This window comes from Pseudophryne corroboree, chromosome 7, assembly GCF_028390025.1.
Source record: "Pseudophryne corroboree isolate aPseCor3 chromosome 7, aPseCor3.hap2, whole genome shotgun sequence".
In the NCBI taxonomy this organism is placed as follows: domain Eukaryota; kingdom Metazoa; phylum Chordata; class Amphibia; order Anura; family Myobatrachidae; genus Pseudophryne; species Pseudophryne corroboree.
The window spans coordinates 508,267,600-508,339,688 of record NC_086450.1 but is presented as its reverse complement, the minus strand read 5'-3'; the positions used below and the strand labels follow the sequence as shown (position 1 = coordinate 508,339,688).

The 72,089-nt window shown below is 47.9% G+C and overlaps 1 protein-coding gene across 4 annotated transcripts; it reads left to right on the top strand.

Annotated features, from left to right (window-relative positions):
* The first annotated feature begins 23,094 nt into the window (after positions 1-23,094).
* Positions 23,095-66,220, top strand: SH2B1 (SH2B adaptor protein 1). Of its 4 annotated transcripts, XM_063935412.1 has the most exons (10): positions 23,097-24,452; positions 51,527-52,365; positions 60,034-60,135; positions 60,648-60,739; positions 60,843-60,952; positions 61,150-61,338; positions 61,495-61,706; positions 61,798-61,969; positions 63,939-64,038; positions 64,984-65,092. In XM_063935412.1, exons 2-10 carry the CDS (start codon positions 51,553-51,555, stop codon positions 65,000-65,002), a joined length of 1,809 nt encoding a protein of 602 aa, XP_063791482.1. In that variant the 5' UTR covers positions 23,097-24,452; positions 51,527-51,552; the 3' UTR covers positions 65,003-65,092. The 4 variants fall into 4 exon arrangements, with proteins under 4 accessions (XP_063791480.1, XP_063791481.1, XP_063791479.1 ...); XM_063935410.1 differs by lacking the exon at positions 63,939-64,038 and having other exon boundaries at positions 23,095-24,452; positions 60,846-60,952; positions 64,984-66,220; XM_063935409.1 differs by lacking the exon at positions 63,939-64,038 and having other exon boundaries at positions 23,096-24,452; positions 64,984-66,220.
* The last annotated feature ends 5,869 nt before the right edge of the window (positions 66,221-72,089 follow it).

The following is a 72,089-nucleotide window of genomic DNA, read 5'->3' as shown; positions in this document are numbered from 1 at the left end:
ACAGGAACGCCAATAGTCCTGTAGGCCATGTCACTGGCAAGTCTGACGAGTCCTTTCCTAACTGGGATTCCTCCGATGGATCCTTGAGTCTAACGCCTACTGCTGCTGGCGCTGCTGTTGTTGCTGCTGGGAGTCGATCGTCATCCCAGAGGGGAAGTCGGAAGACCACTTGTACTACTTCCAGTAAGCAATTGACTGTCCAACAGTCCTTTGCGAGGAAGATGAAATATCACAGCAGTCATCCTGTTGCAAAGCGGATAACTCATGCCTTGACAACTATGTTGGTGTTAGACGTGCATCCGGTATCCGCCGTTAGTTCACAGGGACTTAGAGAATTGCTTGAGGTAGTGTGTCCCCAGTATCAAATACCATCTAGGTTCCACTTCTCTAGGCAGGCGATACCGAGAATGTACACAGACGTCAGAAAAAGGGTCATCAGTGTCTTAAAAAATGCAGTTGTACCCAATGTCCACTTAACCACGGACATGTGGACAAGTGGAGCAGAGCAGACTAAGGACTATATGACTGTGACAGCCCACTGGGTAGATGTATTGCCTCCCGCAGCAACAACAGCAGCGGCGGCACCAGTAGCAGCATCTCGCATACGCCAACTCGTTCCTAGGCAGGCTTACAGAAACTGAGGAACATCATCGCAGATTGGCTTACCCCAATTGGACTCTCCTGGGGATTTGTGACATCGGACAACGCCACCAATATTGTGCGTGCATTACATGTGGGCAAATTTCAGCACGTCCCATGTTTTACACATACAATGAATTTGGTGGTGCAGAATTAAAAAAAAAACGACAGGGGCGTGCAAGAGATGCTGTCGGTGGCCCGAAGAATTGCCGGCCCCTTTCGGCATTCAGCCACCGCGTGCCAAAGACTGGAGCACCAGCAAACACTCCTGAACATGCCCTGCCATCAGCTGAAGCAAGAGGTGGTAACAAGGTGGAATTCAACCCTCTATATGCTTCAGAGGATGGAGGAGCAGCAAAAGGCCATTCAAGCCTATACAGCTACCTACGATATAGGCAAAGGAGGGGGAATGCACCTGACTCAAGCGCAGTGGAGAATTATTTCAACGTTGTGCAAGGTTCTGCAACCCTTTGAACTTGCCACACGTGAAGTCAGTTCAGACACTGCCAGCCTGAGTCAGGTCATTCCTCTCATCAGGCTTTTGCAGAAGCAGCTGGAGAGATTGAAGGAGGAGCTAAAACGGAGCGATTCTACTAGGCATGCGGGACTTGTGGATGGAGCCCTTCATTCGCTTAACCAGGATTCACGGTTTGTCAATCTGTTGAAATCAGAGCACTACATTTTGGCCACCCTGCTCGATCCTAGGTTCAAAGCCTACGTTGTATCTGTCTTTCCGGCAGACACAAGTCTGCAGATGTTCAAAGACCTGCTGGTGAGACAATTGTCAAGTCAAGCGGAACGTGACCCGCCAACAGGTCCTCCTTCATTTTCTCCCGCCACTGGAGCTGCCAGGAAAAGGATAAAATTTCCAAAACCACCCACTGGCGGTGATGCAGGGCAGTCAGGAGCGATAGCTGACATCTGGTCCGGACTGAAGGACCTTCCAACGATTACTGACATGTCGTCTACTGTCACTGCGTATGATTCTGTCACCATTGGAAGAATGGCGGAGGATTATATGAGTGACAGCATCCAAGTAGGCATGTCAGACAGTCCGCACGTATACTGGCAGGAAAAAGAGGCAATTTGGAGGCCCTTGCACAAACTTGCTTTATTTTACCTAAGTTGCCTCCCCTCCAGTGTGTACTCCGAAAGAGTGTTTAGTGCAGCCGGTAACCTTGTCAGCGATCGGCGTAGGAGGTTACTTACAGAAAATGTGGAGAAGATGATGTTCATCAAAATGAATTATAATCAATTCCTCCGTGGAGACATTTACCAGCAATTGCCTCCAGAAAGTATACAGGGACCTGTGATGGTGGATTCCAGTGGGGACGAATTAATATTCTGTGAGGAGGGGGATGTACACAGTGAAAGGGGTGAGGAATCGGACGATGAGGAGGAGGTGGACATCTTGCTTCTGTAGAGCCAGTTTGTGCAAGAAGAGATTGATTGCTTCTTTTTTGGTGGGGGCACAAACCAACCAGTCATTTCAGCCACAGTCGTGTGGCAGACCCTGTCACTGAAATGATGGGTTTGTTAAAGTGCTTAACAGTGTCCTGTTTATACAACATAAGGGTGGGGTGTGAGGGCCTAAGGACAGTGGCGTAACTACTGCCCCCGCAGTCCTCGCGGTGGCTTGGGGGCGAGGGGCTGCGGGGGCGCCACTGATTACAGCAGACTGACATGCGGACGAGCGCCCGCATGTCAGTCTGCTTTCTCCTTCCCGCCGCCGCTTGTTGGAGGGAAACGGACGGCACAGCGTGTGCCTCTCCTGTGTCCCTCCTGCTGCATCATCTCCGGCGGCCGCGGGTCTAATAGGGGGAAGTGCCGTCCGTGAGCTCTAATTGGCTCACGGACGGCACTTCCCCCTATTAGACCCGCGGCCGCCGGAGATGATGCAGCAGGAGGGACACAGGAGAGGCGATCTGTGCGCCCTCCGTGTCCCTCCAATAAGCGGCGACGGCGGCACTGGGGGGAATATCTGGCACTGGGGGTGTCTGGCACTGGGGCATATATGGCACTGGGGGGGAGATGTCTGGCACTAGGGGGGATATCTGGCACTGGGGCATATATGGCACTGGGGGGGGGGATGTCTGGCACTGGGGCATATATGGCACTGGGGGGGAGATGTCTGGCACTAGGGGGGATATCTGGCACTGGGGCATATATGGCACTGGGGGGGTGATGTCTGGCACTGGGGCATATATGGCACTGGGGGGGAGATGTCTGGCACTAGGGGGGATATCTGGCACTGGGGCATATATGGCACTGGGGGGGGGGATGTCTGGCACTGGGGGGGATATCTGGCACTGGGGGGGGGATGTCTGGCACTAGGGGGGATATCTGGCACTGGGGCATATATGGCACTGGGGGGGGGATGTCTGGCACTGGGGCATATATGGCACTGGGGGGGGGATGTCTGGCACTGGGGCATATATGGCACTGGGGGGGGATGTCTGGCACTGGGGGGGATATCTGGCACTGGGGGGGGGGATGTCTGGCACTGGGGCATATATGGCACTGGGGGGAGATGTCTGGCACTGGGGGGGATATCTGGCACTGGGGCATATATGGCACTGGGGGGGGGATATCTGGCACTGGGGGGGGATGTCTGGCACTGGGGCATATAATGCACTGGGGGGGGATGTCTGGCACTGGGGCATATAATGCACTGGGGGGAGGATGTCTGGCACTGGGGCATATATGGCACTGGGGGGGGGATGTCTGGCACTGGGGGGGATATCTGGCACTGGGGGGGGATGTCTGGCACTGGGGCATATATGGCACTGGGGGGGAGATGTCTGGCACTGGGGGGGATATCTGGCACTGGGGCATATATGGCACTTGGGGGGGGATATCTGGCACTGGGGGGGGATGTCTGGCACTGGGGCATATATGGCACTGGGGGGGATGTCTGGCACTGGGGCATATAATGCACTGGGGGGAGGATGTCTGGCACTGGGGCATATATGGCACTGGGGGGGATGTCTGGCACTGGGGGGGGATGTCTGGCACTAGGGGGGATATCTGGCACTGGGGGAATATCTGGCACTGGGGGCATATGTGGCACTGGGGGGGAATATATGGCACTGGCGGCATATCTGGCACGGGGGGAATATCTGGCACTGGGGGCATATGTGGCACTGGGGGGGAATATCTGGCACTGGGGGCATATGTGGCACTGGGGGGGGGGTATATGTGTACCTGGCACATGGGGGGGCTATATTTGGCACCGGGGGCATGTGAGTACCTGGCACCGTGGGGGAATATCTGGCACTGGGGTCATATGTGGCACTGGGAGCACAGCCCTAGCAACAAGGACTACCTCCTAGCAACGAGCATGACACCCAGTGCATGAAACACCTGACAACGAGCATGACACCCAGTGCATGAAACACCTGGCAACGAGCATGACACCCAGTGCATGAAACCCCTGACAACGAGAAGGTAATTGAAAAGTAATTAGAAGCCTTACTGTAGGACTTAATGTGTAATGGGCATTACGGTGTGTGGCATAATATATCACGGACATTGCGGTGTGTGTCATAATGTGTCACAGGCATTACGGTGTATGGTATACTATATCGCGGGCATTGTGATATGTGGTATAATGTCTCAGGGTCATTGCAGTGTGTGGCATAATGTATCACGGACATTGCGGTGTGTGTCATAATGTGTCAGGCATTACGGTGTGTGGTATACTATATCACGGGCATTGTGGTATGTGGTATAATGTCTCAGGGTCATTGCAGTGTGGCATAATACATAACGGGCATTGCGGTGTGTGGCATAGGGTATAACGGGCAGGGCATTGCGGTATGTGTCACAGGCATTACGGTGTATGGTATACTATATCACGGGCATTGTGGTATAATGTCTCAAGGTCATTGCGGTGTGTGTCATAATGTGTCACAGGCATTGTATGTGCTATAATGTATCGGGCATTGCAGTGTATAGCATAATGTATAACGGGCATTGCGATTCCTGTCATAATGTGTCGGGGGCATTACGGTGTGTGGCATAATGTGTCACAGGCATTACGGTGTGTGGCATAATGTGTCGGGGGCATTACGGTGTGTGGCATAATGTGTCGGGGGCATTATGGTGTGTGGCATAATGTGTCATGTGCATTATTGTGTGTGGAATAATGTCTAAGGGCCATTGCAGTATGTGGCATAATGTATACTGGGCATTACTATAAGGAGGAAAAATGACAAATAATGTAAGGGGCATGAATCAGGATTATTTTTCTTTCCTGTGGTGGCTAACGTCTGGGCGTGCAGGTTGCAAAACTGGGGTATAAGGTAGTCTTTTCCTGCAATACCACGCCCCTTTATGAGAAACCACGCCCATTCCAACAAAACCACGCCCCTTTTTTTGCAGCGCGCCTTCGGCGCGCGCATATTTATCCCTTTCTTGCTCCCAATTATGCGGCGGGGGGGGGGGGGGGCGCCAAAGAATTTTTTGGCTTGGGGGAGAAAAATTTCTAGTTACGCCACTGCCTAAGGACAATTCCATCTTGCACCTCTTTTTTTTTATTTATTTATCTTTGCATCATGTGATGTTTGGGGCCAATTTTTTTAAGTGCCATCCTGTCTGACACTGCAGTGCCACTCCTAGATGGGCCAGGTGTTTGTGCCGGCCACTTGGGTCATCCAGTGACCTCGGTGCAAATTTTAGGACTAAAAATAATATTGTGAGGTGTGAGGTGTTCAGAATAGACTGGAAATTAGTGGAAATTATGGGGTATTGAGGTTAATAATACTATGGGATCAAAATTACCCCCAAATTCTATGATTTAAGCTGTTTTTGAGGGGTTTTTGAAAAGAAAAAAAACCACCCGAATCCGACAAAAAAATTTAAGGGAGGTTTTGCCAAAATGCGTCAGAATCCAAAACACGGCCGCAGAACAGAATCCAGAACCAAAACACAAAACCTGAAAAATGTCCGGTGCACATCTCTAATTAAAATACATCATAGCATAAGTGCTATGTCTGGCTACTACTCAGTGTTACTGTATCTCAGGTGCTGCTGGATGGACTGAAGACCATACTTGCCTACTTTTGAAAAAGCATTTCAGGGAGATTGTGAATGTAACACCTATCAGCGCGGACGAGCACTGCTATAACTGAGGGGCGTGTCATGAAAATTACTTACATCCAAATGTAAATGAGTCCCAGCGTTTGTAATATCTACTTGTTGAAGAAAAGACACTGATATTTTTCAGGATTTGTTTGTGTATTGTGTTTTAGAAGAGCTTCCATATACTGTAAGTGGCCACGAGAAACCTTATTTAATATGCATGTAGCCATAGGGATCATTGGGGGTCATTCCGAGTTGTTCGCTCGCAAGTGGATTTTAGCAGATTTGCTCATGCTAAGCCGCCGCCTACTGGGAGTGAATCTTAGCATCTTAAAATTGCGAACGATGTATTCGCAATATTGCGATTACACACCTCTTATCAGTTTCTGAGTAGCTCCAGACTTACTCGGCATCTGCGATCATTTCACTGCTTGTCGTTCCTGGTTTGACGTCACAAACACACCCAGCGTTCGCCCAGACACTCCTCCGTTTCTCCAGCCACTCCTGCGTTTTTTCCGGAAACGGTAGCTTTTTTCCCACACGCTCATAAAACGGCCTGTTTCCGCCCAGTAACACCCATTTCCTGTCAATCACATTACGATCGCCAGAATGATGAAAATGCCGTGAGTAAAATTCCTAAGTGCATAGCAAATTTACTTGGTGCAGTCGCAGTGCGGACATTGCGCATGCGCATTAAGCGGAAAATCGCTGCGATGCGAAGATTTTTACCGAGCGAACAACTCGGAATGACCCCCTCTTGTACTTTATAACCAATGCAGGGAAATTTAACTGATGATCCCATTTGAATGTATGTATCTCTGATTTCTTTTTTTACCCCAAGAATGTAACAACTATATAATGGGGATAAGGTGCAATCAGGGAGATTGCTAGTCTATTCAGGGAGTGAGGGAGATTGCGGCTATTTCAGGGAGTGTCCTGCAGAATGAGGGAGGGTAGGTAACTGTGCTGAAGACAAGTTCTGGAACTTGAAGTCAAGTGGATAGCTTTCAGTTTCTTGAACTTTTTCTTCTGGTATCTGGTTCTCCAGTCAGGATCAGTGCCGTCTTTAGGCATTTTAGCGCTGATAATGTCGATATTATCTTAAACCATAAAGCTTATACCTTTAAACACACTTTTACCATGAAGCCGCTACGGCCGCTAAACGTAATATGCGCTCTACGTACCTTTTACGCTATTTGCGTAATGAGTCCCGTACCGTGGCCCTCATTCCGAGTTGTTCGCTCGCAAGGCGATTTTAGCAGAGTTACACACGCTAAGCCTCCGCCTACTGGGAGTGAATCTTAGCTTCTTAAAATTGCGAACGATGTATTCGCAATATTGCGATTACAAACTACTTAGCAGTTTCAGAGTAGCTTCAGACTTACTCGGCATCTGCGATCACTTCAGTGCTTGTCGTTCCTGGTTTGACGTCACAAACACACCCAGCGTTCGCCCAGACACTCCCCCGTTTCTCCAGCCACTCCCGCGTTTTTTCCGGAAACGGTAGCGTTTTTATCCACACGCCCATAAAACGCAGTGTTTCCGCCCAGTAACACCCATTTCCTGTCAATCACATTACGATCGCCGGAGCGAAGAAAAAGCCGTGAGTAAAAAAACTATCTTCATAGCAAAAATACTTGGCGCAGTCGCAGTGCGAACATTGCGCATGCGTACTAAGCAGAAAAACGCTGCGATGCGAAAAAAATTACCGAGCGAACGACTCGGAATGACCCCCCGTGTACGGACTCTGCGTACTAACGCCGCTCTGGGGGTACAAAGTACACGCAGCGCGTACACACTCAATTAATACACTTTAAAACCTTATACAGTTAGGCAATGTAATACACTTTAAACCCTAGCAGGGAAAAGAGGACACAACACCGATTTGTAGTTAATCACTGGGTTCCGACACCACAGAGTAATATTTCTGAAAGGGGGTTTAACAATACAAATTTATGCACTACAATACAACAGAGTAAATGGCTACAGTCAATGTACATACGTGAGAATATTCGCATGCGCCTCCCGGTCCGGTCCTCCGCTATCAGGTAGATAACGTTAAGAGTCTTGTGCCTGGCCGGGCTGCAGCAGGCTTTATTTATACAAGTCTTCCAAAAGCAATACAATGGATACTGTAATCCCTTTGTCCATTGGACACAGGGATGCATCTTTACAGTACAGGAGAGGTCATAGGTTGATTTGAAAAGGTGGGCGATGTCTTTTTCAACTGCTCTTGTGGGTGGTCTCCTCTGGATTCCCGCCGCATGCATAATATACAGTAAATACAGTTTATATCTATATTCTGCTTCTGCACATAACTATCCACAGGAACATGCGATCTTCCGCAAACCAACACCGGAATGTTACCCTTAAAATACCCTACAGCTGGATACCAGACACCACCTTATAACCTTAGTCTGTCCCCTCCTATCATGCAAAGGTGAATCCCTTTGTTCTGGAATCATTTAAACTGTTGATACTTGCTGATGTGGTGCAGGGGGACTATGTGTACAATGTGCACTATTTGGATTAAATATGTAATGTTTTGATAGCCCTCCATGCGTTCACAAACTCCGCCGTAAATACCCATACCACGCGCAGGACCGCGGGAGTGACCATACGCAAATTGCGGATATGTGCACGCACGACGGAACAAGTGCACGCGCAGTGGGCATGTGTGTGCATTTTATACGTGCTGCGTGTTCTGTAATATTTTTCGACTTTGACAGTCCACCCTTTGGCAGTCAACAATAACTGCCACTTATCTAATCACTAAACAGAAAAATATCAATACAATATCTACAAACGATTGGATGGTAGGAGGAGAGTTGTAGGCGGGAAATGTATGACCTATTGGGATAGTAAAAAGCATGTATGTATGAATCCATGTCTGAGGGGCATGTATCATCGTGCCATATATGTTCTAGATAAGCTTCGAGGTATTGCGAAGTACACATTAAATCCTTCTTATCCTGTATTAAGGGCCTGTAAGTGGGCCAACAAACACTACCGAGCTCTTTCCGGCTTCTTGTACCAACAAATGGGGTGCACATTTAGTTGATGATACATGGAGGGGGAACATATGTGAGTGCTAGTATATGTGGATATCACCTATCGACTATGTGTGTCATTAACTGAAGGTTGTAGAGATGAAGATAAGACACATATCTAAAATACATTCACATAACATTTTCGTAATCATTCTTGGGTATAGTCGATGTCTTTTCCGGATCGGTGTATCTGGGCGGAGGGGGAGACAAAGGAAAAACGGGTGAAAGAAACAGGCCATGGAATTCATTTGCAATCATGTCTTATCATAACACTGTCTCTATGGATGGGTCGTAAATTAAATCTGCTGCTGTAACAATGCCCCCGCTCCTTAAACTCATCAATTTTGTGCCGTGCTTGCGCCGCGTTAGAATTCGAACACACCTAAATATCAAGCCAATAATTATGACGACTCCCAGGATACAAAGGAGAAACTTTCCCACACTCATAATAACATTTTGAGCCCACTCTCCTAACCCTGAGAACCAATTTCGTGGGTTCAACCATGAGACCCAGCCGGTCAGTTCATTACCCACAGCGGTCAGGGTAAGGTTGTGTCTCCTCCGGAACTCCCACTTCAACTGCAATATATCATCCATCTTTTGATCGATAATCTCTGTGGGGTCGTCAGTGCTGTTTGTAATATACGTGCAGCACTTCACACCATATTGAGTTGCCAAAGTGACACAGTACCCACCCGTCACGGCTGTGATATAATTGAGGACCATCCTATGCTGGATCAGTTCTGTCTTGTAAGCTTGCAACTCCCTACCCGTATACCTGAAGGTGTCGTCATACATCTCAGTGATATTATCTATCAAGTTCGCTAGCGCATGGATATACCTATAATTTATAATTCCTCTGGCAGTACGGGTGATGTCTAATGTGAGAAGGAATTGAATCCCGGTGGATTCGTGGATCAAATCAGAGGCTACGTGCTCTGTCCTCTCTATGAGGTGTCTCTTGACGATGTGTTCATAGTGAGTATGAGTATAAGGAGCCTGAGCACTGCAGTGAACGTCTTTCATCTTATCATGGGTTATGGTCATGACTTCTGGCAACACTCTTCCAACATAACACAATCACTCTGAGTTTGGGGCAAGCCACTTATACGCCTTCCTCCCACATATGAAATAGGCATCATCGGGGAGAACATAGGGGACAGAATATGACATTACCATATTACAAACTTTCCAAGTGAAAAACCCAATCCCTAGTTCTCCCATCTGCTCAGTACAGGTATCAGGCTGGATGATATGAGCACAGTACCCTGGTGATACTTCTCCAACCCACATGGTCTTGCTTCCTCGAGTATACCTATACCGAAAATACCTTCTACTGTTGGCTATTTGGCGTACAAGTTCAGAGTCTATGGGTATCCTATCAGCTCTGTGCTAAAAGGCTATGGTCTGGTTATTCCATGTCACCTCCCAATTTCCTGGTTTTCGGTAATTCGAGATGTTGAAACACACTAAGGATCTATCTACATGATACTGGTGGAGCTTCAAACTAGGGGGCCTAGAAATATTAGATTTCTTGTCCACCGGTCTCCCACCCCGTAATTCGAGTACCTCATCTATTGCTAAAGGGTACGGTACTAATCCTGACTTGCTCTGACCTTGAGGTACTTGTGAGCACACCCAGCATTCTGTCTGGTTTAAGACCTTACCCACTAGTGAGTGGTAATCACTATGTTGATATTAAGGCTGGACTGACATCTCTGGATGCACCCATCCTCAACTATCTTCTCACAATTCCTACAAATGCAATTTTCCTCAGCCAACAACCCTTCACAGTGCCTCCGAGCTCCCTGACTACCAGATCGTTTTCTGATACTCGCCTTTGCTCGAGTGATGTGTTGCTCTTGGAATTCTACAAATCCATCCTCGCCATCAGAACCCATTCCAGATCCTTTCTCGACCTCTCTGGGACCCTCACAGAAACAGACTGTTCTGGTCAACAACAGGGTTAACAGGAAAACCCGGAACGCAGTCTCTTGGGGTAAGTCCATCTTGTTAAGGGAAGAGAAAGGAAACAAGGAGGGGGAGAAAGGGAAGGAGAGAAGGAGGGTAGTGGGAGATGGAGAAAATAATAAAAAAGAAAAACTGGTGCGACAACCGCCTCTGGTCTTGTTGTTCTCTGCGCTCAGGTGCCGTCTCAACAGTCCTGCCTCTCAACCTTCCCGGAACAAACACTCCAGTGATACGATGTTCTCTAAACTCTGCTCTTTGTCACGGGTTCTCTCTGGGTCAGCGACCTTCTTACAGTGGGACGAGTGAACCCAAGTCTCTCTTTCGGCAACCTTTAATGCTGTCGTGCTGGTTAGTAAGACTTGGTACGGTCCTTCCCACCTGTCAATGAGGCAACCTGAGCGTAGAAAATTTCAAATCATTACATAATCCCCAGGTTCAATGTCATGACAATTACTGTTTGGCAGGTCAGGAATCACCAGCTTTAGGGGGTCATTCCGAGTTGTTCGCTCGCAAGCTGCTTTTAGCAGCTTTGCACACGCTAAGCCGCCGCCTACTGGGAGTGAATCTTAGCTTATCAAAATTGCGAACGAAAGATTAGCAGAATTGCGAATAGACACTTCTTAGCAGTTTCTGAGTAGCTCCAGACTTACTCGGCATCTGCGATCAGTTCAGTCAGTTTCGTTCCTGGTTTGACGTCACAAACACACCCAGCGTTCGCCCAGACACTCCTCCGTTTCTCCAGCCACTCCCGCGTTTTTCCCAGAAACGGTTGCGTTTTTTCACACACTCCCATAAAATGGCCTGTTTCCGCCCAGAAACACCCACTTCCTGTCAATCACATTATGATCACCAGAACGAAGAAAAAACCTCGTAATGCCGTGAGTAAAATACCTAACTGCATAGCAAATTTACTTGGCGCAGTCGCACTGCGGACATTGCGCATGCGCATTAGTGACTAATCGCTCCATTGCGAGAAAAAAATAACGAGCGAACAACTCGGAATGACCCCCTTAGATTTCTGTTTTGATTCCTCAGCTGCTGGCTCATCTTAACCAAATATTTTACAGTCATTTCGTTATTGCATTTCAAATCATCCTGGGGGTCTATCATTACATGGAGTTGTCGGCCAAAAAGAATCTCAAAGGGTGATAGGTTAAGTGGGGACCTGGTAGTGGTTCTGATGCTGTACAACACTAGTGGCAAAGCTTCTGGCCACAGCAATCCAGTTTCAGCCATTAATTTGCTCAGCTTGTTCTTAATAGTGCTATTCACTCTCTCCACCTTTGCACTCGCCTGTGGACGGTACGGAGTATGCAGCTTGCTATTAATTCCCATCAGTTTGCACATAACCTGAAAGACTTCACCTGTAAAATGGGTACCCCTATCGCTTTCAATTATTCTAGGGATACCATATCTACACACAAATTCCTGCACAATTTTCTTTGCAGTGAACGTAGCAGTATTTGTGGCAGCGGGGAACGCTTCTACCCAATTGGAAAATACATCAAAACAAACTAACACATATTTTAAATTCCTACAGGGTAGTAACTGTATGAAATCAATTTGTATTACCTGAAAAGGTCCGTCTGTAGGAGGGATATGGGATGGTTCTGTTGGTATTGACTTTCCAATATTCTTCCTCAAGCAAGTAAGACATGTCATTGCTCTCTTACCCGCATGAGAAGAGAATCCTGGCGCACACCAGTAGGCTCTCACCAGCTTACACATACCCTCTTTACCCAGATGAGTCAGACCGTGTTCCGCCTCAGCTAAGCTTGGAAGATATGCTCTGGGGGCCACTGGCTTACCCTGTCCACCTGTCCAGAGTCCTGAGGCTCCTGGTTATACCCCTTTGACCTCCAGACCACCTTTTCCAGTGGAGAACACAAATTTTGCATTTCAATTAATTGTTGTGTGTTGAATGTCATCAGTGATGTGATATCTGTTTGTTTGTATGGGGGTGCTGGCTGCTGATTTAGCAGCTTCGTCTGCCCGGCTGTTACCAAGTGAGATTGGATCTTGGTTGTAAGTGTGGGCTTTGCACTTGATAACAGCCACTCTGTCTGGTTCTTGTATCGCTGTTAGAAGCCTTTTTATGTGGGATGCATGCGCTACAGGTGTGCCAGCTGCCGTCATAGGGCCCCGAAATCATGCACTACAAAGGCATACCTAGAATCTGTGTATATATTGGCTGACTTACCCTTGGCTAATTCACAAGCTCTGGTTAGGGCGACCAGCTCAGCAACTTGTGCTGAGTGCGGTGGGCCCAGGGGTTCAGCTTCTATGATACCTCTGTCATCTACGACTGCGTATCCAGTACACAAGTCTCCCGAGTCCGTCTGTCTGTGGCAACTACCGTCAGTGTAAAAAGTAAAATCTACGCCTTCCAGTGGGTTGTCACTAATGTCAGGTCTTGCAGTGAAAGTCTGGTTCAGGTATTCCATACAATCATGCGTGTCAGTGTCTGCACTAAATCCTCCTTCACCATCATTCTCATCCTCCACCCTTTGTGCCTGTCCAGGCACACCCGGCAGATAAGTTGCAGGATTTAGTGCGCTGCTTCTCTTTATGGTGATGTTTACAGGGGCCATTAGTGCTAATTCCCACTTTGTAAACCGTGCCAATGAGACATGTCTGGTTTGGGCGGAGTTCAGTAAGGCTGATACTGCATGAGGTGTATGGATGGTCAGGTTGTGTCCTAACACTACATCTTCACTTTTACTCACTAGCAAGGCTATCGCTGCAACACTTCGCAAGCATGTGACCGTGCTACGGTGTCCAACTGTGCACTGTAGTAAGCTACCGGCCTGCTGGCATCACCATGTCTCTGGGTTAGGACACCTGCCGCACACCCAGCACTTTCCGTACCGTACAATTCAAAGGGTTTCCCATAATCTGGCCTACCTAATGCAGGTGCCTGTGATAGGCACTGTTTGAGTCTCTCAAATGCCAGTTCGGACTCATCTGTGTGCGAGATCCGATCTGGTTTCTTTGAAGAGACCATTTCTTGCAAAGGTAAAGCCAGTATGGAGAACCCTGGGATCCAGTTTCGGCAGTACCCACACATTCCAAGAAAAGTGCGGATCTGTTGCTGGGTTTGTGGCAGAGTCATGTCGCGAATCGCCTGTATTCTATCAGTGGTGAGGTGTCTAAGTCCTTGCGTCAAGCAATGTCCCAAATATTTTACCCTGGTCTGGCACAGCTGCAACTTATCCCTTGAAACCTTGTGTCCCGTATTAGAAAGGTGAAACAGAAGCTGTTTTGTGTCTTTCAAGGACGATTCAAGTGAATCAGAACACAGCAGTAAGTCATCTACATACTGTATTAATACTGATACGCTCTCAGGTTGAAAGGATTGTAAACAGTCATGCAAAGCCTGGGAGAAAATACTTGGGCTGTCAATGAAACCTTGGGGTAGTCGAGTCCAGGTGTACTGTACTCCCCTGTATGTAAATGCAAACAGGTATTGGCTGTCAGGGTGCAGAGGGACAGAAAAGAAAGCAGAACAGAGGTCAATGACAGTGAAAAACTTTGCAGTAGGGGGAATTTGCATGAGGATGACAGCTGGATTTGGCACTACAGGGAATTGGCTCTCAACTATCTTGTTTATCCCTCTTAGATCCTGCACTAGCCTGTAACCCCTCCCCCCACTCTTTTTCACAGGGAAGATGGGACTATTGGCAGCGCTGGACGTCCTGACTAGGATGCCCTGTTGTAGCAAGCGCTCTATGACTGGGTACACTCCTAATTCCACCTCTGGCTTCAGAGGATACTGAGGGATTTTTGGAGCTATCCTACCATCTTTTATTTGCACGACTACGGGAGCTACATTCGCCATCAATCCAGTGTCTTGTCCATCTTTGGTCCAGAGGGATCCCGGTATTCGTGAGATCATTTCCTCTACCTTTGATGGACACTTGTCTATAACAGCAGAGTGTGACATTAGCCTTTGTGGGGTGTCTAAAATATCCTGCACTTCCTGAACGTGATTCTCGGGTATATCTAAGAAGACACCCTCAGGAGTACAATATATGACACACCTCATTTTACACAATAAATCTCTCCCAAGTAGATTAATCGGAGCTGATGCAGCTAGAAAAAAGGAATGCTTGGTCTGCAAAGGCCCTATCGTAATCTCCGCAGGTCTACTCAAAGGGTAGTGTAACACTACTCCTGTTACTCCCATTGCCGAAATTGTTTTACCCGTGGTTTTCATACCTACCGTCGAATTTACCACTGACCTGGCCGCCCCTGTATCTACAAGAAAAGGTAATGATCTACCAGCTACATCAACTGTGACCTCTGGTTCACTACCAAGGCTAGCAATCAACTTCACTGGCTGCAGACTACAGGTGTGGCCCAACCCCTATTGTATATTGTGACCCTCCCGCAGCGCACTGGCAGCTACAATATGTGAGGGGGGTAACTGAGAATTTTCGGAGGTCTGCCAGTCCCTCCTAGGTGGGTACCTCCTTGTTTCCCCTGCATGTGGCTCATAACTTCTCCTATGCGATCCCTGATCCCTATTATGTGTATTATAGTGTGGTTCATATCCTGGTCTAGGGGGTCGGTATACTTTATGTGTGTTTGTATACCTACAATTCCGTGCAAAATGTCCTTCCTTCTGACAGTTATAGCATAGTACTACACGTGACTTACCATCAGGGGTCTGGGGTTTTGGCTGATGCAGTTTTGTTGTAAGAGCATTTATACTTACTGGCATCAGCTTATCCCCCTGAGACTCCCTGTGCTTAATGACGTTCCGGTCGTGCTCAATAGCGGACTCTCTTAATGCAGCCACCGAGATACCTCTCCAGTTAGGTAGAGTGGTTTGTACCCTTGTTCTTAATGTCTCTTTTAACCCGTCCATTAATACTGACACAGCTACCTCCCTGTGATGTACATTTTCCTTAATGTCCTCGATCCCAGTGTATCTAGCCATATCCTGCAGTGCTCGGTGGAAATATTCAGATGCCATTTCACCTTCTTTTTGTCTTATGGAAAAGATTTTATTCCATTTGACAACAGTAGGGAAATATACTCCTAATTGCAGATTGATTTGTCGTACATTCTCCTGAGTGTACTCATCAGTGAGAGGTACTTCTGCCTCTAATTTACAATCAGTAATGAATTTCGCGGGGTCAATATTGGAAGGTAAACATACTCGTAGCACTGTTCGCCAATCTTTGTTTGTGGGTTCGGTGTCGTTACCTAACTCTTTAATGAACCTCTGGCATGCAACTAGATCCCTCAATTCTGTCCGGGACCAGGGACAATGCATAGCAATGTTCCTGATGGGAGTGACTCCCTGAGCGTCAGTCTTCCCATTGGGGACTGCGATCACCCTGACAGGATTTAATTCAATTACGTAATTCTGAGTTGACTCCACAATCTGAGGTGCTATTGTCTCTGCATAATGTATGGTACCGTACTTACCTGTGGACACGACCTCACTTATCCCTCCGCTAGGGGGCCTTACTACTGATCTTACTGGTTGGGCCGTGCCCACCTGAGTATTCTGTATGGTGGCTGCTAGAGAGAGTGCCGATATCGTGCTGGGCTCATCTTCTTGCTCGCAGTCCTGAGGAAAGTTTATTATGGGATACAACTTGCAAGGGTTAGCGTTAGTACATTTATCAATTATATTCTTATCGGATACCAATATGCCATTGTCTGTAGCCACTTTCTCCCCTACAATATATGGTGGTGGTGGTGCGGTTGCCATCATTTTCCTGCTAGGTTTGGAACCTGCTGCGTGAGCTAATTCTCTTTGCATATCGCCCTCTTGCTGCCATAAGTTTTAACAGTTTGTGTGTCTGACCCTTTGATCCTTAAACAAGAGAAAAGGGCGGCTGCGCTGAATTTCAGAAATGTATGATATAATCAATAGAGAGAGCCAACGTGTCAAATCTAAAAATGAACAATTTTATTTAAAACACTGTTAATATAATAGAAAACAATAAATGAATATTCCTCAGTTACTTGTCTCAAAGTGTCAACATCATTCAAGAGCTTATATCAATTTGCAGCTGTGATGTATAATGCTGAAGTCCATGTTCCGTGACTGAGAGGAGGTGCTTCTAATGGTGCACAGAAATGAACACAGGGTGCAATTGTGGAGCTCCTATGATATAATAAACGTATGTGGCCAGTGGGTCATTCAGTGATTAGTACCTCTCAATGGGCTGGTCCGTTTACCGGGCATCCCCGTTCTGGTGTCCTGCGTTGCCCACTAGTGCTGTGCAGCGGAGAGGAGACGGAATGCCGTGTGTGGTCAGCTGGCTGATGCGGCATGAATGACAGCGGCTACTAGGAGCAGAGATCAGTCCGGAGCGTTGCCGTCTGGGAGTGCCGAGCTCTGCACCAAATGTCAGACACCTGAGCAAGGTGTGTGGAGAGGCGGGTCCTAACGGTATGTCAACCTGAACCCTGGTTGAACGTCCCTTACTTGAGCAACTGGCCCCCATATTTTTGCAGGTATTGTCCTTTCGGCTAATCCCACAAAAAAAAACAACCCAAAATACTCAATATAAGGCAACGGTGAAAGTTCTCTGAGCGCTCTTCACCCGCTCACCGCCCACGTTGGCCAGTACTACCATACACTGTCGATAGCGAAGGCAATGTACCCAACTTAGGGCCCTATGTAACCTCTATTTACTGGAAGTTTCTGGGAATAACTTACCCTTTCCAGTAAATATCAGTTGTTGGAGATTTCCTGAGAGAGACCAGCGAAAACTCCCTGAACCTTTATTATACACAAATCACGCTTGAGTATGCTATATACAGCGCTAATGATACCGCGATTTTACGCAAAGCTCATAAAAAGGGTATCACGTTGCGCTAAATATTGCACCCACGAATGCGCGGTCCAATCGCACAGCGTATAGGTACTTGTTACTTATCCGCCGTACGACCACTGGAATCGATTTTCAGGCTGCGAAACCTCAGCCGGAGCGTATAAAAAGAAAAAACTAAATGGGTAAACCTTCGCTAACCCCCTGGGCTGCGGTACTCTAAACCTCGCTGAACTCCTGGGCCGCAGTACTCTGCTACCTTGCTCCTTTGTACTTCAATCTATATTAACGTGAGTCAGCTGCCTCACGCCACCAAGTCTCCACTCACTTGATGTACCACTCGACGGGATCCCGAATTCCCTGGGTCCACTAAACCTTTATTACGTTTGCTCACTCACGTTCCTTCACTCAAATACACTTTGGTTTTTCTGTACAGAAAATTATCTTTCATTCAGATAAACAGCTTTAGTACCAGAGGCAATACAGTAAAAAAGGTTTTATTTAAACTAAATCTTGGAAACTGAGCAATTTGTGCTAATGTAGCGTGGCTACTGTCCCGCCCCTAAACTAAACAATGCTATTGTGTAATTTGTACTTAGCGGTTGTACCCTTACGCACGTTGCGTAAACACGCGACCGTGCGTATGTCTTTACGTTGCGTACGCAGTCCCGTACTTTGTCCGAGACACGTGTACACAAAAACCGTATGTCCGCAATAGCACAAATCCCACACTTCTATAAATGTAAGCGATATTACCTATAATCGTTTACTTAACACAACACAGTTTCTTTCTGTATAAACCTGTTTAACTAAGCCAGACTGTATTTGTGTTTTACGTTTACTTCCTTAATATTTATTCTATGTTATTACTAAATAGCAACAAATTTCTCTGCACAGGTCTAAATGAATCTAGTAATCAGTACTTATGGCAACAATGTGAGCAGGTATACAGAGTACAGGTGTACGCTTGTGTTGTGTGCGCATTTGGCGCCAAACAGAAATTCACAGACTTTTTAAATAGCTTTGCGTATTTACTTTACGGGTCCCACCAGCATCCCTACAAACCCTGCAGAGCAGACGCCATCTAATCAGCAATAAAATAGGGTTTCCCAGTGTATCCTGCGGCCAGAAAAAGGTTTACGTAGGTTACCTGTCCGCCCTTTGCTGATAGATAAAGTCTGCTTTAACCTGCTAGGCTGCGGGTATGTGGAAAAACCGGACGATGCCCCCAACTGATAATGTCGATATTATCTTAAACCATAAAGCTATACCTTTAAACACACTTTTACCATGGAGCCATTACGGCCGCTAAACTTAATATGCGCTCTACGTACCTTTTACGCTATTTGCGTAATGAGTCCCGTACCGTGTACGGACTCTGCGTACTAACGCCGCGCTGGGGGTACAAAGTACACGCAGCGCGTACACACTCAATTAATACATTTTAAAACCTTATACAGTTAGGCAATGTAATACACTTTAAACCCTAGCAGGGAAAAGTGGACACAACACCGATTTGTAGTTAATCACTGGGTTCCGACACCACTTCTGAAAGGGGGTTTAAATATACAAAGTATGCACTACAATACAACAGAGTAAATGGCTACAGTTAATGTACATACGTGAGAATATTCGCATGCGCCTCCCGGTCCGGTCCTCCGCTATCAGGTAGATAACGTTAAGAGTCTTGTGCCTGGCCGGGCTGCAGCAGGCTTTATTTATACAAGTCTTCCAAAAGCAATACAATGGATACTGTAATCCCTTTGTCCATTGGACACAGGGATGCATCTTTACAGTACAGGAGAGGTCATAGGTTGATTTGAAAAGGTGGGTGATGTCTTTCTCAACTGCTCTTGTGGGTGGTCTCCCCTGGATTCCCGCCGCATACATAATATACAGTAAATACAGTTTATATCTATATTCTGCTTCTGCACATAACTATCCACAGGAACATGCGATCTTCTGCAAACCAACACCGGAATGTTACCCTTAAAATACCCTACAGCTGGATACCAGACACCACCTTATAACCTTAGTCTGTCCCCTCCTATCATGCAAAGGTGAATCCCTTTGTTCTGGAATCATTTAAACTGCTGTTACTTTCTGATGTGGTGCAGGGGGACTATGTGTACAATGTGCACTATTTGGATTAAATATGTAATGTTTTGATAGCCCTCCATGCATTCACAAACTCCGCCGTAAATACCCATACCACGTGCAGGACCACGGGAGCGACCATACGCAAATTGCGGATATGTGCACGCACGACGGAACAAGTGCACGCGCAGTAGGCATGTGTGTGTATTTTATACGTGCTGCGTGTTCTGTAATATTTTTCGACTTTGACAGCGCTGTGTGCAAGAAACGGCATTGGCGCCCCCCCTTCCCCTTATGTAAAATATGGGCAGTGCGCGCCGCAGACGCACGCAAAAATATAGGGGCGTGGCTTCATAGGGAAGGGGTGTGGCCACAAAATAATACCCATTCATACTACGGTGCACAGTAGTCTCCATTATTCAAATTACGCCGCACAGTAGCACCAGGTAGAGCCCCTTTTACACATTACGGCAGCCAGTCCCCCTTTTTACACATTACGGCAGACAGCATCCCCTTTTTACACATTATGTCAGACAGCGTCCCCTTTTTACACATTACGGCAGACAGCGTCTCCCTTTTTACACATTACGGCAGACAGCGTCCCCCTTTTTACACATTACGGCAGACAGCATCTCCCTTTTTACACATTACGTCAGACAGCATCCCCCTTTTTACACATTACGGCAGACGGCTTCTCCCTTTTTACACATTACGGCAGACAGCGTCCCCTTTTTACATATTACGGCAGACAGTGTCCCCTTTTTACACATTACAGCAGACAGCGTCCCCCTTTTTACACATTACGGCAGACAGCGTCCCCTTTTTACACATTACAGTAGACAGCGTCATCTTTTTACACATTACGGCAGACAGCGTCCTCTTTTTACACATTACGGCAGACAGTGTCCCCTTTTTACACATTACAGCAGACAGCATCCCCCTTTTTACACATTACGGCAGACAGCGTCCCCCTTTTTACACATTACGGCAGACAGCGTCCCCTTTTTACACATTGCGGAAGACAGCGTCCCCCTTTTACACATTACGGCAGACAGCGTCCCCCTTTTTACACAATACGGCAGACAGCGTCCCCTTTTTACACATTGCGGCAGAGTCCCCCTTTTACACATTACGGCAGACAGCGTCCCCTTTTTACACATTACGGCAGACAGCGTCCCCTTTTTACACATTACGGCAGACAGCTTCTCCCTTTTTATGCATTACGACAGACAGCACGCCCTTTTTACACATTACGGCAGACAGCGTCCCCTTTTTACACATTACGGCAGACAGCATCCCCCTTTTTACACATTACGGCAGACAGCGTCCCCTTTTTACACACTACGGCAGACAGAGTCCCCCTTTTACACATTAAGGCAGACAGCGTCCCCCTTTTTACACTTGACGACAGACAGCATGCCCTTTTTACACATTACGGCAGACAGCGTCCCCTTTTTACACATTACGGCAGACAGCGTCCCCCTTTTTACACATTATGGCAGCCAGTCTCCCTTTTTACACATTACGGCAGACAGCGCCCCCCTTTTTACACATCACGGCAGACAGCGTCCCTTTTTTACACATTACGGCAGACAGCGTCCCCCTTTTTACACATTACGACAGACAGCATGCCCTTTTTACATATTATGGCAGACGGCGTCACAGTCAGCAGCACAGGCTCTTCGAGAGGCTCTGGATCTCTTCTCCTTCCTCAACCACACCAGCTCGGCAGCTCCTCGCTGTGCAGCAGTAGGGGCAGGGCAGTATGGGAGAGATATCTGAAGTCATCACGTGACATCTCTCCCGAATTGCAAGGGAGGGGGGCCGAGCCGGCATTCGGGCCAGGGCTGCCGCTGGGCCAATGAGAAGAGCAGCCTGACACACACCTCTGTCGCATCGCTGCCAGAACCTTACAGCAGCAGTGGCGGCTTCAGCAGGACATAGGTGGCCGGGCGGCGGCGGCTTCAGCGGGACATAGGCGGGCTGCGTCGCCTTCAGTGGGACACAGGCGGCGCCGCCTTCAGCAGTGAGTCTGGACCTGGCCGTGCGGGTGTGATGCCCGATGGTGCGCCCTCAGTGCATTTGCGCTGTGGGCAAGACACCATCGTCACACACCTAGTTATGGCTCTGGTCAGGATGATAATGATATCCCGGAGGACAGGATGCTGGCTGTCAATATACCAAGAGCGGAATCCCGGCAGCCAGAATACCGGCAGCGTTGAGAGCACAAAGAGTCCACTTGCGGGCTCGGTGGCTTGCTGCACTCACCACAGGTTTTATACCCACTCTGTGGGTTTTGTGGACACCCACGAGTGGGAAAACACGTGGCGAGTGCTGTCGGCATTCCCGTCTGTCAGGATTTCGATTCAGGATCCTGAACGCCGGGATCCCGACAGCCTGGTTAACTACATCCCCTCCAGTCTGTGGTAGACATTATGGGCCTTTTTCAGACCCTGACACAGACGGGCAAAAATAATCGCAAACAACCGATTTTCAGCCATCTGCGTATGCTATCATGATGCGATCGCATCATAACTGACAGCATACTTGCCTACCTGACCCTCTCCATGAGGGAGAAAATGCTCTGTTCCTGGACTTTCCTGGTAATGTATTATTGCCATCACCTGTGGTGAGCTGGGTAATTGATAAGAAAGGTGTTTCACCACAGGTGATGGCATTCATACATTACCAGGAGAGTCCAGGACTAGAGCATTTTCTCCCTCATGGAGAGGGTCAGGTAGGCAAGTATGACTGACAGGCGACGGGTGTCCAGGGGCAGCGTTACGGCATTGGGGGGGGAGTGTCACGGGAAGTGCAGGCGTGTCATGGCCATTTTCGGGGCCGGCCAATGATGTCGCCTGCCTTTAATGCGAGTGGAAGCATGGCGGTGGTGCCCCTACTTATGCAGTTATCATACCTCCCAACATGACCCTCTCCAGGAGGGACACAATGCTCTGCTTCTGGACTTTTCTCCTAATTTATGATTGCTGGGACCTGTATTGAACAGGTGAATGGATAAGAAATGTGTTTCTGCACAGGTGATGGCAATCAGAAATTAAGAGGGAAGTCCAGGAGCAGAGCATTCTGTCCCTCCTGGAGAGGGTCATGTTGGGAGGTATGAGTTATGCTGCACAGGCAGGGGTCAACCTCTTTTTGAATTGCGATGCTGAGTGGCCTTGCCCTGTGTGATTTTGGTGGTTGCAAATTTTGCTAAAATAGCAAAATCTGCGACCAACTCTGGATAATCGCCTTAGTTTGCAGAAAAGAACTCGCTTACTATCATTTTTTCCATTGTTTTAGAAATATGCAGCAATTTGACACAATTTAAGACCCCTCAAATTAATCTATTCATCCACAGCTTCAGATCTCCATTCCGCCACAGAGGTAAAACCTCTGAGAGACGCTCACCCCGCGCTCAGCTCGCCTCTTTGGTACGCGTGTGCCGCTCTTGCTTTGTTTACATGAACGCTCGCTGGTTCTCGTGGTGACGTCACGCGATTGGCGCAGGCGCAGTAGCAGCGAGGCCGCAGCCCCATGAACGCGTCTAGGACCGAGCCAGTCAACAACAGAAACCGGGGAGCGCAGGAGGGAGGGGCCGCTGGCAGCCGAGAGGTAGCAGCTGTGAGGCCCCGAGTCACCGGGGAGAGGAGACCCAGCATCAGGGGGCTGCAGAGACTGCGGCTGATCTGGGCTTGTGCTGGGTACTGCGCACACTGCCAGCAGTAACAGGAGGCCCACACACAGCACTGACACAGGGAGGGGGGAGCCCACACAGCACTGACACAGGGGCCCTTAATCATAGCCCACTTATCACTGACATAGGGGCCCTTCAGCAGGAGCCCACTTATCCCTGACATAGGGGCCCTTCATCAGGAGCCCACTCATCACTGACATAGGAGGGTCTCTCACAGGGACCCTTTATTAGGAGCCCACCATCACTCACAGGGGCCCTTCATCAGGAACCACCCATCACTCACAGGGGCCCTTCATCAGGAGCCAACCATCACTCACAGGGGCCCTTCATCAGGAGCCCAACCATCACTGTCATAGGGGCCCTTCGGGAGTCCCACCCATCACTGTCACTGAGGCCCTCCACTGAGAGCCCGCCTGTCACTGTCACAGGGGCCCTTCATCAGGTGCCCACCCATCACTGTCACAGGGGCCCTTCATCAGGTGCCCACCCATCACTGTCACAGGGTGCCCTTCATCAGGAGCCCAACCATCACTGTCATAGAGGCCCTTCATCAGGAGGCTACTTAGCACTGTCACAGGGTCCCTTCCTGAAGAGCCCAACCATCACTGTCACTGGGGCTCTTCTACAGAGGCGCACCCATTACTGTCATAGGGTGGACTTACTCAGAAGCTCAGCCATTACTGTCACGGGGGGGTTCACTTGGGAGCTCAGGTATCACTAACATCGAGATCCCACCCATCACTGTCACAGGTGGTTCCTTCTTGGAACCCACCGATTGCAGTGACAGGAGGTCTGTCTCAGTAGCCCACCCAACCATATTTCGGACATTACTTCTCACCAGCTTCCCCCACCAGGAATACAGAGTATACCCTTGGTACTGTGCCTCACTTATCATCTAACCATAAAGTTCATGTTTTAAACTAATTTCTAAATGACCTGAAACCCCAAAAAAGACCTTGGGATTAGCAAAATACTATAGTGCTAAACCTTATTTAGTGAGCAGTCAAGCAGAAAGGCTGGGGCCACAGCCCAGGAGAATCGCACACATCCAGGGGCCACTTCCTGTGGACCCTGTGCAGAGAGGAGCCGGGACAGGATGGGGAGAGGTAAAAGGGACACTGACAGGTAAATACAAGATAACTCCGTATTATCTATTATACGTAGACTATACTTTCTAATAATGGAAACTTTATAATTACACAGTTTAATTTTACGACATAACTAACACTTCTTACAGCTATAATTTTAATGTCATATATATATATATATATATATATATATGTGTGTGTGTGTGTATGTATATATATGTGTATGTATATTTTAAAAGATTCATCCTACACACAGTCCACAGAAAAGTGTAAGTACCATGCATATTGGGGCAGATGTATTAAGCCTGGTGAAGTGATAAAGCAGTGAAAAGTGCAAGGTGATAACGCACCAGCCAATCACCTCCAGTATGTAAATCGTCCGGAGCTGATTGGCTGGTGCGTTATTACCTTCCACTCATCACTGCTTTATCACTTCTCCAGGCGTAATACATCTGCCCCCTTGTAACTAAAGTCTCAGCCTTATTGTGTGTGTTTACATGTGTTATGCCAATGCTCCGCTATGGTCCTGCATCGTATGGCTGTACCCTGTTACTGAATAATCTACATATCTGTGTATGAAACATCAATCCAGGGCCAGATCATTTGATTAATACAACATGACATATGGTCTGACCTTATAATCACAGATATTCCTTTTCGTGGCTCATAAGTCGCTAATGCCTTGTTACACAGGTTTTGTAGTATGTTGTGCTGAAAGTGAAACAGCTGTTTATAGAGCAGCAGCTGTTTATTACTAGTATCGCTGTGCACAGGGATTAACATCAATGAATGTCGGATTAACCAATGACTCACACTTTTGCCTCCATCGGGACTGGGGGATCTGAAAGCCTTAAGTGCTACTGCCAGAAATGTTATATACACACACACGGCCCGGTGTCCTGTATCCAAATGATGACGTTTACCTGGGTTTCATCAGTTACCAGAGTTATAAGACTGTGGCCTAACTGCTACATTTAGTGTGTAATAGTCCTCTAGCTTAGTGAGTAATGTGTGTATATAGTACTGAATTAGCTCCTGGTACCGATACAAATCTTGTAGTTTTGAAAGAATCAATTCCAAAGTATTGTTATTGTTACCCAGTATGCAACGCTGTAAGATCAGCTCATCAGTTAACATTTCTCCTTTATTTCTACATGATGTTAGTGAATTGTAATTGTCTTGTGGCTACCATGGTAACCACAGACACATACCACATGATGTAGTCAGCGGAGAGTCATTGGAACGGCCCTCTGTTCGGTGACTTCCTCACTCTCCCTCTGTACCTTCAGATATCACACTGTGGGTCTGTATCTGTGGGAGACTGGCAGCTACACTTGTTTTCCGTACCAGAGAACTTCCGAAGAGGAAATAGTAATTTTTCTTTAAAATCATTATCGGATGCTTAAAAAGTGCTCAACGTAGTACTTACAGGGAGAAAAAAAAACACCTATTTTTTTAAATATTGCTGCTTGTGGGGTGGTAACATAAATTGAATGATGATAAACATACGCCACTTAAACCGCTTTTACACCAAAAACCCAGGTTCGACCCAGGTTTACGGACGCAAGGGGTAAATGTATTTATGCCGCTATAACCCTTCCTGCTTTGCCTCATTACCGAGACGAAGCAGGAAGGGACATCGACAAGATGTATAAACATCTCGTCTACCAAAGCAGCTGCAGGTGTTGGAACGAAGCAGCTGCAGGTGTTGGAACGAAGCAGCTGCAGGTGTTGGAACGAAGCGGCTGCAGGTGTTGGAACGGTTAACATACATTGCTCCATCATATCAGCCTGCTATCTTTTATATAGCAGCCCCGCTGTCACTGAGCAAGCATCGCTGCTGTCCTATGGGCCCTACACACAGCGTGATCCGCCGCCGAGCTGCCCGACGGCGGATACGGGCAACCTGGCGGCAGGGGGCAGTGACGGGGGGAGTGAAGTTTCCCATAATGGAGCGTAATACATTTACCCCACGGTACCAGGGTCAGACCCTGTTTACACTGCACATTGGACCCGTCCGCACCATTTACATTGAACCCCGGTTTGCCATGCATGTCACTCAAAGACCCTCCCTTAAGGCGGACCTCTGCATTCACAGCCAATCAGCAGTTTTTAAGTTTTTAAGTTTTTAAGGTCGAGCTGTTTACCCTGCACCGTTATCTGGGTCCAACCCTGGTAGCTACCGGGGTGGGATTCCCTGGTCACTGGACCTGGGTTATTCTACCCATCAATAACCCAGGTCAAAAGCTTGGTGTAAAAGGAGTATAACTTTAACTTTGTTGCAGGTAGTGATGCATAAACACAACAAAAAATATACAGAATAGCAAAAAATTAAGTGTTATAAATCCTGACATAAATTTTAATATTTTCTGGAAAAAAAAAAAAAAATCCCAATAGTGTCTATTTGTTAGGGAAAATTCATTTTAGGGAGCCATCATGGAACCTCACTTGTCTGTATTGAAGCGCATTCTCCATTTCGCTGCCCAAGCTTCTAATTTAACTAAGTCGTTCTGAAGCGACTCGGCATCCCCCTCCGCATTTATAACTTTACACAATTTGGTATCATCTGCAAAAATTGACACCATGCTCTCTAGACCTTCTGTTAGGTCGTTAATGAAAATATTGAACAATAGCGGTCCTAATACTGAGCCTTGCGGCACACCACTTAGCACTTCAGTCCAATTTGAAAAAGATCCATTAACCACAACGCGCTGCTCCCTATTATCTAACCAATTTTTGACCCAAGTGCATATTGTGCTTCCTAGCCCTGTTTCTTGTAGCTTGTAGATAAGTCTCATGTGTGGTACAATGTCGAATGCTTTGGCAAAATCTAAAAAGATTACATCCACCTCTTTACCCTGATCTAGGTTTGCGCTTACTGTTTCATAAAAGCCAAGTAAGTTGGTTTAACAGGATCTGTCCTTCATAAACCCATGTTGATTCCTTTTAATGACCTTATTGACTTCAAGGAACTTCTGAATACTATCTCTTAGAATACCTTCCAATACTTTCCCCACTATAGATGTAAGACTAACTGGTCTTTAATTACCTGGTTCAGCTTTACTTCCCTTTTCTCTATCGTCCTAGTGGATGCTGGGGTTCCTGAAAGGACCATGGGGAATAGCGGCTCCGCAGGAGACGGGGCACAAAAGTAAAGCTTTCCGGTCAGGTGGTGTGCACTGGCTCCTCCCCCTATGACCCTCCTCCAAGCCAGTTAGATTTTTGTGCCCGGCCGAGAAGGGTGCAATCTAGGTGGCTCTCCTAAAGAGCTGCTTAGAAAAGTTTAGCTTAGGTTTTTTATTTTACAGTGAGTCCTGCTGGCAACAGGATCACTGCAACGAGGGACTTAGGGGAGAAGAAGTGAACTCACCTGCGTGCAGGATGGATTGGCTTCTTGGCTACTGGACATCAGCTCCAGAGGGACGATCACAGGTACAGCCTGGATGGTCACCGGAGCCTTGCCGCCGGCCCCCTTGCAGATGCTGAAGTAAGAAGAGGTCCAGAATCGGCGGCAGAAGACTCCTCAGTCTTCTAAAGGTAGCGCACAGCACTGCAGCTGTGCGCCATTTTCCTCTCAGCACACTTCACACGGCAGTCACTGAGGGTGCAGGGCGCTGGGAGGGGGGCGCCCTGGGAGGCAAATGAATACCTATTTTGGCTAAAAATACCTCACATATAGCCTCCGGAGGCTATATGGAGATATTTAACCCCTGCCAGAATCTGTTAAGAGCGGGAGACGAGGCCGCCGAAAAAGGGGCGGGGCCTATCTCCTCAGCACACAGCGCCATTTTCCCTCACAGAAAGGCTGGAGGGAAGGCTCCCAGGCTCTCCCCTGCACTGCACTACAGAAACAGGGTTAAAACAGAGAGGGGGGGGCACTAATTGGGCGTTAGAAATATATAAAAAAGATGCTATAAGGGAAAACACTTATATAAGGTTGTCCCTATATAATTATAGCGTTTTTGGTGTGTGCTGGTAAACTCTCCCTCTTTCTCTCCAAAGGGCTAGTGGGTCCTGTCCTCTATCAGAGCATTCCCTGTGTGTGTGCTGTGTGTCGGTACGTGTGTGTCGACATGTATGAGGACGATGTTGGTGAGGAGGCGGAGCAATTGCCTGTAATGGTGATGTCACTCTCTAGGGAGTCGACACCGGAATGGATGGCTTATTTAGGGAATTACGTGATAATGTCAACACGCTGCAAGGTCGGTTGACGACATGAGACGGCCGACAAACAATTAGTACCGGTCCAGACGTCTCAAAAACACCGTCAGGGGTTTTAAAACGCCCGTTTACTTTAGTCGGTCGACACAGACACAGACAGGGACACTGAATCCAGTGTCGACGGTGAATAAACAAACGTATTCCTTATTAGGGCCACACGTTAAAGGCAATGAAGGAGGTGTTACATATTTCTGATACTACAAGTACCACAAAAGAGGGTATTATGTGGGATGTGAAAAAACTACCGTAGTTTTTCCTGAATCAGATAAATTAAATAAAGTGTGTGATGATGCGTGGGTTCCCCCCGATAGAAAATTATGGGCGGTATACCCTTTCCCGCCAGAAGTTAGGGCGCGTTGGGAAACACCCCTTAGGGTGGATAAGGCGCTCACACGCTTATCAAAACAAGTGGCGGTACCGTCTATAGATAGGGCCGTCCTCAAGGACCAGCTGACAGGAGGCTGGAAAATATCATAAAAAGTATATACACACATACTGGTGTTATACTGCGACCAGCGATCGCCTCAGCCTGGATGTGCAGAGCTGGGGTGGCTTGGTCGGATTCCCTGACTAAAAATATTGATACCCTTGACAGGGACAGTATTTTATTGACTATAGAGCATTTAAAGGATGCATTTCTATATATGCGAGATGCACAGAGGGATATTTGCACTCTGGCATCAAGAGTAAATGCGATGTCCATATCTGCCAGAAGATGTTATGGACACGACAGTGGTCAGGTGATGCAGATTCCAAACGGCACAAAGGTGTATTGCCGTATAAAGGAAGAGGAGTTACTTGGGGTCGGTCCATCGGACCTGGTGGCCACGGCAACTGCTGGAAAATCCGCCGTTTTTACCCTAAGTCACATCTCTGCAGAAAAAGACACCGTCTTTTCAACCTCAGTCCTTTCGTCCCTATAAGATCATATCTGCCCAGGGATAGAGGAAAGGGAAGAAGACTGCAGCAGGCAGCCCATTCCCAGGAACAGAAGCGTTCCACCGCTTCTGACAAGTTCTCAGCATGGCGCTGAGACCGTACAGGACCCCTGGATCCTACAAGTAGTATCCCAGGGGTACAGATTGGAATGTCGAGACGTTTCCCCTTCGCAGGCTCCTGAAGTCTGTTTTACCAAGGTCTCCCTCCGACAAGGAGGCAGTATGGGAAAAAATTCACAAGCTGTATTCCCAGCAGGTGATAATTAAATTACCCCTCCTACTACAAGAAAAGGGGTATTATTCCACACTATATTGTGGTACTGAAGCCAGAAGGCTAGGTGAGACTTATTCTAAAAATTTTTTTGAACACTTACAAAGGTTCAAATCAAGATGGAGTCACTCAGAGCAGTGATAACGAACCAGGAAGAAGGGGACTATATAGTGTCCCGGGACATCAGGGATGCTTGCCTCTATGTCCCAAATTTGCCCTTCTCACTAAGGGTACCTCAGGTTCGTGGTGCAGAACTGTCACTATCAGTTTCAGACGCTGCCGTTTGGATTGTCCACGGCACCCCGGGTCTTTACCAAGGTAATGGCCGAAATGATGATTCTTCTTCGAAGAAAAGGCGTCTTAATTATCCCTTACTTGGACGATCTCCTGATAAGGGCATAGTCCAGGGAACAGTTGGAGGTCGGAGTAGCACTATCTCGGATACTGCTACAACAGCACGGGTGGATTCTAAATATTCCAAAATCGCAGCTGATCCCGACGACACGTCTGCTGTGCCTAGGGATGATTCTGGACACAGTCCAGAAAAAGGTGTTTCTCCCGGAAGAGAAAGCCAGGGAGTTATCCGAGCTAGTCAGGAACCTCCTAAAAACAGTGCATCATTGCACAAGGGTCCTGGTAAAAATGGTGGCTTCCTACGAAGCAATTCCATTCGGCAGATTTCACGCAAGAACTTTTCAGTGGGATCTGCTGGACAAATGGTCCGGATCGCATCTTCAGATGCATCAGCGGATAACCCTATATCCAAGGACAAGGGTGTCTCTCCTGTGGTGGTTATAGAGTGCTCATCTTCTAGAGGGCCGCAGATTCGGCATTCAGGATTGGATGCTGGTGACCACGGAGCCCAGCCCGAGAGGCTGGGGAGCAGTCACACAAGGAAAAAATTTCCAGGGAGTGTGATCAAGTCTGGAGACTTTTCTCCACATAAATATACTGGAGCTAAGGGTAAATTTATAATGCTCTAAGCTTAGCAAGACCTCTGCTTCAAGGTCAGCCGGTATTGATCCAGTGGGAAAAACATCATGGCAGTCGCCCACGTAAACAGACAGGGCGACACAAGAAGCAGGAGGGAAATGGCAAAAACTGCAAGGACTTTTCGCTGGGCGGAAAATCATGTGATAGCACTGTCAGCAGTGTTTCATCCCGGGAATGGAAACTGGGAAGCAGACTTCCTCAGCAGGCACGACCTCCACCCGGGAGAGTGGAAACTTCATCGGGAAGTTTTTTCCACATGATTGTAAACCGTTGGGAAATACCAAAGGTGGACATGATGGCGTCCCGTCTGAACAAAAAACGGGACAGGTATTGCGCCAGGTCAAGAGACCCTCAGGCAATAGCTGTGGACGTTCTGGTAACACCGTGGGTGTACCAGTCGGTGTATGTGTTCCCTCCTCTGCTTCTCATACCTAAGGTGCTGAGAATTATAAGACGTAGAGGAGTAAGAACTATACTCATGGCTCCGGATTGGCCAAGAAGGACTTGGTACCCGGAACTTCAAGAGATGCTTACAGAGGTCTTATGGCCTCTGCCGCTAAGAAGGGACTTGCTTCAGCAAGTACCATGTCTGTTCCAAGACTTACCGCAGCTGCGTTTGTCGGCATGGCGGTGGAAAGCCGGATCCTAATGGAAAAAGGCATTCCGGAAGAGGTCATTCCTACCCTGGTCAAAGCCAGAAAGGAGGTGACCGCACAACATTATCACCACATGTGGCGAAAATATGTTGCGTGGTGTGAGGCCAGGAAGGCCCCACAAAGAAATTTCAACTCGGTCGTTTCCTGCATTTCCTGCAAACAGGAGTGTCTATGGGCCTCAAATTGGGGTCCATTAAGGTTCAAATTTCGGCCCTGTCGATTTTCTTCCAGAAAGAATTGGCTTCAGTTCCTGAAGTCCAGAAGTTTGTCAAGGGAGTATTGCATATACAACCCCCTTTTGTGCCTCCAGTGGCACTGTGGGATCTCAACGTCGTTCTGGGATTCCTCAAATCACATTGGTTTAAAACCAGTCAAATCTGTGGATTTGAAGCATCTCACATGAAAAGTGACCATGCTCTTGGCCCTGGCCTGGACCAGGCGAGTGTCAAATTGGTGTTTTTTTCTCAAAAAAGCCCATATCTGTTTGTCCATTCGGACAGGGCAGAGCTGCGGACTCGTCCCCAGTTCTCTCCCTAAGGTGGTGTCAGTGTTTCACCTGAACCAGCTTATTGTGGTGCCTTGCACCTACTAGGGACTTGGAGGACTCCAAGTTGCTAGATGTTGTCAGGACCCTGAAAATATGTTCCAGGACGGCTGGAGTCAGGAAAACTGACTTGCTGTTATCCTGTATGCACCCAACAAACTGGGTGCTCTTGCTTCTAAGCAGACTATTGCTAGTTGGATGTGTAATACAATTCAGCTTGCACATTCTGTGGCAGGCCTGCCACAGCCAAAATATGTAAATGCCCATTCCACAAGGAAGGTGGGCTCATCTTGGGCGGCTGCCCGAGGGGTCTCGGCTTTACAACCTTGCCGAGCAGCTACTTGGTCAGGGGCAAACACGTTTGCTAAATTCTACAAATTTGATACCCTGGCTAAGGAGGACCTGGAGTTCTCTCATTCGGTGCTGCAGAATCATCCGCACTCTCCCGCCCGTTTGGGAGCTTTGGTATAATCCCCATGGTCCTTTCAGGAACCCCAGCATCCACTAGGACGATAGAGAAAATAAGAATTTACTTACCGATAATTCTATTTCTCGGAGTCCGTAGTGGATGCTGGGCGCCCATCCCAAGTGCGGATTATCTGCAATCCTTGTACATAGTTACAAAAATCGGGTTATTATTGTTGTGAGCCATCTTTTCAGAGGCTCCGCTGTTATCATACTGTTAACTGGGTTTAGATCACAAGTTGTACGGTGTGATTGGTGTGGCTGGTATGAGTCTTACCCGGGATTCAAAATTCCTCCCTTATTGTGTACGCTCGTCCGGGCACAGTACCTAACTGGCTTGGAGGAGGGTCATAGGGGGAGGAGCCAGTGCACACCACCTGATCGGAAAGCTTTACTTTTGTGCCCTGTCTCCTGCGGAGCCGCTATTCCCCATGGTCCTTTCAGGAACCCCAGCATCCACTACGGACTCCGAGAAATAGAATTATCGGTAAGTAAATTCTTATTTTTGAATATAGGCACTACTTCCGCTATACGCCAGTCTTTGGGAACCATACCTGATATTACTGAAACCTTAAAGATCAAAAATAGCGGTTTTGCAAGTTCAGAGTGATGCTCCATTAGAACCCTTGGGTGAATACCTATTAATAATAACTTATTGCAGCCAGTGCCCCCTGCCAATCGCCTATTCTTATCCGGTGCCCCCTGTCACTCGCCTGTTTCCATATGTTTCTCTTACGTCCTAGAGCAGGGGTGGCCAACCAGTCAGACACAAAGAGACAAAAAATCGAGTTAGATATGTCAAAGAGCTAACATCAAGCCAAAGATACACGTGCAAAAATGGGTCCTTGTGCCTAATAGACCACGCCCCTGGTATAAAATACGTTTTGTTACTCCAGCCAGCTCTCCCATGTGTCACTACTCCCAGCACCCTCCTGTGTCACTCCAGCCAGCTCCCCCTTGTGTCACTCCAGCCCACCCTCATGTGTCACGACAGCCCCTACAACTCGTGACATTGCAGCAGCCCCTTCTGTGTCCTTTGTTTGCCAGTGGGTGTCTCACCTCTAGTATATGACTCCCTCAATTCTCATTGCTTGTATTGCTGCTGTGTGTCTGACTGGAGTGTAGCAGTTTCCGTATCTATTGTGGTCATGTGATTTTGAGTGTTGGGGAGCCACATTTGAATAAAGAAAGAGCCACATACGGCTCAAGAGCCACTGGTTGGCCACCGCTGTCCCAGAGGATGCTGGGGTCCACATTAGTACCATGGGGTATAGACAGGTCCACTATGAGCCATTGGCACTTTAAGAGTTTGAGAGTGTGTGCTGTGCTGGCGCCTCCCTCTATGCCCCTCCTACCAGACTCGGTTTAGAAAATGTGCCCGGAGGAGCCGGTCACAGCTAGGGGAGCTCCATAGGAGTTCTTTTAGTTTTATTATTTTAAATAGAGTTTAGGGACAGGGAGGCTGCTGGCAACAGCCTCACTGCTTCGTGGGACTAAGGGGGGGAGTAGTGTTCACCCTGCGGGGTCTGAGCCACTATCTCCGCTGACAGGACACTGAGCTTCTGAGGGGATCGAACGTTCCCCGTCACAGGGGACCGCTCACCCCAGCAGCATGCTGCCACCCCCTTACAGAGCCAGAAGATCAGTGGCGAGTTAGTCACTGGCCCCCCTGGCAAGCGGGGAGCCAATGTGAAGATGGCGGCAACACGGTTTGGAGCGCAGTACTATCTGCGCTCCGGGGGTCAGCGGTACATAGTGCGGCGCTGTGAGGGGCGCCCTGAGCCAGCGCGTACACCCTACACTGGTCACCAAGCCTGTCAGGGTCCCAGGATCGCTTCCAGCACTTTTCCTCAGGCCAGTATAGTTTTCAGAACAGCGGGAAGCAGCGCCATGGGAAGGGGGCGGAGCTTCTCAGCGCGGAGCCAGCAGTGTTCAGCGCCATTTTCCTGCCTGCAGATGCGCTGTCAGGGAGAGCTGTCCCTCCAAATCAACTCCAGCTATCTCTTACGGTACCAGGGGGTTGTAGAAGGGGGGTGCTGTATATTTGGGCTGTGCTACCTATTAAGGTGCACAGTCAGCGCTGGTTAGGGGTCTCCCTATCTATTAGCGCTATGTGTGGATTGGCTCCATTCTCTGTGTTTCTCTTGCCATTCTTAGTGGGGGGGGGGACGACGACTCTGTCTGCCCTTCCCTGTGTGTGTGTGGAGTGTCTGTGGTCTCCATTAAGCTACGTCCAGGGACTCTGTGTCATATGCTGCAGAGGATATGTCCTCTCAGGATGATCCCATTCCGTAAGAGAGAGCCTGAGGAAAAGTGCTGGAAGCGATCCTGGGACCCTGACAGGCTTGGTGACCGGTGTAGGCGCTGGCTCAGGGCGCACTATGTACCACTGACCCCCGGAGCGCAGTTAGTACTGCACTCGATACCCTGTTCTGCGTTGGATGCGTGGATTTCCATGGCTACAGCGGGTAAGTCACCTTTTTTTTCCCTCAGCTGCACCTGCTACGAAGAAACCTTTTTCTTCAGCTGCATCACAGTCCTTTCGGGCTGCTAAAACAGGAAAGGCCAAGCCGTCCAACACCTTCTTTAGAGGAGTTCGGCCAAAATCCAAGAAACCTGCTGCTGCGGGTTCCAAGCAACAGAATCCTGTCAGGTACGCCAAAGTCCTCAGCATGAAGGTGGACCGTGCGGACTGGAGGTGGGGGCGAGACTCAGGCATTTTAGTCACGTGTGGGTGTCGTCCGGCCTGGATCCCTAGGTGCAAGGTATTGTGTCCCAGGGGTACAGGCTGGAGTTTCAAGATCTCCCTCCTCACCGATTCTTCAAATCAGGCTTGCCAGCTTTGCTGGCGGACAGGGCTATTCTACAGGAAGCCATCCAGAAGTTGATGGAGTCACAGGTCAGTGTACCAGTTCCACCCTATTTGCAAAACAAAGATGGTTCCGAAACCGGATAGTTCGGTCAGGCCCATTCTGAACTTAAAATAGCTAAACCCCTTTCTGAGCGAGTTCAAGTTCAAAATGGAGTCTCTGAGGGCGGTGATATCAGATCTGGAAGAGAGGGAATTCCTGGTATCCCTGGATATCAAGGATGCGTACCTCCACATTCCGATTTGGCCGCCGCATCAAGCTTTTCTTTGATTCGCACAGTCATTTTCAGTTCCTTCCAAAGGTTTTATCGCCATTTTATATCAACCAACCTATTGTGGTGCCAGTGGCTACTGACTCCTCAATTTCATCAAAGTCCTTGGATGTTGTAAGGGCTCTGAAAATCTATGTGAAAGGACTGCTTGTCACAGAAAATCGGTCTCTCTGTTCGTCCTGTACGATCCCAAGAAAATTGTGTGTCCTGCTTCTAAGCAGACGATATCTCGCTGGATCAGGTTCACTATCCAGCATGCGTATTCTACGGCAGGATTGCCATGTCCTAAGTCTGTTAAGGCCCACTCTACTCGTAAGGTGGGTTCTTCCTGGGCGGCTGCCCGGGGTATCTCGGCTTTACAGCTTTGCCAAGCGGCTACTTGGTCTGGGTCGAATACGTTTGCAAAGGTCTACAAGTTCTATACATTGGCAGCTGAAGAACTAAAGTTTGGTCAGTCAGTTCTGCAGGAGCCTCCGTGCTCTCCCTCCCGTTCTGGGAGCTTTAGTACATTCCCATGGTACTAATGTGGACCTCAGCATAATCTAGGTCGTGAGAGAAAATAGGATTTTAATTGCCTACCGGTAAATCCTTTTCTCGTAGTCCGTAAAGGATGCTGGGCGCCCGCCCAGCGCTTCGTGATCCTGCAGTGGTTACTTAGTTCAGTACTACTTAGTTCCTGATTAATTACTGTTTTGTTACTTGGTAAGTAATCTTGTTCAGCCGTTGCTGATATTTCAAGCTAGTTAGCTTGGTTTGCCTTGTGTGTGTGAGCTGGTGTGAATCTCGCCACTATCTGTGTAAAATCCTTCTCTCGAAGTTGTCCGTCTCCTCGGGCACAGTTTCTAGACTGAGTCTGGTAGGAGGGGCATAGAGGGAGGAGCCAGCCCACACTCTCAAACTCTTAAAGTGGCAATGGCTCCTAGTGGACCCGTCTATACCCCATGGTACTAATGTGGACCCCAGTATCCCCTACAGACTACGAGAAAAGGATTTAACGGTAGGTAATTAAAATCGTATTTCTCTGACGTCCTAGTGGATGCTGGGAACTCCGTAAGGACCATGGGGAATAGCGGCTCCGCAGGAGACTGGGCACAAAAAGTAAAAGCTTTACACTAGCTGGTGTGCACTGGCTCCTCCCCCTATGACCCTCCTCCAAGCCTCAGTTAGATTTTTGTGCCCGAACGAGAAGGGTGCAAGCTAGGTGGCTCTCCTGAGCTGCTTAGAAGTAAAAGTTTAAATAGGTTTTTTATTTTCAGTGAGTCCTGCTGGCAACAGGCTCACTGCATCGTGGGACTAGGGGGAGAAGAAGCGAACTCACCTGACTGCAGAGTGGATTGGGCTTCTTGGCTACTGGACATTAGCTCCAGAGGGACGATCACAGGTTCAGCCTGGATGGGTCCCGGAGCCGCGCCGCCGGCCCCCTTACAGAGCCAGAAGAGCGAAGAGGTCCGGAGAAAGCGGCGGCAGAAGACGTCCTGTCTTCAACAAGGTAGCGCACAGCACTGCAGCTGTGCGCCATTGCTCTCAGCACACTTCACACTCCGGTCACTGAGGGTGCAGGGCGCTGGGGGGGAGCGCCCTGAGACGCAATAAAAACGATATAAAAACCTTATATGGCTAAAAAAAAAAAAAAAATGCATCACATATAGCTCCTGGGCTATATGGATGCATTTATCCCCTGCCAGTTTCCTGAAAAAAGCGGGAGAAAAGGCCGCCGTGAAGGGGGCGGAGCCTTTCTCCTCCGCACACAAGCGCCATTTTCTTTCACAGCTCCGCTGGAAGGACGGCTCCCTGACTCTCCCCTGCAGTCCTGCACTACAGAAACAGGGTAAAACAGAGAGGGGGGCACTATTGGCAGCTAATATATAAATACAGCAGCTATAACAGGGAGTAACACTTATATAAGGTTATCCCTGTATATATATAGCGCTCTGGTGTGTGCTGGCAAACTCTCCCTCTGTCTCCCCAAAGGGCTAGTGGGGTCCTGTCCTCTATCAGAGCATTTCCTGTGTGTGTGCTGGGTGTCGGTACGATTGTGTCGACATGTATGAGGAGGAAAATGATGTGGAAGCAGAGCAATTGCCTGTGTTAGTGATGTCACCCCCTAGGGAGTCGACACCTGACTGGATGGTAGTAATTAAAGAATTACGTGACAATGTCAGCACTTTGCAAAAAACTGTTGACGACATGAGACAGCCGACAAATCAATTAGTGCCTGTTCAGGCGTCTCAGACACCGTCAGGGGCGCTAAAACGCCCGTTACCTCAGATGGTCGACACAGACCCTGACACGGATACTGAATCCAGTGTCGACGGTGACGAGACAAACGTAATGTCCAGTAGGGCCACACGTTACATGATCACGGCAATGAAGGAGGCATTGAACATTACTGACACTACAAGTACCACAAAAAAGGGTATTATGTGGGGTGTGAAAAAACTACCAGTGGTTTTTCCTGAGTCAGATGAATTAAATGAGGTGTGTGATAAAGCGTGGGTTTCCCCCGATAAAAAACTGCTGATTTCTAATAAATTATTGGCACTATACCCTTTCCCGCCAGAGGTTAGGGCACGTTGGGAAACACCCCCTAGGGTAGATAAGGCGCTCACACGCTTATCAAAACAAGTGGCGTTACCGTCTCCTGATACGGCCGCTCTCAAGGAACCAGCTGATAGAAGGCTGGAAAATATCTTAAAAGGTATATACACACATACCGGTGTTATACTGCGACCAGCGATCGCCTCAGCCTGGATGTGCAGCGCTGGAGTGGCTTGGTCGGATTCCCTGACTGAAAATATTGATACCCTGGATAGGGACAGTATATTATTAACTATAGAGCATTTAAAGGATGCATTACTATATATGCGAGATGCACAGAGGGATATTTGCACCCTGGCATCTAGAGTAAGTGCGATGTCCATTTCTGCCAGAAGAACGTTATGGACGCGACAGTGGTCAGGTGATGCGGATTCCAAACGACATATGGAAGTATTGCCGTATAAAGGGGAGGAGTTATTTGGGGTCGGTCTATCGGACCTGGTGGCCACAGCAACGGCTGGAAAATCCACCTTTTTACCCCAGGTCACCTCAGCAGAAAAAGACACCGTCTTTTCAAACCCAGTCCTTTCGTCCCTATAAGGGCAAGAGGGAAAAAGGCCGCTCGTTCCTGCCCCGGGGCAGAGGAAGGGGAAAAAGACTGCACCATGCAGCCTCTTCCCAGGAGCAGAAGCCCTCCCCCGCTTCTGCCAAGTCCTCAGCATGACGCTGGGGCTCTGCAAGCAGACTCGGGCACGGTGGGGGGCCGTCTCAAGAATTTCAGCGCGCAGTGGGCTCACTCGCAAGTGGACCCCTGGATCCTGCAGGTAGTATCACAGGGGTACAAATTGGAATTCGAGACGTCTCCCCCTCGCTGGTTCCTGAAGTCTGCTCTACCAACGTCTCCCTCCGACAGGGAGGCAGTATTGGAAGCTATTCACAAGCTGTATTCCCAGCAGGTGATAATCAAGGTACCCCTCCTACAACAGGGAAAGGGGTATTATTCCACGCTGTTTGTGGTACCGAAGCCGGACGGCTCGGTGAGACCAATTTTAAATCTAAAATCTTTGAACACTTACATAAAAAGGTTCAAATTCAAGATGGAGTCACTCAGAGCAGTGATAGCGAACCTGGAAGAAGGGGACTATATGGTATCTCTAGACATCAAGGATGCTTATCTCCATGTCCCAATCTACCCTTCTCACCAAGGGTACCTCAGGTTTGTGATACAAAACTGTCATTATCAGTTTCAGACGCTGCCGTTTGGATTGTCCACGGCACCACGGGTCTTTACCAAGGTAATGGCCGAAATGATGATTCTTCTTCGAAGAAAAGGCGTATTAATTATCCCTTACTTGGACGATCTCCTGATAAGGGCAAGGTCCAGGGAACAGTTAGAGGTCGGAGTAGCACTATCTCAGGTAGTGCTACGTCAGCACGGGTGGATTCTAAATATCCCAAAATCACAGCTGATTCCAACAACACGTCTACTGTTCCTAGGGATGATTCTGGACACAGTCCAGAAAAAGGTGTTTCTCCCGGAGGAGAAGGCCAGGGAGTTATCCGAGCTAGTCAGGAACCTCCTAAAACCAGGACAAGTGTCAGTGCATCAGTGCACGAGAGTCCTGGGAAAAATGGTGGCTTCTTACGAAGCGATTCCATTCGGAAGATTCCATGCAAGAACTTTTCAGTGGGATCTGCTGGACAAATGGTCCGGATCGCATCTTCAGATGCATCAGCTGATAACCCTATCTCCAAGGACAAGGGTATCTCTCCTGTGGTGGTTACAGAAGGCTCATCTTCTAGAGGGCCGCAGATTCGGCATTCAGGATTGGATGCTGGTAACCACGGATGCCAGCCTGAGAGGCTGGGGAGCAGTCACACAGGGAAGAAATTTCCAGGGCTTGTGGTCAAGCATGGAAACGTCTCTTCACATAAATATCCTAGAGCTAAGGGCCATTTACAATGCCCTAAGTCAAGCAAGGCCTCTGCTTCAGGGTCAACCGGTATTGATCCAGTCGGACAACATCACGGCTGTCGCCCACGTAAACAGACAGGGCGGCACAAGAAGCAGGAGGGCAATGGCAGAAGCTGCAAGGATTCTCCGCTGGGCGGAAAATCATGTGATAGCACTGTCAGCAGTGTTCATTCCGGGAGTGGACAACTGGGAAGCAGACTTCCTCAGCAGACACGACCTCCACCCGGGGGAGTGGGGACTTCATCCAGAAGTCTTCCAAGTGATTGTAAACCGTTGGGAAAAACCAAAGGTGGACATGATGGAGTCCCGTCTCAACAAGAAACTGGACAGATATTGCGCCAGGTCAAGGGACCCTCAGGCAATAGCGGTGGACGCTCTGGTAACTCCGTGGGTGTTCCAGTCGGTATATGTGTTCCCTCCTCTTCCTCTCATACCAAAAGTACTGAGAATCATAAGAAGGAGAGGAGTAAGAACGATACTCGTGGCTCCGGATTGACCAAGAAGAACTTGGTACCCGGAGCTGCAAGAGATGCTCACGGAGGACCCGTGGCCTCTACCTCTAAGGAAGGACCTGCTCCAGCAGGGACCTTGTCTGTTCCAAGACTTACCGCGGCTGCGTTTGACGGCATGGCGGTTGAACGCCGGATCCTGAAGGAAAAAGGCATTCCAGATGAAGTCATCCCTACCCTGATCAAGGCCAGGAAGGATGTAACTGCAAAACATTATCATCGCATTTGGCGAAAATATGTTGCGTGGTGTGAGGCCAAGAAGGCCCCTACGGAGGAATTTCAACTGGGTCGTTTCCTACATTTCCTGCAAGCAGGATTGTCTATGGGCCTAAAATTAGGATCCATTAAGGTTCAAATTTCGGCCCTGTCGATCTTCTTCCAGAAAGAACTGGCTTCAGTGCCTGAAGTTCAGACGTTTGTCAAAGGGGTACTGCATATACAGCCTCCTTTTGTGCCTCCAGTGGCACCTTGGGATCTCAATGTAGTTTTAGGGTTCCTAAAATCACATTGGTTTGAACCACTTGCCACAGTTGATTTGAAATATCTCACATGGAAAGTGGTAATGCTGTTGGCCCTGGCTTCAGCCAGGCGCGTATCAGAATTGGCGGCTTTATCCTATAAAAGCCCTTACCTGATATTTCATTCGGATAGGGCGGAATTGAGGACTCGTCCTCAATTTCTCCCTAAGGTGGTTTCAGTGTTTCACATGAATCAACCTATTGTGGTACCTGTGGCTACTAGGGACTTGGAGGACTCCAAGTTGCTGGACGTAGTCAGGGCCCTGAAAATATATGTTTCCAGGACGGCTGGAGTCAGAAAATCTGACTCGCTGTTTATACTGTATGCACCCAACAAGCTGGGTGCTCCTGCTTCTAAGCAGACGATTGCTCGTTGGATTTGTAGTACAATTCAACTTGCACATTCTGTGGCAGGCCTGCCACAGCCAAAATCTGTAAAAGCCCATTCTACAAGGAAAGTGGGCTCATCTTGGGCGGCTGCCCGAGGGGTCTCGGCTTTACAACTTTGCCGAGCAGCTACTTGGTCAGGGGCAAACACGTTTGCTAAATTCTACAAATTTGATACCCTGGCTGAGGAGGACCTGGAGTTCTCTCATTCGGTGCTGCAGAGTCATCCGCACTCTCCCGGCCGTTTGGGAGCTTTGGTATAATCCCCATGGTCCTTACGGAGTTCCCAGCATCCACTAGGACGTCAGAGAAAATAAGAATTTACTTACCGATAATTCTATTTCTCATAGTCCGTAGTGGATGCTGGGCGCCCATCCCAAGTGCGGATTGTCTGCAATACTTGTATATAGTTATTGTTAAAAACAAATCGGGTTGTTTATTGTTGGAAGCCTTCTTTTCAGAGGCTCCATACGGTTATCATACTGTTAACTGGGTTCAGATCACGAGTTGTACGGTGTGATTGGTGTGGCTGGTATGAGTCTTACCCGGGATTCAAGATCCTTCCTTATTATGTACGCTCGTCCGGGCACAGTATCTTAACTGAGGCTTGGAGGAGGGTCATAGGGGGAGGAGCCAGTGCACACCAGCTAGTCTAAAGCTTTTACTTTTTGTGCCCAGTCTCCTGCGGAGCCGCTATTCCCCATGGTCCTTACGGAGTTCCCAGCATCCACTACGGACTATGAGAAATAGAATTATCGGTAAGTAAATTCTTATTTTTTACACATATGTAAATAAATTTATATTTTTTTTTCTCTTACGTCCTAGGGGATACTGGGAATCCATTTAGTACCATGGGGTATAGACGGGTCCACTAGGAGCCATGGGCACTATAGAAGTTTGATTAGGGGTGTTGGCTCCTCCCTCTATGCCCCTCCTACCAGACTCCATTTAGAAAATGAGCCCGGAACTGAGCCAGAAGAATAAAGAGTGGTGAGTACTAAGCCGGCGTCCCGGTTAGCAGGTCGCCTGCCATTATGGTGGCATGAGGGTACGGAGACGCACTGCTTCTAACCGGGGCGGACTGCGCCTCCCGACTGTTTACAGACGGACGCTTAATAAGTGGACACAGTTTCCAGACTGGCAACAAAGCCATAAAAGGAGTCTGTCTCCATTTTATGCACATAGATACATATAGCCAATATAAAGAAGAGGGGGAAGACCGCACTCCATTGAGTGGATCCAGCAGCTCACAGGCGCCATTTTCCCTCCTGCAGCTGACACAGACGCTGACTGACAGGGACGTGCAGCTCCTCCGGAAAGACTCCAGATTACCTCAGCGGTACCAGGGAGTCATAGCAGGGGGGAGTGATTACTAGTGTACTAAGGGGGTCATTCCGAGTTGATCGCTCGCTGCCGATTTTCGCACAATGCGCACGCACGTCGTACGGGTACAAACAGCATCGTTTGTGCAATGCTTCTAGCGACGAATCCATTCGCACAGCCGATCGCAAGGAGAAGGTGTTTATGGGTGTCAACTGACCGTTTTCTGTGAGTGGTAGGAAAAACTCAGGCGTGGCCAGGCGTTTGCAGGGCGGGTGTCTGACGTCAATTCCGGGACCTTCGTCGCTGCAATCATCGCACAGAATAAGTAACTACTGGGCTGGTCTTGTTTTGCACAAAATGGTTTTTGTACCCACTCGGCTGCACATGTGATCACACACTTGCAAAGCGAAAATAGACTCCCCCGTGGGCGGCGACTATACGTTTCCACGGCTGCTAAAAGTAGCTAGCGAGTGATCAACTCGGAATTAGGGCCTAAATCCCTAATCTAGGTACTTAGTCTGCGACCTGGCTAAGCTTGGCATTAGCGGTAAAGGCGCCGTGTGCTGGTTCCATACTCTCTCTGTGGCTCCCTGGAAGGGCTCTTTGTGGGTAAATTGTGCATTTAACCTTTTCCTGTGTGTGTGCTGTCACTGTCACAGTATGTCAGGCAAAGAGTGTGTTTCATGTAAGGCACAGTGTTCCTTTTCTCCAGGGGGGTCACTACTGTGTACTCAGTGTAGTGCCCCTTCTCATGCTAGTGGGGCAGAACCAGCATGGCTGGATTCCATTAGGAGAATGATTTTCTCCATTTCTACTAAGTTATCTTGAAATGAGAAAGAGACGCAATACTTAAGACAATCTATGACTGAGTTTATGAAAAGAGACTCAGTACTCAAATCAGGGTCTCAGTCCCCTGCCGTTTGTCCGCAAAAACGTACTTTGGCCCATATCCTGCAGTCTGACTCTGATGATGAGGGGTCTGACATGGAGGAGGGGGAGGTGGACTCAGAGTTGGGGGAGGCTACTCTGTCACAGGGAATAGAGGCTCTCATAGAAGCTTTCAGATGGGTTCTGTATATCCCTGATAAGGTGACAGAGGAGAGTGAGTAATCTTATTTTAATATAAAAAAGAAATCCTCAGCCACTTTTCCTGTGTCAAAGAAACTAAATACCCTGTTTGTAGAACCGTGGTTTAATCCTAAAAGGAAATTTCAAATCCCTAAAAGGTTGATATCATCTTTTCCCTTTCCTCCTGAAGATAGAAAAAAATGGGAAAATCCATCGATAGTGGATGCATCGGTCTCCAGGTTCTCACGAAAGATTGTATTGTCCCGGGTGCAGCCTCCCTAAAACACGCGACTTATCGCAAAATTGAGACTATACTCAAATCTTTGTATACAGCTGCAGGGGTGGCCCAGAGACCCACTATAGTATGTGGGTGGATTACGCGAGCCATTGCTAAATGGTCGGGTAACCTATTTGAGGGGTTAGATACCTTGCCTCAAGGGGAGAATATTTTGCTCCTGCAGCATATACAGGGCTCTGTGAACTTTATGGTGGAAGCCATAAAAGAGAGAGGCTTGCTTACTGCATGCACTACAGCTATGGCAGTGTCTGCACGCAGGGGTTTATGGCTACGCCAGTGGACTGCGGATGCGGACTCCAGGAAAGGCTTGGAAGGCCTACCTTTCACAGGCGAGGCCTTATTCGGAGATGAGCTAGACAAATGGATTTCCAAAGCTACTGCGGGTAAGTCCACATACCTACCTTCTGCAGCTCCCCCAGCTAGGAAGGCCTATTCAGGTCCCAATCTACAGTCCTTTTCGGATGGCCAAGTTTAGGGTCAAGGCCAGAGGTTCCTCTGCCGCCGCCAGAGGTGCTAGAGGTAAACCACGGAAGCTAGCTACTGCCGGTTCACAGCAACAGAGTTCAGGCTCTGCTTCCTAAAAAACCTTCCATATGACGGTGGATCGCAATGCCTGGAAGACTGTCAAGTGGGAGCCTGGCTAAGATTCTTCAGTCACATCTGGACAAGATTGTGCCAGGATCCCTGGGTCATAGACCTTATATCCCATGGCTACAGACTGGCGTTCCTGGAGCTCCCACCTCGCAGATTCTTCAAATCAGGCTTACCAGTTTCGCAAGAGGCAAGATTAACCTTACAGGACGCCATTCAAAAACTGTTACAGACCCATGTCATTGTTCCAGTTCCACCTTATCTACAAAACAAGGGTTACTATTCCAGCTCGGTAAGACCAATTCTGAACCTCAAGTCATTGAACCCGATTCTGAACCTCAAGTCATTGAACCCGTACTTGCAAGTGTTCAAATTCAAGATGGAGTCTCAGATTTCCTCAGGTCTTGAGGAGGGGGAATTCCTAGTGTCTCTGGATATCAAGGATGTGTACCTTCATATTCCGATCTGGCCGCCTCATCAGGCTTATCTACGGTTTGCACTGCAGGACTGTCACTACCAGTTCCAGGCCCTGCCATTTGGTCTCTCCATGGCACCGAAGGTGTTCACCAAAGTGATGGCAGAGATTATTTTATTACTCCGCAAACAAGGAATGAACATAATTCCGTGTCTGGACGATCTTCTGATAAAGGCACCATCCAGGGAACTGCTGTTGGAGAACATTGCCCTCTCAACCAGACTTCTTCTGGATCATGGGTGGATTCTGAACCTTCCAAAATCTCACCTAGAACCAACGCAGAGGCTACAGTTCCTGGGAATGATACTGGACACGGAGTCAAAGAAAGTATTCCTTCCCTTGGAAAAGGCGATCGTAATCCAGTCGATGATTCGGGCTGTCTTGAAGCCGACCCAAATCTCAGTGCATCCCTGCTTACGCCTTCTGGGGAAAATGGTGGCTTCTTACGAAGCAATTCAGTTCGGAAGGTTTCATGCGAGGCCCTTCCAGCTTAATCTGTTAGACAAATGGTCCGGATCGCATCTTCACATGCACCAGAGGATTCGTCTGTCCCCAAAAGCCAAGATCTCCCTCCTGTGGTGGCTACAGACTTCTCACCTCATCGAGGGCCGGAGGTTCGGGATTCAGACTTGGATTCTGCTAACCACAGACGCAAGCCTCAGAGGTTGGGGCACAGTCACCCAGGGGGTGCAGTTTCAGGTGGTCAAGTCAGGAAATCATGCTTCCAATAAACATCCTGGAACTCAGGGCTGTCTACAACGTCATTCTGCAGGCATCATCTTTTCTTCAGAATCAGGCCATTTAGGTCCAGTCGGACAATGTGACGGCAGTGACGTACATAAACTGACAGGGCGGAACGAAAAGCAGAGCCGTAATGTCAGAGGTGTCGAGAATTCTACCCCGGGGGCGAAAAAAACAAGCAGTGGCGTTTTCGTGGTCTTCATTTTGGGAGTAGACAACTGGGAAGCAGACTTCCTCAGCAGACACGAACTGCACCCAGAGGAATGGCGCCTTCACCCAGAGGTGTTCCAGTGGTTGACATGTCGGTGGGGATATCCACAAATCGACATGATGGCCTCTCGACTTAACAAGAAGCTCAAGCGGTATTCCAGGTTGGGAGACCAACAAGCAGTGGAGGTAGATGCTCTGACAACTCCTCGGGTCTACCAGCTGGTGTACGTGTTTCCTCCACTTCCTCTGATCCCAAGAATTCTAAAAAGGGAAAAGGTTCAAGCAATCCTCATTGCAGGGCCTGGTATGCGGATCTTCTCGAGATGCTCCTCGAAGATCCATGGCCTCTACCTCTTCGCGAGGATCTTCTGCAACAGGGCCCATTTGTCTATCAAGACTTACCGTGGCTACGTTTAACGGCATGGAAGTTGAACGGCCTATTCTAGCCAGGAGAGGGATTCCTGATAAGGTCATCCCGACTATGATCCAAGCCAGAAAAGGGGGTAACATCTAAACATTACCACCTTATCTGGAGGTAATATGTCTCTTGGTGTGAGAGCAGAAAATATTCTGCGGTGGAATTTCATCTGGAATGTTTCCTGCTTTTTCTGCAGTTGGGTGTGGATGTGGGCCTACGTCTAGGCTCCATAAAAGTCCAGATTTCGGCCAGGTCTATTTTCTTTCAGAAACAATTGGCTTCTCTCCCTGAGATCCAGACGTTCTTAAAAGGTGTTCTGCACATCCAGCCTCCCTTTGTGCCTCCCACGGCACCTTGGGATCTCAACTTGGTGCTGCAGTTCCTCAATCGGACTGGTTTGAACCATTACAGGAGGTGGACGTAAAGTACCTTACGTGGAAGACCGTCACACTGTTGGCATTGGCTTCAGCAAGACGTGTCTGAGTTAGGTGCGTTGTCTTACAAGGGCCCCTACCTGGTTTTCCATGAGGACAGAGCTGAACTCAGGACTCGTCAGCAATTTCTTCCTAAGGTGGTGTCTGCGTTTCACGTTAACCAACCTATTGTGACTCCGGTTGTTACGGATACCTCTGCTACTTCAAAGTCTTTGGCTGTTGTAAGGGCTTTGAAGCTGTATGTAAAGAGAACAGCTCGTCACAGGAAATCAGACTCGCTGTTCGTTCTTTATGATCCCAATAAAATTTGATGTCTTGCTTCAAAGCAGTCAGTTGCACGCTGGATCAGGCTCACTATCCAGCATGCTTGTTCCACTGCAGGCGTGTTGGTTCCAAAATCTGTACAGGCCCACTCTACTAGGTCGTTGGGTTCATCTTGTGCGGCTGCCCGGGGTGTATCTGCTTTACAGCTCTGCCGAGCAGCTACTTGGTCAGGTTCGAACACGTTGGCTAAGTTTTACAAGTTCGATACGTTGTTCGATACTTTGGCCTCCTGAGGACCTTCAGTTTGGTCAATCAGTTCTGCAGGAACTTCAGCACTCTCACACCCGCTTTGGTACTTCCCCATGGTACTAAATGGATTCCCAGTATCCCGTAGGACGGACAAGAGAAAATAGGATTTTAATTACCTACCGTTAAATCCTTTTCTCGTAGTCCGTAGGGGATACTGGGCGCCCGCCCGGTGCTTCGTTCTTCCTGCACTGTTACTTGGTTAAGTAATGTTGTTTGGTTCAGCTTTTGCTGTTCCTGTTTACAAGTTTTGGTTAGCATAGCTTTCCTCTTGTTATGGTTGTGCTGGTTCGAAATCTCACCACTTTCCTTTTCTGTATCCTTCTCTCAAAGTAGGTCCGTCTCCTCGGGCACAGTTTCCTAGACTGAGTCTGGTAGGAGGGGCATAGAGGGAGGAGCCAGCACACACCATCAAACTTCTTCTATAGTGCCCACGGCTCCTATTGTACCCGTCTATACCCCATGGTACTAAATGGATTGCCAGTATCCCCTACGGACTACGAGAAAAGGATTTACCGGTAGGAAATTAAAATCCTATTTATTTTTTCATAGATACTGGCAAGCAAGTGATTGGTTATATATTTTATTAGACCATAAATTATATATATATATATATATATATATATATATATATATATATATATATACAGCTCCCAAAGACGAACGGCACTGGAGTCAAATATTTGCAAAAGAGTTGTATTAAAGTGGCTACAGTTGTTTCTGGGCAACAGCCCCTTCCTCAGGCCAAATACAAATGTACACAAACGAACATGGACAAACTTACCCCTCTAAATACCCTGGAGCGTGTCTGCTACCGTGTCTCCTCCACGCCAGTCCTGCTTCCGGGTTCTGAGCCGCCGCGTCACTTCCGCCTCCTACGTCACCGTTGCCATGACCACCCGGCGGACGCAAGGCAGTCGTTGTCATGACTACCCCGCACACGCCAGTCAGCCCGGCCCGGCCGCTGTAAACGTAAGCTCACAGGCTACTCGCCCCATCACCAGGTGCCGGGTTGACACGTAGTCAGAGTCTGCTCCCTAAACATACAAGTGAAAATAGTTATAGTGCAATTCAAAAACATACAACATACAACATAAAATATACAATATAAAAAGAGAAAGACAACAGTATCAAACCTCACATAGAGCGAAGCAGCATGTGACTACTCTATACAGAAGAAACACCCTATACAGAAGAAACATTGTTTCTAAAAAATCATTGTTCCCGAAAAACAGTACCCCCATAGTAAGCACCACTACTACTAGTAGTGCTGAAGAGAATTTTTGGTTTATAATTTAGTTTTAATTTTAATTTTCTAAATGGCTTAATCCTCAACTGTGAACAACTCCAGGACCAGTTACATATATTCAAAGTGCAGTAACCATTATTAGAATATGGGTGTATCACACCCACAGCTCTAAACGAAAACATTCCAGTTGACCTTTTCATTAAGGCCCCGGGGCCAGAATGTGTCAAGTCTCAAAATCCACCGAGTTTCTTTCTCCAACAAAATTTTAGCCCTGTCTCCACCCCTCAATGTCGGCGGAACATGCTCTATCCCAAAGTATTTTAATGAATTGATAGTGTGATTAGCTAATTGAAAATGTCGGGCTACCGGTTGATCCACCGGTTTGCCCTCCAGAATCAATTTAATAGCGGAACGGTGAGCCGCCATCCTTTCACTAAATTTCCGTGTGGTCTGCCCAATGTAGAACAGGCCACACGGACAGACTATTGCATAGACAACATAGGAAGTGCTGCATGTGATCACCTGTCTGATGGTATATGTCACATTACGGTTCGGGTGTTTGAAATCCTTAAAGGCAATCATATGTCTACACGTAGCGCATTTAGGACAACGGTAACACCCAGGAGGTTTTTTGTGGATGATGACATTATCCAACTCCTTCATCCCTGAGATGTCCGTTTTAACAATAAGGTCACGCAGGTTAGCACCTCTCCTAAAGGCTGTGATGGGTTGCAACCCTCTAAAAGATGTCAAATCTGGATCTGATGCTACAATTGGCCAAAGGGCTTGTGAAGCCCTGCGGACAATAGGGCTGGAGGTAGAAAAATCACACGGCCATGGAAGGATATTTTTACTTTCCCTCCGAGGCGGGTGTAACAGATCACTCCTAGACATTTGCAGTACTCTATTTTTTTGTTTCTGTAATATAGACCAGTCATATCCCCTAACAAGAAATTTATGAATCATATTATCTAACAACCCAGGGACTTTGTCTCGGTCACTCGTGATGCGTGCCACCCGCATCATTTGCGACAGGGGAAGTCCCCTCTTAAGGGGTTCTGGGTGATGACTGGATGCCATTAATAATGTGTTCCGGTCTGTGGGTTTTGAGAAGATTTCCGTGGAAATCACACCATCATGTACCATGATTTTAACATCTAGGAACGTCACTTCCTTCTCATCACACATATAGGTAAATTTGATGGGAGAGGACAAAGCATTGATTTCTGACATCAACTCCACGAAAGCATCCCTGCCTCCGCCCCACAGCAGGAACACATCATCAATGTATCTTGTATACATTAAGATGTTATCAGCCACCCCCCGATCCAGGAAGAACATTCTATGCTCTTCTGAGAACATGAATACATTAGCATACGAGGGTGCGACCGATGATCCCATCGCGCACCCCCGTAGCTGTAGATAGAACTCACTATCAAACAGAAAGTAATTCCTGTACAGAGTGAGCTCTAATAAGGTCAAAAACAACTCATGATTGAATGCAGTCGTAGACAAATGTTTCTCAAGAAAATTCCGCATAGCTCTCATCCCATCCTGGTGGGGGATAGATGTGTAGAGGCTGCAAACGTCAAGACAGCACATTAAGGTGCCTGGGGCCACATTCCGTATTTCTTGCAGTTTTAAAATAAAAGAATTAGTGTCCTTTAGGAAAGTGCTCTGTGCCGGCAATAGTGGCTGGAGGATGGAATCTAGAAGCTGTGACACTGGTTGATATAACGAATCTCTTGCCGAGATTATAGGTCTCCCCGGAGGGCTGACTTGATTTTTATGTAACTTGGGTATCGTATATAGCAATGGGCTTCTAGGGTGGGTAACACATAGAGCCTTGTGCACCTTGCTGGGTAAATATCCATCGTCACGAGCTTTATCCAAAATTGAAAAAAGCTCCTGCTGATATTGAACAACGGGATTACCCTGTAGCTTACAATACACCCCTTCCTCCCCCAGTTGTGACAGAGCTTCTTGACGATAGTACTCAATATCCAAAATGACTATGGCCCCACCCTTATCGGCGGGCCGGATGACTATGTCATTGTAAGATCGCAATTGAATGAGTGCTTCTCTCTCCTCAGCCGATAAATTCCTCTTTATTTTAGCAGGAGCTGCCACATATTTATTAATGGACTCATCCATTAATCTGCCAAACATTTAAAACAAATTTATTTCCCAAACATTTGTTCTTTAGAAATGTTGGACATAGTAAGGGCATAACCATATTATATATAATTTATTCAAGTCCTGTAACGATGTTTATAGGGTTTCACAGCTGCCCCATGCCATAGACGAGCTTTGCCCACTGAATGGGTCACCTTCTAGTCCAGTGTGCCAGGAACAATTTACGGTTTTGCATAAATCCATTATCCTTTATGGTAAGCTCTAGCGAGCAGGGCCATCTACCCTCTGTCACATGTCACATCGTATTGCCTTGTCCTGCTTTTATACCGGATGTTTGTTTTGATGACTTATTGTGTAGACTGTCTGCAAGTGTTGTTTACGAATACACAGGATTGATAATTATCTTTGACTTAAATTTTTTATTTTTTTTGGTTCTATCTAGGAGCTGATCCAGCCGATGCCCCCACGATGAACGGTAGCTTGCCCCTGGAGGGTCACTCCTCCTCTCCTTCACCAAATTGGAAGGAGTTCTGTGAAATTCACGCTCATGCTGCTGCTCTTGACTTCGCCCATCGGTTCCGGGCTTTCCTGACTGAGAATCCGCAGTACGCCACGCCGGGAGCTGAAAGCAGCTTCTCCAGACGGTTTGCGGAGCATTTTGTGGAGCACTTTGAAACTGAAGTGAATAAGACGCAAATTGCCGACGGCCCTTCTCCCACTCGCTGCAGCATTGCTCCGTTCACAGGAGCTCAGACCTCCACCAGGGACCTATCGGAGACCTGCAGCGACTCCTCGCTGGCCTCCCCGGTTGAGACTCAGCCCCGGCAGGACTCCTCTGGGATCACGTCTGGTCTGTCCAGCAGCCAGTCTCATAGCTCCGAGGATGTCTCCACCTCTTCAGCCACAACAAAGCCACGTCTGAAGAAGCGGTTCTCCTTGCGCAACGTGAGCCGCAGCGTGCGTGGGAGCGTCCGGGGGATCCTGCAGTGGAGGAGCTCGGCTGAGTCTCCCACGGAGGAGACGGCGGCCAACAGCAACTGCAATTCCTCAGCCAGCAGGGCCGGAGGAGAAAGATGGACGCACAGGTTTGAGAAGCTGCGGCTAGGCAGGCCGCCTGCTCCCAGGGCTGAGCTGCGCGACGTGAGGCGTGAGGGAGTTCTCAATTACGTTGTGGCTGAGGAGGTCAACAGCAGCAGCCGGGCCCGATGGCAAAAGTGCCGGCTACTCCTGCGCAAGGCTGAGAGTGATCGCTATCTGCTGGAGTTCTACATTCCTCCCAAGGTTCGTTGATCTCTTTCCCTATTGTCCATTTTTGTCTTACTACTTAATGTGTAGCGCTAATTGCCTTCAGTAAACCTTTCCCATGGTTTATTATCGTCTTATGTGAGGAGGGGAACAAAAAACATGGATTGCTAGAAGCACTAAACCTCCGCTAGCTCTGGTTGGTTGGAGTCTAGGACTTCAACGTTTGTGAGATACCAGCTTCATTGGGGCCTGATGAGTGGTTAATTCTCCTGCTAGGAGATGTTTATAATCTAAAGGGCATGTTCTATTAACACTGTTCATTTATCTGCCTATTACTGTAGCCAGATGTGCTCACACATCCATTGGCTGGAACTGCCTTTTGTAGTTGACGCGTGGAAGCCGCCGAGATCTGTTCTGGTGGCTTCTGCTTCAGTTTTGACACCTTGGGGTATATTTTTACAAAGTGGCGGCTTGCTTGACCCCCAAAATTTAGTGCAACCCTACTAATAAGTGCACACAATGGCAGGCTTTTCCCTTAGTATACCAATGCGTCTAGGATTCTGGACCTGTGCGTTTCTTCTCATTGAGAGGGAAATGGAGGCGTTATAGTAAATTGGACAATTAGGGGTCTATTCAATAGATTGCGGATCCTTTCCGACGGAAAGGATCCGACATATCCGTGTTCAGTGATTTTAATGATTTTTTTAAAGTCGGATTGACATTGTCGGAACCGGGGCCAAAACCTGTCGGATTTGGCTGCGGTATCTGACAAAACGCTTGGATCTGTGGCTAATCCGCCGATCCACATGTTTTCCGACAAGTCAGAATTGCCAACTTGTCGGAAAGGATTGAATAGGTCGGAACAGTTTCTTTCCTAAAAAAGTGGTAAACTGCCATCTTTCCGAGAAGACGGCAGTTTCCGACCACAATTGAATACACCCCTTAGTGGCCAATTCAGAAACTTGTTTCAAGGGAAAGGGAAGAATTGGACTTGGTGTAGCGCACTCAAACAAAATATTTATATCTAAAATATAACTTTTATTATTATTTTTATTCAAAAAGCCAAGTACTGTGAAATATTAAAATGTATAACGACAAATGTGAGACAAAGTGCAACATATAATGTTAAAAACCCACACTCTCAAATTCCACTGTGCTGAGCTATTTTTCTTCATACAATACTTCCCCCTATGTTATTAGGAGTGCTGACAGCATAGACTGAGAGCACCAATTAACAGAGATATTAGAAAATTATAAGGAAGTTTTTGGACATCACTGCTAAAGTTTATATAGTGATAGACGGGCTCCCATTTACAGGAAGACTACCATACTTGATATTAGGAATCTGGACATGCAAATTAAGTAGGTGGAAGAATATCCACAAGCACTGACAGCTAAGACTGAGAGCGCAGAATGCAATTTCAAGTAAAGTTGGATTTTCCTTGCAAAACTGGATTATGAACCTCATTTTCTCTATCGTCCTAGTGGATGCTGGGGTTCCTGAAAGGACCATGGGGAATAGCGGCTCCGCAGGAGACAGGGCACAAAAAGTAAAGCTTTAGGATCAGGTGGTGTGCACTGGCTCCTCCCCCTATGACCCTCCTCCAAGCCTCAGTTAGATTTTTGTGCCCGGCCGAGAAGGGTGCAATCTAGGTGGCTCTCCTAAAGAGCTGCTTAGAAAAGTTTAGCTTAGGTTTTTTATTTTACAGTGAGTCCTGCTGGCAACAGGATCACTGCAACGAGGGACTTAGGGGAGAAGAAGTGAACTCACCTGCGTGCAGGATGGATTGGCTTCTTGGCTACTGGACATTAGCTCCAGAGGGACGATCACAGGTACAGCCTGGATGGTCACCGGAGCCTCGCCGCCGGCCCCCTTGCAGATGCTGAAACAAGAAGAGGTCCAGAAGCGGCGGCAGAAGACTCCTCAGTCTTCTTAAGGTAGCGCACAGCACTGCAGCTGTGCGCCATTTTCCTCTCAGCACACTTCACACGGCAGTCACTGAGGGTGCAGGGCGCTGGGAGGGGGGCGCCCTGGGAGGCAAATGAAAACCTTTTTTGGCTAAAAATACCTCACATATAGCCTCCGGGGGCTATATGGAGATATTTAACCCCTGCCAGAATCCATTAAAGAGCGGGAGACGAGCCCGCCGAAAAAGGGGCGGGGCCTATCTCCTCAGCACACAGCGCCATTTTCCCTCACAGAAAGGCTGGAGGGAAGGCTCCCAGGCTCTCCCCTGCACTGCACTACAGAAACAGGGTTAAAACAGAGAGGGGGGGCACTAATTTGGCGTTAGAAATATATAAAAGATGCTATAAGGGAAAACACTTATATAAGGTTGTCCCTATATAATTATAGCGTTTTTGGTGTGTGCTGGCAAACTCTCCCTCTGTCTCTCCAAAGGGCTAGTGGGTCCTGTCCTCTATCAGAGCATTCCCTGTGTGTGTGCTGTGTGTCGGTACGTGTGTGTCGACATGTATGAGGACGATGTTGGTGAGGAGGCGGAGCAATTGCCTGTAATGGTGATGTCACTCTCTAGGGAGTCGACACCGGAATGGATGGCTTATTTAGGGAATTACGTGATAATGTCAACACGCTGCAAGGTCGGTTGACGACATGAGACGGCCGACAAACAATTAGTACCGGTCCAGACGTCTCAGAAACACCGTCAGGGGTTTTAAAACGCCCGTTTACTTTAGTCGGTCGACACAGACACGGACACTGAATCCAGTGTCGACGGTGAATAAACAAACGTATTCCTTATTAGGGCCACACGTTAAGGGCAATGAAGGAGGTGTTACATATTTCTGATACTACAAGTACCACAAAAGAGGGTATTATGTGGGATGTGAAAAAACTACCGTAGTTTTTCCTGAATCAGATAAATTAAATTAAGTGTGTGATGATGCGTGGGTTCCCCCCGATAGAAAATTATGGGCGGTATACCCTTTCCCGCCAGAAGTTAGGGCGCGTTGGGAAACACCCCTTAGGGTGGATAAGGCGCTCACACGCTTATCAAAACAAGTGGCGGTACCGTCTATAGATAGGGCCGTCCTCAAGGAGCCAGCTGACAGGAGGCTGGAAAATATCATAAAAAGTATATACACACATACTGGTGTTATACTGCGACCAGCGATCGCCTCAGCCTGGATGTGCAGAGCTGGGGTGGCTTGGTCGGAGTCCCTGACTAAAAATATTGATACCCTTGACAGGGACAGTATTTTATTGACTATAGAGCATTTAAAGGATGCATTTTCTATATATGCGAGATGCACAGAGGGATATTTGCACTCTGGCATCAAGAGTAAGTGCGATGTCCATATCTGCCAGAAGATGTTTATGGACACGACAGTGGTCAGGTGATGCAGATTCCAAACGGCACAAAGGTGTATTGCCGTATAAAGGAAGAGGAGTTATTTGGGGTCGGTCCATCGGACCTGGTGGCCACGGCAACTGCTGGAAAATCCACCGTTTTTACCCTAAGTCACATCTCTGCAGAAAAAGACACCGTCTTTTCAGCCTCAGTCCTTTCGTCCCTATAAGAGTCATATCTGCCCAGGGATAGAGGAAAGGGAAGAAGACTGCAGCAGGCAGCCCATTCCCAGGAACAGAAGCGTTCCACCGCTTCTGCCAAGCTCTCAGCATGACGCTGGGACCGTACAGGACCCCTGGATCCTACATGTAGTATCCCAGGGGTACAGATTGGAATGTCGAGACGTTTCCCCTTCGCAGGCTCCTGAAGTCTGGTTTACCAAGGTCTCCCTCCGACAAGGAGGCAGTATGGGAAACAATTCACAAGCTGTATTCCCAGCAGGTGATAATCAAATTACCCCTCCTATCAGGGATGCTTACCTCCATGTCCAAAATTTGCCCTTCTCACTAAGGGTACCTCAGGTTCGTGGTACAGAACTGTCACTATCAGTTTCAGACGCTGCCGTTTGGTTTGTCCACGGCACCCCGGGTCTTTACCAAGGTAATGGCCGAAATGATGATTCTTCTTCGAAGAAAAGGCGTCTTAATTATCCCTTACTTGGACGATCTCCTGATAAGGGCAAAGTCCAGGGAACAGTTGGAGGTCGGAGTAGCACTATCTCGGATACTGCTACAACAGCACGGGTGGATTCTAAATATTCCAAAATCGCAGCTGATCCCGACGACAAGTCTGCTGTGCCTAGGGATGATTCTGGACACAGTCCAGAAAAAGGTGTTTCTCCCGGAAGAGAAAGCCAGGGAGTTATCCGAGCTAGTCAGGAACCTCCTAAAATCAGTGCATCATTGCACAAGGGTCCTGGTAAAGATGGTGACTTCCTACGAAGCAATTCCATTCGGCAGATTTCACGCAAGAATTTTTCAGTGGGATCTGCTGGACAAATGGTCCGGATCGCATCTTCAGATGCATCAGCGGATAACCCTATATCCAAGGACAAGGGTGTCTCTCCTGTGGTGGTTACAGAGTGCTCATCTTCTAGAGGGCCGCAGATTCGGCATTCAGGATTGGATGCTGGTGACCACGGAGGCCAGCCCGAGAGGCTGGGGAGCAGTCACACAAGGAAAAAATTTCCAGGGAGTGTGATCAAGTCTGGAGACTTTTCTCCACATAAATATACTGGAGCTAAGGGTAAATTTATAATACTCTAAGCTTAGCAAGACCTCTGCTTCAAGGTCAGCCGGTATTGATCCAGTGGGAAAAACATCACGGCAGTCGCCCACGTAAATAGACAGGGCGGCACAAGAAGCAGGAGGGCAATGGCAAAAACTGCAAGGACTTTTCGCTGGGCGGAAAATCATGTGATAGCACTGTCAGCAGTGTTTCATTCCGGGAATGGAAACTGGGAAGCAGACTTCCTCAGCAGGCACGACCTCCACCCGGCAGAGTGGAAACTTCATCGGAAAGTTTTCCACATGATTGTAAACCGTTGGGAAATACCAAAGGTGGACATGATGGCGTCCCGTCTGAACAAAAAACGGGACAGGTATTGCGCCAGGTTAAGAGACCCTCAGGCAATAGCTGTGGACGTTCTGGTAACACCATGGATGTACCAGTCGGTGTATGTGTTCCATCCTCTGCTTCTCATACCTAAGGTACTGAGAATTATAAGACGTAGAGGAGTAAGAACTATACTCATGGCTCCGGATTGGCCAAGAAGGACTTGGTACCCGGAACTTCAAGAGATGCTCACAGAGGACTTATGGCCTCTGCCGCTAAGAAGGGACTTGTTTCAGCAAGTACCATGTCTGTTCCAAGACTTACCGCAGCTGCGTTTGACGGCATGGCGGTGGAACGCCGGATCCTAAGGGAAAAAGGCATTCCGGAAGAGGTCATTCCTACCCTGGTCAAAGCCAGAAAGGAGGTGACCGCACAACATTATCACCACATGTGGCAAAAATATGTTGCGTGGTGTGAGGCCAGAAAGGCCCCATGAAGAAATTTCAACTCGGTCGATTCCTGCATTTCCTGCAAACAGGAGTGTCTATGGGCCTCAAATTGGGGTCCATTAAGGTTCAAATTTCGGCCCTGTCGATTTTCTTCCAGAAAGAAGTGGCTTCAGTTCCTGAAGTCCAGAAGTTTGTCAAGGGAGTATTGCATATACAACCCCCTTTTGTGCCTCCAGTGGCACTGTGGGATCTCAACGTAGTTCTGGGATTCCTCAAATCACATTGGTTTAAAACCAGTCAAATCTGTGGATTTGAAGCATCTCACATGAAAAGTGACCATGCTCTTGGCCCTGGCCTGGACCAGGCGAGTGTCAAATTGGTGGTTTTTTTCTCAAAAAAGCCCATATCTGGTTGTCCATTTGGACAGGGCAGAGCTGCGGACTCGTCCCCAGTTCTCTCCCTAAGGTGGTGTCAGTGTTTCACCTGAACCAGCTTATTTTGGTGCCTTGCGCCTACTAGGGACTTGGAGGACTCCAGGTTGCTAGATGTTGTCAGGGCCCTGTAAATATAGGTTCCAGGACGGCTGGAGTCAGGAAAACTGACTTGCTGTTATCCTGTATGCACCCAACAAACTGGGTGCTCTTGCTTCTAAGCAGACTATTGCTAGTTGGATGTGTAATACAATTCAGCTTGCACATTCTGTGGCAGGCCTGCCACAGCCAAAATATGTAAATGCCCATTCCACAAGGAAGGTGGGCTTATCTTGGGCGGCTGCCCGAGGGGTCTCGGCTTTACAACTTTGCCGAGCGGCTATTTAGTCAGGGGCAAACACGTTGGTAAAATCCTACAAATTTGATACCCTGGCTAAGGAGGACCTGGAGTTCTCTCATTCGGTGCTGCAGAGTCATCCGCACTCTCCCGCCCGTTTGGGAGCTTTGGTATTATCCCCATGGTCCTTTCAGGAACCCCAGCATCCACTAGGACGATAGAGAAAATAAGAATTTACTTACCGATAATTCTATTTCTCGGAGTCCGTAGTGGATGCTGGGCGCCCATCCCAAGTGCGGATTATCTGCAATACTTGTACATAGTTACAAAAATCGGGTTATTATTGTTGTGAGCCATCTTTTCAGAGGCTCCGCTGTTATCATACTGTTAACTGGGTTCAGATCACAGGTTGTACAGTGTGATTGGTGTGGCTGGTATGAGTCTTACCCGGGATTCAAAATCCTTCCTTATTGTGTACGCTCGTCCGGGCACAGTATCCTAACTGAGGCTTGGAGGAGGGTCATAGGGGGAGGAGCCAGTGCACACCACCTGATCCTAAAGCTTTACTTTTTGTGCCCTGTCTCCTGCGGAGCCGCTATTCCCCATGGTCCTTTCAGGAACCCCAGCATCCACTACGGACTCTGAGAAATAGAATTATCGGTAAGTAAATTCTTATTATTATAGGCTAAATAATTCTTGTCTACAAATCAGTTTAAAGCACTGACTGTAGAAATTGAGAATATCAATTAGCCATCAATACAGCAATACATGTATGGTTCATAAAGATAGAATAAAAGTGCGCTGACAGCTAAGACTGAGAGCGGGGAGCCTTGTCTTTTGGGAACTGGTGTATGAAGGTCCTACTAAAGGATATATTGGAACATACATACAGTTATATATAAGTTATCCTCCAAGAAGGATATACTGAATATACTGGACAATTTAGCAGTATCATTAGAAGTAAATTGGTATCCAGCAGATCAGTCACAGGAAATAATGTAATATTGATGTAAAACTCAGGCAAGTTTTGCACCTAACTAAATATTAGAATTACATTCTGACAGCACCAATTATTTGATACATAAAGGTCATAGAACCTGGAATATATCTAATATATATATATATAAGACATTGCACAGCACAGTGGAATTTGAGAGTGTGGGTTTTTAACATTATATGTTGCACTTTGTCTCACATTTGTCGTTATACATTTTAATATTTCACAGTACTTGTCTTTTTAAATAAAAATAATAATAAAAGTTATATTTTAGATATAAATATTTTGTTTGAGTGCGCTACACCAAGTCCAATTCTTCCCTTTCCCTTGAAACCAGTTTCTTATATTGGCAACAATATAATGTGTGGCATGCACCCCCCTAGCTTGACCAGTTATTAGGCAATATATTGCATAAAGGGGCATTCTATTTTGAAAATATACAAACTTTAATACTAGTGCAGTAGATTTCCCATTCCCTTTTCCCACAACTTGACAATTCAGAAACTTGTACTGACCTTTCTTTCATGTTGTGCAGCTTCTATAACTTAAGGGGTTTTATTTCCAGGCCACCAAGCCACGGGTCAACATCCTTTGTTCGTCTATCGCTGACGTACGGACCACAACCCCCTTGGAGATGCCAGACAAGGAAAACACTTTTGTGTTGAAGGTAAGGATTAATGATACAGGCACAATGCAGCGCGTGGTGAGAGCGAGAACTAAGTTTGAATCCAGGCGTTTACAGACTACTGATTTCCAGGTTTTAGAACGGAGCCCTATCAATATTTAGTAATCCGCGGTCCGCTTCACTTTATCTAGTCCAGGAGATGTTTTCCTACCAGCAACTAACGTGTTTGAGTCATTTCTGATTATATTAATGAATTACCCTAGCTGGCTCCTGAATTATGCACAATGTTCGCCAGCCCTGATCTGGTCACTAGGTCTAGAGAATGAGATGTAAGGCTTGGGTTATTGGTATGTTTGGGAGATCTGGACGGCTCTGGGCGGCTTGTTATTTGTTCCAGCTTGAAATGGAAATAGGTTCTAGGCCAAAACTGGAAGCTGTATCGCGCCGGGACAGCAAATCACAGGCTGTTTTATTTTCCTGGCCCCCCCATCCAGAGATTGTGGAACCTTCTGCCCTCCCCGTGATACTAACAGATCATTTCTCTGTTCCCCCAGACAGAGAATTCCTCAGAATATATCCTGGAATCAGTAGACCCCCTGCAGATGAGGTCATGGCTCTCAGACATACAAGACTGCATGAGGTCCAGGTAAGCCTCACCATTTGTGAAGTCATCTCTCTTCCAGATGACAGCCTGATTGGATTACAGTTTCTCTTCTCTCTTCCGATAGTAACCTGTGCCTTTTCCTCAGCAGGGACAAGGTCGACACCTCAGACCTTCCACACGTTAACCATTCGGAAAGTATGCCCAGCCGGGATCTACCTCTAATACCCACAGAGAGCAGCGAACAGCTCTGCCAAGGTAGGTCTCTCATGCCGCCTGTAGCCTGGGTGGGCTTCTCCTTCTTCATGTTCCCTATGTTCCTTTAGGATAAGTTTTGGGGTAATATGGAGATAGCGCTTCTAAAGGATGGGCGAAGCATGAGAAGGGTGGCATGACCTGTGTTTGAAGTCTGTCACGCATACACCCCATGACCATGTCGTTTTGTGCATGGACAGGAGCCTACGGAGGCCTTTCCGACCGGCCTTCGGCCTCCATCTCGCCCAGTTCCGTTTCCATGACACCCTCACATTTTGACTCTATGGAGCTCCTCCCACCAGAGCTGCCACCAAGAGCCCCCATCGACGAGGTGGAGAGACCCCAGAACTCTATCAGCACCTCCTTCCCTGATACACCTGACACGACAGGTATGATGTTCTAAGCAGAAGGAAAGATCCCGTTGCTAAGCACAAGTTTGTACTACAGAAGGGAATAGAACAGTCGGCCTGTGGGGACCTCTTTTGGGGGGGAAGGGGTTTCCATACTGTCTGCATTTATTACACCGTTTTCCACCCTTTCTCCAGCTTCATTCCTGTTTCAAGGAGAGCCAGATCCTGGAGATGGGGAGCACCCATTGTCCGAATACCAGTGGTTCCACGGCACCCTGTCTCGTCTCAAAGCCGCACAGCTTGTGTTGGCAGGAGGCACCAACAGCCATGGCGTCTTCTTGGTGCGGCAGAGCGAGACCCGGCGAGGAGAGTACGTGCTGACATTTAACTTCCAGGGCAAAGCCAAGGTGAGTCCGGAATCCAGAGCCGCTTCCTTACTGCGTTGTGTGCTGTGAGCTTTCTCCTATGCTCCTTACCTGTGATGCTTCTCCCTTTTAGCACCTCCGTCTGTCCCTGAACGAGGATGGCCAGTGTCGGGTCCAGCACCTCTGGTTCCAGACCATCTTTGACATGCTAGAACACTTCCGAGTACACCCCATCCCTCTAGAGTCTGGGGGCTCAAGCGATGTCACCCTCATCAGCTACGTGGTGTCTTCTCAGAGGTTGCATGGTAAGAACAGGGCTGAAATCGCTTCAGTTTCTCTCCTTATGAATGGAAGGAAGGAAGGACAGCAGGTTGAGCAAAACATAGTGCAGACCTGCCTAGTATACTAAAAGGGTTAAATAGTAATAACATGTACTCCCTAAGAATAGAGCTGCACCTTCATATGACTTTCATTTATTGCCTATTTGTATCTTCCCACAGCTGTTAATAGATATATTTTTATCTTGCCTCTGTGCTTTTTAGCCTTTATTTTATAGCATTTGGAGGATTTACTTATTTTTAATGTCCTGGCGTGACCTGTAACAGCTCTCTGAACACGGTATACAGCTCTGTCTTATCCCAGGGAACCTAAAATACCTGGATGATGTTATAAGTACATGGCTGAAAAGCAGAGGAGGAGAGGAAGCAAAGGGTTGAACTTGGTAAAAGTTGTGGAAAATGAAAGTCATCTGAAGGTGGAAAGTGTTTTTTTTTTTTTTTTGTGTTTGTTTTCTTCACTTGAGTGCACTTGGAGTAACACAAATGCAAGTAAAATAACATGCAACATCCAGTCATGGTCTGGGCCCCTGTGGTGGAGGGAAGCCCTGAAAGGGGGTTACTGGATACGCTGTCTGTTTAACTTCTAATGCGGCATCCTCACTTTCACTGGAGTCAGTGTTCCTATAGTCAGAACATTATTAGGGAGGTGGTCAGTCAGTTGGTGCAATTTGTAGCACCTTGGGACAGTATCCACTCATATGGGGGTTTTATTGGCTACTTACTAAATTGAGGATTTTGTAAAGATTGGTTCCGAGAGATTCCCTGAGTAGCTCACTGACACGTTTCATTGTGGAATAACCCACAACTTCATCAGGTGAACTTCTGGGTTATCTCACAATCAAACACTTCATTGGGACGACCACTGGACAAATCTTTACAACATCCTCTGCTTATTAATAATACAATCTTTATTTCCTCTGGGAATCTTTCAGCTAATTGGCAATCCGAGAGCTCCGTTTTAATACACTCATTGCTCTCCGCCTGAAATAATTGATGTAATAGTTTCTGAGAGTAGTCTTTTATCAATGTATTCAGAAATATCTGATCCACTAGATCTTTACCATAACCTGCCCCTACAGCTACTACACATTGCCTGCCGCAGTTATGTCAAAATAGCTCCTTTTTCTAGCTGGTCCTATATATATATGCCCTTGGTTTAGTCGCTGCGCCCACCTTTAAGGTGCAAATAAAAAAAAGAGGGATCACTGATCACATGTCCCAAAATCTTTTTCTCTAATAGATGAAGCACCGTGGACTCTACACTTTCTCTCTTGAGGTTCTTCATCCATTAGAAAAAGTGCTCCAAGCTGGAGAGGTCTCAACCTCAACTCTCAAGTTTTCCCAGCAGGTCATGTTCTCAGGATTTCTGTCTGTGGAAGCAGATGGGATAATTATATAAAGCATGACGTGTTGGTAGTACCTGAGGACTGGAGTTGAAAACCCCAGGTGTATTGTGACGCACTTAAAACTATATTGCTCTCCTTAAAACATCTAAATGGATTTGTCTAGGTGACTGGCTTTTAAAATAAACACGGCATCAGCCGGACTTTTCTTTTCCCCGATTACTAGATTTGCTGCTGAATCTGTCTCCTCCCCCCTCTTTTGAATTTGGTCATCCCTGGCATTTGAGTGGCTGTAGGAGGCAGATCGAATAATCCAAGTGTTTATATATTACCCTGAAGCAATATATGACTGTAATACAAGTGCATGGTTCGTTCATGTGCTTGACGTTTGCCTGTAGGTTTTGGGTGTCCGGTTTGGTCCTGTTGGGCAGATCTGTGGCCCTTAGTGGCCACTTTTTTAGAGGTTGCGGACAAAACCTACTCGCAGTGGTGGAGACCTCTGTGCTTTTTCCTCCCCCCCCCCCCCCCCCATCCCCCCAACATGCATTACTCCCCATCCTTTTCTCTGATTGGGCCCCGTCTGTTCTTTGCAGGCCGAGACAGGGCTGACAGTAGAACGACCGTGTGTGAGGTTCCCCACCGCATCCCTGAGTCACCATCAAATCCCATCTCCATTGGAACGAATGACTGTATGTAAGTGCTGACTACAACCATCCATGCCCCCATATGTTCCCTTTACCATGATCCCTCCCGCTGGGAATTTCTTCCCAGAAAGGTGTTACACCCGCGTTTATGGGTGGGGGGGAATCTTATGCATATTGTACCAGCGATAGTCTGCCAGACTGACACCAGGATACCAGCCGTCTGTACAGAGCATTGCTTCTCAGGAGATACCAAGGTGGCGTTATAACTGAATAATACATGCATAATAATATGATGCAGTTTGCTTCCTCGTCCACATTGTACAGAGTTTAGTCGTATGTAAGGGCCCATGTGAATCACCACACAGCTACATTGTCTCACATGCACTATTGACAGAGTGGGGTTAGCTTTCAGACTGATCAGACGTTACAAGTAGTGTGTAGCGCCACCTCTGGCTGTGAGGAGCAACTGCGGCTTCAGAACCTATAGGTTGAATTGACAAACAGTAAAAAAAACATTCAGGCCACATTCTAACCACACACAGATGGAGCCATCTTTATCTTGGCCTTTAATAGGATTAATTGAGCCAAGGCAGTCGCACTTAATCCCCTGCTGTAATGACTTAATCCCCTGCTGTATTGTTCTCTCTGTATTGTATTGCAGCTGAGAACAATAGATGAAGGGTTTATGCTAATAAACCATGGTGTGCCTAGGCGCAGCAGAGAAGCCTAGATAAATGAAGCTCCATCTGTAGTCTGTTTACCAAATAACGCTTCCCCTTTGTATGAAAAATGTAAACATTTTTAAATATTTACTATTTGTGAATGTCATGGAAGATCACCTGCTTTGATGCTTTGTGTGACCTATATATATATATATATATATATATATATATATAAGAAACACGCGGGTTGAAACTTTGTCTCACAACGTTCTGGGTGCCGGGTTAGTCTATAGACCTGTTGCTGATCGTTTTTTTTCTCTTCCTTTCCACAGAGGCAGCCTGCAACCGTAACCCTCCCCCGCTGCCCCCCCACCCTTTGTCTCGTCACCAGAGTGCAGAGGGGAGCCTGCAGCCCCCCTGGCATCCGCTCAGCACCTCCCCCCCAGAGGAACCCTTGGCCAGCAGACCCCCTCCGGAGCCCCCAGGCCCTCAGTACGAGGAGGGGGCACCAGCTGCCGAAGACCAGGAGGAGGCTGCCGTCCGCCTGCAGCAGCTCCAGCCGGGGGGCGCTACCTCAGAGGACACAGGCGATGCCAACGCAGCTTTGAGGGCACGGGCCGTAAACAACCAGTATTCCTTTGTATGAGTGGGGGTTTTAGTGACTTAACGCACATATTTGGAGTATAACCTTTCCTCATTTTGTCCTTGCTCCTGTATCTCCTGCTTTTTGCATCTTGTCTTGATAGTTACGTGATCTCTGAAACCGACACACTAACACGCTCGGCTTGGTTACGCCATGGCTGAGCACAGACCTAGTGTATAGGTCATAGGAAACACTACAGGCCAGTATGACTGGACACACACTGCTGTCTGCACTACCCCTTCTGCTCCAGGTCCGCTGATACACTACACTGCTTGTAGAGGCATGTAAAGCCGTGCAGAGGTTAAATGCACCCTACCTATCCACTCTCCTTATACCGGGCCATAATCTGTTCCTGATTGGCCTCTTTACATTAAATGCCACTAATCCCATGATACTCTAATATCCAGCTCCTCCCTGCCATCTAAATACTTGTCTTTGGTGTAAGCTCCAGCGGCTTGCTCTGGTAAATTACTTATTTACCTTGCCTGGCCATCAGCCATTCTAGAACACTTATATCCCTTCGTATCATCCTCCGTGGAGGTTTACGTGCATTACATTTGCTTTCTGGTGTTATAACCCCCACCCCCCCCCACTCCCCCCATAAGTGCAAATCTGAATATTGTGTCATAAAGGGGGCGCACCAAATGCGTCAGTGACCGGCTGTAATTGCTGGTGGCAAACGGACCACAAGTCCTGATATCAGTTCAGTGAAAATAGAGATCACGCACGGCAATAGGAAAGTGATTCAGAGCCACTGTGGATGCAGCCAGTTAGTGGAATTATCGATTTGCTTGGCAACATCACCAATGCCAAGTAAATGGCCGTTTAAACAGGTGCATAGCGGACGTGGGCCACTTTAAAGGTACGCGGGCTCGACCATTTAGGTACTGAGCAAAAGAATCTGGTGGAAGCCGTAGTGATCTGGGGGGGGGGGGGGAAACAACCCACGGGGGGGGGGGGGGGGGGGGGAGGGGCGGGGCGGGCATTGTGGGCTGCAGTTTATTTGGGGACCAACAATGGGCCTTTTCAGACCACCGGTCACAATATTGCAGTATTTGGGAATGGCTACATTTGGTGGCCCAGTAAATCCGGCATGGCCCACGTCTTCTCTGACCTACACAAGTATTGCTGTAGCTGACGCTACGGGGCATGAATGGACATGAATAATAGGGAGTGAATTAATTGCTTTTTTTCAAGAGATAATGTTTCTGCCTTTTGATATAGATTTGGGGCAGTCGGGGAAAGGAGGTGGGGGGGATGAATTAGACGGTACATAGAATACTGAGGACATTTTAATATTTTGGGGGTGTGGATCCCCTTTACTACAGTTCACATTAGGTACACATGTATGGAAATGGGGTGCTAGAGACGCTATCCTAAAGTATTACAGGCTACTTCTTTCTATGGCCTCGGCTCGCCCCAGGGGGCGCTATGTTATTTTGTTGTTGTTGATTGATGTATAACAGAGAAGGCTTTGTGGTCATTTGCTGCTCTGACCTAACCTGGTACTTGGTCTCGCTGATCAGGGTAGCGTCCCGCGGACTCCAAGGCCGACTACACGCTTTGTTGCCTGGACTAACGTTAACAGTACGATTTAGAGCAGGCATGTCCAAACTGCGGCCCTCCAGCTGTTGAGAAACTACACATCCCAGCATGCCCTGACACAGCTTTAGCATTCTCTGACAGCAAAACTGTGTCAGGGCATGCTGGGATATGTAGTTTCTCAACAGCTGGAGGGCCGCAGTTTGGACATGCCTGGATTAGAGGGTGTGAATGTCCAGCCACTCTACTGAGATTCACTCAAAACATTAACCCTCTCACAGCCTGAACAAACCCTGTGTCTATGTGCTTACCCTTGCAAGAGACGGAAACGCGCAGGTTGCATCACCTCCCTCTCGCCGTATCGAGACAACGCCAGCTCAACCTTCAGTGAGTTGCGGCAGAGCAGTAGTTTTTTTATGTTTGAGTTAGAACATATAGGGAATAGAGGAGGCATGCACCGTTTTGTTCCCCAGAAACTGGTCGTGTACCCGTAGCTGTAACGCGGAAGGCCGCCATTTTGTGGGATGGGCAGACTTGCTTTGAGACTCTTGCTATCTGTCTCACGTCTCCGTGAGGTCTTTAGTTCTTAACGAATTACGGGCTGCACTGTTGTGGATGTTGACCCCGCCCACAAAATGGCCGCTGCCACTTAAATGCATAGGTATGTAACAATGCATAATCAGTCCAACATTTCAATTGGATGTTTAATCTACATTTTGACAAGGGTGTGGGCTGCTTCTTAATTCTGCTCTATCTATGTATGTGTGTGTAAATATATATAATATATATATATATATATAATTCTCCCAATTAAGTAATCCTTTTTTTTTCCTTTTTTATTTATTTTTCTACTGTGTAATAGTGCATATAGGTACTTTTTTTCTTTTTTGTTTCTGCAGCTGTTTTTATTTTATCCGAGGTTTTCTGTTTTGTTTATTTTGCATTTGTAAAACCGTATTTACGTTTAAAAATCTATTTGCCTAAAGTATATCTTTAAATTATTTATTATACAAAATTGTTCGATCGGTTTTTAGATACAAAAAAAGAAAAAAGAAAGGAAAAAAAAAAAGGCGGGGGAAAGAAGGGCAGTTTCTTTCTTCGACATACAAAAAAAATGTATTGTTTAACAAAATTAAAAACACTTAACTACGGTTTTTTTTCCCTTCCGTGTCGCCTTGTGTTTCTTTCACTCTGTATTACGGGAGTCTGTGTGTGACGGCTGTACATTTGGCGTTGGGTTGCGTTGGCGCGGCGTCTCTCACGCCTGAAGATTATGGGATCAAAGTCTGTCCGATTATTCTTAGGCATTGCTTTTAAGACCATACCAGTGACCAGAATTAATTCCAATAATTATTTCTTCTTCGGGTTTCATAGGGTTCCACAGGGATAACATTGGGGTTATAGGTGGGTGGGATCAGGTCCTGGGCAACAAACAGTTAAGCCTTTTCCGACATCCTAGGATGCCTCGGTCCTTCTCCCTATAACCGCGCCTTCATGCTCAGGCAGGTCAGTTTTTTTATGGTTCCAGCAGGAAGCTGGGTGCATCCTTTCACAGGGGGCTACTCTTTTGCAGCGCCAAAGCTTTTTCAATACTTTTTATTTGAGCCTGTTGGTGCCTCGGATCAAGATCCTTCTCTACACCCCGATGTTAATCCTTGTGGAGCCCAGTGTACCCCGCAAAAAGATTTAACAACGGTAAGTACTTACCATAAATCTCGTATTCTTCATTTTACACTGAGCCCATCAGCGTTGTTAGTCTGTCAGACTTCAGCACAGCAGGCTCCGATATATTTTGCAAGGGTTGGGTACGGGATCCCCGACGGTCAGAATGCCGACGGCGGGATCCCGATCGCCAGAATGCCGACAGGGGGGCGAGTGCAACTGTCAGGATTGTAGCATAAAATTCTCTATACCTCAGGATCTGGGCCAAACATGGTCCTCAAGGCACCCCAGTGGTCCAGGTTTTAAGGATAACCAAGCTCGGCCACAGGTGACTTAATTAGTACCTTACTCAGTTTGATTTAACCATCTGTGCGCAGTCATGGATAATCTTAAAACCTGGACCGTAAGGATGACTTGAGGACCGCGTTTGGAAACCTGTGATCTAGCAGGGAGTGCCTGCAAAAAAACAGGGTGTGTTATGACTGTATTTGGGGCGTTTCTAGGCGTGCAACTGCAATCTCCTACGCAGAAATCATGGAGCCAGCGTGCCAGCTACCGTGGCTATTTTGCATAGCCATGGAGGCACTCTGTGAGTCCATGCTCCTTTCTCTAACGTCCTAAGTGGATGCTGGGGACTCCGTAAGGACCATGGGGATTAGCGGCTCCGCAGGAGACTGGGCACAACTATAAAGAAAGCTTTAGGACTACCTGGTGTGCACTGGCTCCTCCCACTAAGACCCTCCTCCAGACTTCAGTTAGAATCTTGTGCCCGGCTGAGCTGGATGCACACTAGGGGCTCTCCTGAGCTCTTAGAAGAAAGTATATTTAGGTTTTTTATTTTACAGTGAGATCTGCTGGCAACAGAGTCACTGCAGCGAGGGACTAAGGGGAGAAGAAGCGAACCTACCTAACAGGTGGTAGTTTGGGCTTCTTAGGCTACTGGACACCATTAGCTCCAGAGGGATCGACCGCAGGACCCGACCTTGGTGTTCGTTCCCGGAGCCGCGCCGCCGTCCCCCTTACAGAGCCTGAAGCAAGAAGTCGGTCCGGAAAATCGGCGGCAGAAGACTTCTGTCTTCACCAAGGTAGCGCACAGCACTGCAGCTGTGCGCCATTGCTCCTCATGTACACCTCACACTCCGGTCACTGATGGGTGCAGGGCGCTGGGGGGGGGTGCCCTGAGGGCAATATATGACACCTTGGCTGGCAAAATATACATCATATATAGCCCTAGAGGCTATATAGATGTAAAATTACCCCTGCCAGTATTACAGAAAAAGCGGGAGAAAGTCTGCCGAAAAGGGGGCGGGGCTTCTCCCTCAGCACACTGGCGCCATTTTTCCCTCACAGTTCCGCTGGAAGGAAGCTTCCTGGCTCTCCCCTGCAGTCTGAATACTACAGAAGGGTAAAAAAGAGAGGGGGGGCACTAAATTTAGGCGCAGTATAGATAATATATAATATATATATATAATATATATATAAAAAAGCAGCTATAGGGAAAACACTCATTAATAGTGGGATCCCAGTGTTATATAGCGCTCTGGTGTGTGCTGGCATACTCTCTCTGTCTCCCCAAAGGGCTTTGTGGGGTCCTGACCTCTGTCAGAGCATTCCCTGTGTGTTTGCGGTGTGTCGGTACGGCTGTGTCGACATGTTTGATGAGGAGGCTTATGTGGAGGCAGAGCAGATGCCTGTAAATGTGATGTCACCCCCTGCGGGGTCGACACCTGAGTGGATGGTGCTGTGGAAGGAATTACGTGATAGTGTCGACTCCTTACATAAAAGGTTTGATGACATACCAAATGTGGGACAGCCGGCTTCTCAGCCTGTGTCTGCCCAGGCGTCTCAAAAACCGTCAGGGGCTCTAAAACGCCCGCTCCCTCAGATGGTTGACACAGATGTCGACACGGATACTGACGCCAGTGTCAACGACGAAGAGACTAATGTAACTTCCAGTAGGGCCACACGTTACATGATTGAGGCAATGAAAAATGTGTTGCACATTTCTGATGTTACCCCCGGTACCACAAAAAAGGGTATAATGTTTGGAGAGAGAAAACTACCAGTAGCTTTTCCTCCATCTGAAGAGTTAAATGAAGTGTGTGAAGAAGCGTGGGCTTCCCCTGATAAAAAGATGGTAATTTCTAAGAGGTTACTAATGGCGTACCCTTTCCCGCCAGAGGATAGGTCACGCTGGGAAACATCCCCTAGGGTGGATAAAGCGCTCACACGCTTGTCAAAGAAGGTGGCACTACCGTCTCCGGATACGGCCGCCCTGAAGGAATCTGCTCATAGAAAGCAGGAGGCTATCCTGAAATCTATATATACACACACAGGTGTTATACTGAGACCGGCTATTGCTTCAGCCTGGATGTGCAGTGCTGCTGCTGCGTGGTCAGATTCCCTGTCAGAAAATATAGATACCCTAGACAGGGACACTATTTTGCTAAACATAGAGCATATAAAAAGACGCACTTTTTTACATGAGGGATGCACAGAGGGATATTTGCCGGCTGGCATCCAAAATTAGTGCAATGTCCATTTCTGCCAGGAGAGGGTTATGGACTCGACAGTGGACAGGTGATGCAGATTCCAAACGACACATGGAAGTTCTGCCTTATAAGGGTGAGGAATTGTTCGGGGATGGTCTCTCGGACCTCGTTTCCACAGCAACAGCTGGGAAGTCTACATTTCTCTGACGTCCTAGTGGATGCTGGGAACTCCGTAAGGACCATGGGGAATAGCGGCTCCGCAGGAGACTGGGCACATCTAAAGAAAGCTTTAGGACTATCTGGTGTGCACTGGCTCCTCCCCCTATGACCCTCCTCCAAGCCTCAGTTAGATTTTTGTGCCCGACCGAGCAGGGTGCAATCTAGGGGGCTCTCCTGAGCTTCTTAGATAAAAGTTAGTTTTAGGTTTTTTATTTTCAGTGAGACCTGCTGGCAACAGGCTCACTGCATCGAGGGACTAATGGGAGAAGAAGCGAACCTGCCTGCTTGCAGCCAGCTTGGGCTTCTTAGGCTACTGGACACCATTAGCTCCAGAGGGATCGAACACAGGCCCAGCCTCGGAGTCCGGTCCCAGAGCCGCGCCGCCGGCCCCCTTACAGAGCCAGAAGCAAGAAGAGGTCCGGAAAATCGGCGGCAGAAGACATCAGTCTTCATCAAGGTAGCGCACAGCACTGCAGCTGTGCGCCATTGCTCCTCATGCACACCTCACACTGCGGTCACTGATGGGTGCAGGGCGCTGGGGGGGGGGCGCCCTGAGCAGCAATATTAACACCTTGGCTGGCAAAAATATATCACATATAACCCCCAGGGCTATATGGATGTACATTAACCCCTGCCAGAATCCATAAAAATGCGGGAGAAAAGTCCGCGAAAAAGGGGCGGAGCTATCTCCTTCAGCACACTGGCGCCATTTTTCCCTCACAGCTCCGTTGGAGGGAAGCTCCCTGGCTCTCCCCTGCAGTTACTACACTACAGAAAGGGTTAAAAAGAGAGGGGGGGGGGGGCACAATTTAGGCGCAGTATATAATATATATGCAGCTATAAGGGAAAACACTTTTTTATAGGTGCTATCCCTGTGATA

Excerpts from the sequence above, each read along its gene's own strand:
- SH2B1 (XM_063935409.1), top strand. The coding sequence starts at position 51,553 with ATGAACGGTAGCTTGCCCCTGGAGGGTCACTCCTCCTCTCCTTCACCA. Across the intron at positions 60,953-61,149 it reads CAGCGAACAGCTCTGCCAAG|GAGCCTACGGAGGCCTTTCC; the intron begins GTAGGTCTCTCA and ends GTGCATGGACAG. Across the intron at positions 61,970-64,983 it reads GTCTTCTCAGAGGTTGCATG|AGGCAGCCTGCAACCGTAAC; the intron begins GTAAGAACAGGG and ends TCCTTTCCACAG.